We start from the raw sequence: 71364 nt of genomic DNA on the forward strand, positions 1-71364 counted from the left end.
TTACAAACATTCAAAAAGCACTTCTCTAGCTACATTTTATTCACCTAGAAAAATACTAGAAACAGTATATTTCATATTTTTATAAAATACTACACTTCATAAGGAATCCAACAAAATTTAGTTCACCAAAATTGGACACTCCTAGCTCTAGATATGATTTTTCAAAGTTAGCCCAAAAATCTAGAAAAGAAATAAAACTAAACCCTAACTACAGTCGCTGACACCTGGGACCCACGGGTCAGCGGACCCCACATGTCAGTGAACCAAAATAGGGGCAAAGGTTTGACCGGCGCTAGCTCGACGACGGCGAACTCTCCGATGAAACTGACCCCACCATCGTGCTCTCCTCACTCATCTACGTCGACTGGTACCGGAGGTGGCAGCGCGGATGCACCGGAGCATGCTCGTCGCCGGCCATGGCGGCGCTGCACGGAGGTACACCAGTTGCTACGAGCCACGGTAAGGCCCAACGAGAAGCGCATGGGCTCCGCGGTGACTACTCGAACCTACTAAGACTACTTAGGTTAAGTGGAACACGCCGACGAGGTCTGTCCACGTGCGGGGTGGTGCGGCGGCACGGCGCGTTGTGTTCTGCACCGACGAGGCGATGATTCACCGTAGTGTCATGCCGAAGCTAGTACACACCCTAACCAAGCTCTAATGCAAAGAAGATGAATGAATGCGCAAAGGAGCCGAGCAGCGATGAGCTCACCGTGAAGGCGGCCATGAAAGCTGAGATTCCATCGCGGACGAGAACGGCGATTTCGCCCTCACCGTAGCTCGCCTGGCCCTGCTATTGCATCGAGGAGGTAGAGAGGAAGATGGCGCAGCTGCTGACTAGGTGGAGACGACAATGGTGCTGGTGGCGCGGGCGCTAGGCGACGGCGGAGCAGCGTGGTGATGCGGCGACGCTCTGTGCTCCCGCTGTGCGCGCGAGAGAGAGCAGTGGAGAGGGAGAGAGCGCGATGGAGTGAGCGAAATGGGCAGCGCAGCTTATCCTTAAGCGCACGCCAACCCACTATGGTGGGGGCCCTGACGCCGGTCAATGGCGGCCACATGGCGGCCAGGTCCTGCCCACTGTCGGCCACGACGGCGTGACGCCGCGACCATCAGAGCACCCCGTGTTCATGTGACAGCGCCAAAATAACCCTTCCAATCTCCTAAACCAAAGCGAGTTATTGCACGACGCTAAAACAAAATTTGTAGAGCTACATACCAGCTCCAACTTTGCTTAAGTGCTCTAGGTCTAACTCGAGATGGTTATGGAGTTAAATCATCACAAAGTCAGGCACATCAACACTGTTAGAGTAGTTAGACTTAGAAAAATTTTCAAGTTCTAAAAATAGTACAATGTTGATACTTGTGAGCCCTAAATGACCAAGTTAGGCACTGAATTAGCTCATGACCCAAAAATAAAAGTTGTTACACTACTTGAGTTCTACAACTTTGTTTTAGGGTACACATCCATGCAAAGTTTCTAAAGTGATGTTCAACTCTAGTCAAACATACAACTTGAAAATGAAAGCCTACACTATAACCATGACTTAGAGACCAAACTAGCCTTAGTCATGAATACAAAAGTTGTTCCTAGTGACATTCTAAACATGTTTAAGGTATTCCTAAGGTTCCACACACATTTATACATTGGTTACATATAAACCCTAGCATAGGCAGGGCATTTAAGTGACAACACATGCAATATAAGCCAACATAGAGATACTAATTGAGATGCTCATGATCATAAAGGATCAATGATGCTTATGCTCATGCAATGCCAAGGCTAAATGCAAGCTTAACACCTAGGGTGTTACATAAATAGACCATCCAATTTAGAGTTCGGATGAGGAATTAGGGCCTCAGGAAGTTTTCACCCATGCACAAGCACAAACTGGCTAAGCCAGTTTCAGAATTCGGTTAAACCGGCTAAGCTAGTTTTGAAAACTCATCCAAATTGAAGAGTGGACTTCACCATTGCAATCCTCTAGTTGAGATGATCATAAAACACATAAATAGACCATTCAATTTAGAGTCTGGACGAGGAATTACGGCCTCAAGAAGTTTTCACCCTGCACACACAAACCGGCTAAGCTAGTTTTAGAATTCGGTTAAACCGGTTTTCCTAGTCCGAGTCCAGTTCAATTCTAATTTGATGGGAATTCGCCTAATGTCATGGGAAACTTATAGATTTCATTTAAAAAAGGTTTTCTACTAGAATAAGATCATCCCTCTACATATACTAGAGAATGACAGCTGACTGAGACAATTCAACACACAATCGATCAAAAGTTAATGTACCAGTCTTTTTCCTAACTTTTACTCATCCAACCTTCTATGGTCAGATTGCAAGATGGGCGTCCTCTACAAGATGTCATTACTGTGATGATCGGTTGTTTGAGAGTAATAGAGAAAAGCTAGACCAGTGCAGGGATAACCTACCTTTAATGAACTTCCACATTATTTCTTTGTATCTATTATTCATATCAACAATGATGTACCTTATTAAACTATTCACTGTTGTACGGTGGTCAAGCTACGTGAGTTTTGATGATTGGTTCGTGGATTGTAACTCTACTTCTCAGCGAACCAACGTTGTTTTTCTCTCACAGTATTTCAGCATAAGCATTAGTATAATTCAAATTTTAGCAAAACGAACAGGGATATGATGTCGTCTCCGGGGGATTATCGAGGTTGGTTTGCTTAAATCGGATCAGTCGAAGTGAATGACACTTGATTTAGGTAAATCAACACAGCAGATCCCCCACACATTTCATCAATTGCATTTGCATTGTTATCTTTTGCTTGAATCTCCATAACAATACATCACTTTGGCTATTCATTTTAACACAATACGAAAAATCACAAGTTTGCCTTTATCATTGAATCATTGAGCACTTCAAATAATACAACATTCCGTATCTCAAGTGTATGTAATATAATCAATTACTTGTTCAACACTTAGCAAATTTGTAGGTTTTCTTTTTAAGAATTTATCTTAGGCAGCCTTCTGTGAAGGGTATGAACCTCCGGTCTCAATAAAAGTTTAGAGAGGTTGATTTTATTTTGATTTTGATATTAGAGTTCGCAGGGAACACAGATCCGTATAAGGGGCACCAAGAATGGAATGGATAAGTTCGCCGTCCCTCCACCCAGAACCTCAGCCTTTCCTTCCTCCCATCGCTTCGGGCTCGTTTGGTAGAGCTTCTGGCTCTAGCCAAAACAACTTTAGTTGTGGCTTTCCCTATAGAGCAGATTCATTTGAGGAGCTAAAAATATTTTTTGGACGGTTTGGCAAAACAGCTCAGCTCCTCCTCCTGGTGAAAAGGATGAAAGGTCCAAAATGCTCTTTTTTTTCTTTTTTTCTCTCCTTCTATTTCTCTTTATTTATTTATTCTCTCTCTATCTTATCTCTACTATAATGGACCAATAAAAACTTTACTAGGTCTCAAGGAAAATATTCATCTCCATTAAAATTAAGGGCTAATAGAACATCAAATCATATCTCACCCGAACCCCGCACGCCCCTCCACCCACGCACGGGACTCAAACGCAGGGTTCGAAGACTGCCCACCGCCACGCCGTTTGCATTTTTTTTCTTTGGAAAAGCCGTTTGCATCTAATATCACCCGCTATCAAGCGTAAACATCACGCGATCAACACAGAGCCCACGATCAGCGCAAACATCACGCGACACCCGCCCCGAGTCCTCGCTCGACGTAGCCGCGATGACTCCCAGCCACGATCAGCCGCTATCCAGTTCTTCGTCGAACCCTTCTCTATCGAGACGACCATCCTCTACGGTAGGTATGCTGGCCCCTCTCTTGCCTTCCGCTGCTGGCCTACTGCGACTGCACCTTCACCGTCCGCGGCCACGCCGTCCCACGCCCCCGCCGCTGGCTTGCTGTGGCAGGCGACAAGCGCCGCCGTCGCCGAGGAGTAGGAGAGGATAGACGAGGGGCTTGCGAGGTCGGGGGCGAGGACCTCGGCTCGGGTTCGCAACGATTCGCAAGTGGCCAGGGTTCGCAACGATTCGCACGGCATCTGTTCGTGTGTAAAATTCCGTAACCTAGATCCTGATTCAGTCGCGGAGGCATGGGCGGGGTGTGCCATTCGGTTCGGGTTGTGTGGTAGGTTCACACGTAAAATTTCTTGGCCGATGCGCACACCTGGTGGTGGTGATTTGCCAAGAGCACCAATTAGGAGGTTTCTACTTTCTAGGCGTGGCTTTCTTAGTTGTTGTTCCACGTGATTGGTTCAGTTCGTCACAACGGTGCCCCCAAAGCCCTCTATCCAGACTCAGTTTGTTCTCAATTAAGTGGAGCAGGTGGCAAAGCAGGATGATGACCGTAAGCTGATCTGCTCCACCAAGTTTGATCGCATTGCCTACATGTATTTACAGTTTGATTACCTTATCTGGGTCTAATTCTTATTGCATCATGTGAATATGATTGTTTAATAATAAAGCTTTGTTCTGTGCTTCTGGTGTTTCAAATTATGATCCAACCTGCTCAGCATCTTGTGCTCGTGCGTTATGATTAATAAAATGAACAAATACATTTGTTGCCGAACTTAGTAGCCTTTGCCTTTGGTGTTGGGAGCCTGCTGTCAGAAATATTGTTAGGGGACTTGGCAACCCAGTCCTGATTGGCTGATGTCGGTGGACCGCGTTGGCGTTGTGCGGAAGCGGTGCGGGGCGCGCACGCGGCGAACGCAACGCGGGCGGTGCAGTGTGTTTGGGCGGACGTCGCACGGCGGTGGCGCACGCGGCGGGGAACCTCGACCGCGCGGGAGTGACCGAGTCCATCAAGGTTTGTAAGCATATCTCATCATGGAAGAATGATGAAGCCTGCACATTAATTTCGTTCTTTCAATGGCTATGGATTGATATCTAGACATTCTTTTTTAGCCTTACCCGAATGAGACATAAAATTGGGTTCATTGTTGAGTTGGTTTGAGACATGATTGTTGTCTCGTCAGGCTAAATCGTATGCTGTTGATATTTAAGTCCATCTAGGCAAAGCTGTGAAGCCTTGTGGGCAATGCCCAGCTTTGAATGCTAATGGACTGATGGCAAGTGTCTATGCCTCTCTTTAACGCTAAGTCCTATGTTGTTGATATTTAAGTCCATCTAGGCAAAGCTGTGAAGCCTTGTGGGCAATGTCCAGCTTTGAATGCTAATGGACTGACGGCAAGTGTCTATGCCTCTCTTTAACTTCGATTTGATAGCAAGTGGCAATGACCAACTCGGAATGCTAATGGACTGATAGTAAGTGGCATTTTTTCACCTGAGATTTCCCTTTCAGTATGCAAGAGTGTTAATATCACTGGTTTTACATTAAAAAAATCATGGGAAATCATGGTAATCTGTAATGTGGTTATGTTAATCATTGTATTTGCATGTTGCTGGCTTGCCAAAATAATGAAAAAAAGACATGGCAGATCAGAAAGCAGAGCGCACTGCTTTAGGCGAAATAAAAAACAACACACCTATGAGCGCTTCCTCAACTGTGATGGAATTGATGTCAACATTTTTGCTCAAAATCAAGATGCAAATGCTAACCTTATTTATTCCTTTGCAGTTATTTTACCTCTATCTATCAAAAGATAAAAATCATGAGAGGCTCTGATGCTGTTTGAATAGGTATGTATAATGTGTAACAATAGATATAGAAATTCTGCATGTTTGATGTGCATATGTTACAGGCCTTTCAGGATGAATTTATTAATTCCCAAGCACTGATGTCTGCAGTTAACTTATATACTATATGCAATGGCTATATTTCTCATTTTTTTGCATATACTAGCATTGCAAATAAGTTAGGCAAAGTATTCAGTATTAGCTAGCTGCAACCTGCAACTGTATCCATTGCCGCAAACGGATTGTAGCTTGTATGCAGAGATCATTTCTCTTGGCTGATAACAGAGCACAAAATAACGGAATAATAAGGTGATTATATTAATTGCAGCTAACAGTTCCTGTTTTCGTGCGTGAATCTTAAACTTCAGTTTGAAATATGTAATTTGGTGAATTGTTCCATTTAGCTATAATACTTCTTGTATGGTTTTGAAGGTGTGAAGGGTGTTCGGCTGATTTCAGCTGATTCAATAGTGTTCTGTGAAGAGAGAATAAGCTGAAATAAGCTGAAATAAGTTGAGACTAGACAAACAGAACAGGCCGTATGTCCATTTGCCTGCTAGCTCCGAGAACCATACAGAAGACGAGTCACAACAAATAAACTTGGTCTTTGTCTCCATCGACGGAATCAATAGAAGATATCTGAGCTAATTGGCAGACTATGTTAAAGGCTGAAATAGTTGCCGGGAATTATCATAAGTCGTCGAATGTTTAGTGTAGTTTTGACATGTTCTTGGGACATATGCATTTGTATGTCTGTGACGTGATTCCTTGTTATTCTACTCTAAAATCATCCATCATGCCATAAGAACTAATGGTTCGTGATGTCAGAAAAGCTATCCTAATTGTTTAACTGCAACCTCGCAATTGTGTTCTTTTACACGAGAAAAATTGGTGCTAATATCGCCCTCGGGTTATTTTCATGGGTATCCTGAAATGCAAACGTTACGTTAGCACGGACACCGTACCGGTTATCACAAATGCACGCAGCACGCACCACCGCACACGGAAATCTCGCACACCCTGTTCATCTTCCCCGCGACACCGCATCCGCTTCCTCGCGACATGCCGCACCGCGGCCACAGCACCTTGCGCCTCCACGGTCGCGCCGTCGCCCTGCCCCCGCATCTCCCCGCCCGCGCCGCCACCTCCACCTCCCCGAGCCTTGGCCGCTCTCCGCCCACCCCCACATCTCCCCGCCCTTCGCAGCTCCTCGGATGACCACACCCGTGTGCTCGTGCTCACGCCGAGGGCAAACTCGCCCAGAGCCCACGCATCTGACAGGGAGCCGAGGGAAGCTCGATTTTTGAGCTCCATCCCTCGTCTCCGCTCTCAGCGCAATTTACAGGGACTTCTGCCGTGGAGCTGCTGTCCTTGGACCCGTTTGGTAGTTGGAGCCGTAAAACAGCTCCCGGAGCCGTTCCGGGAGGGCTACCAAACGGCCCCTTCATTTCCAAGAGTCCATGTTTCTGTCCCCTGACCTGTCGCTTGCCTGCGCCGTCGTCGCCTTCCCATGGAGGCCCTCATCCCAACTAACTCCACGGGTCCCCTCCCGCTGCACCCTCACATGCCACGCAGCGGCGCCCAAAGTGCCCCTCCCCATCGCCTCACCGGCCTCCCTCGGAGACGACCCTAGCAAGTGGGACCCCGCCGAGTGCGACGCCCTCCTCCGCGGCGGGGAGCAGGTCGCCTCCGTGCTGCAGGAGATGCTCACGCTGGTCAGGATGCCCTACCACCGTTTCTTCGGTTGCTTCACTGAATCACTGACGGCCATTACTAGTATGAATTTATGAAATGAACACAGTACTTCATAGAATTGCGTAGTTTCTCGGATTTCCAATCTTATTAGGTCGTTATTTATATTACAAAAAGGTTAAGCTGTTCCGCAATTAACTGTTCCACTAGTTTGTTTCGTGGCCAGGTAGTATGCTAATGGAGTTTGGTCCTCCTGGACTAATTGGCAAAGAGTTGTGAAAGCTTAGCCCATTGCTACAGTCAATTTATCCTCCATTTTCTTTCTCGGCTTATTAGTTTGTCCTAGATTATAATTCGCACTAAAATTGTCCAAGAACTATTATGGGGGGAGTCTTGAATGCCGAATGTGCTGAAGTGTTAATCTCATGTAGTTGCAGAATATAACTGCTATTCATGTGGTCTGACTAAATGGTTATACCTTATAATTGTATTATTGATATTGTTCTTGTATGTGGTTGGTCGTTGGTGTTTGTAGATGGTGGACATGGAGATGGATGGTGCATTTGAGCCGGTTGCTCTGGAGCTTGTGGCACAGGGAGTTATTGGGAAGAGGGTCGACGAGGTGGAGTCAGGCTTCCTTATGGCACTTGATTACATGATACAACTTGCACAGAAGGACGCAGATGATGAGGTACTTGATAGTCATTGCCTAACTCAGCCAAAGTACTTGTTTGCAACAAATTATTTATTCTTCACTAGGCGTCATTGTAGAGAGATAGCAGAACACCTCACACCCCTTGGGTTGGGCTTTCATATATATATAGTCACAAGGACTTCAGTACAATTACAATTAAATCCCTAAACATATACATATCTAACACCCCCGCCGTAGTAGCGAAAGGTTCACAGATGCATAGACTAGACCGAAAATCAATAAATAACTGTACAGGCAGGCCCTTAGTCATGATATTTGCGAACTGATGTGAGGACGACACATGGAGAACATGAACTTCACCAAGCGTGACCTTCTCGCGGACGAAGTGAATGTCGATCTCGATGTGCTTGGTCCGGCAGTGATGAGTGGGGTTAGCTGTCATGTATACGTTGTCACAGAAGACAACCGTGGTGGAGAGTAGCGGTAGATGGAGCTCTCGGAGAAGTTGGTGCAACTAGCAGCACTCGGCGAAGGCATGGGAGACGGCACGGTACTCTGCTTTAGCAATAGAGCGAGAGACAGTGGTCTGACGCTTGGACGACCATGACACCAAGTTGTCGCCGAGGTAGATGCAGTAGCTCGATGTGGAGCAGCGGGAGTCGGGGCACCCTGCCTAGTCCGCATCTGATGTGAGAGACTGGACAGGACCAGTGCCAATGTGTAGACCAGCAGAAAGAGTGCCCTTGACGTGGCTCTCGGGGGTCGTGCATGAAGAGGCACACCTTCTAGACCACATAGGCCAGGTCGTGCAATAAGGTACTGTAGCACCCCGGTGAGGCTATCATACTCGTATGGGTCGACGACTGGGGCAGCATCTGTAGCTGAGAGCTTGGACTTGGAGTCCACAGGCGTCGCGGTGGGATGGCACTCGGACATGGTAGCACGCTGGAGAAGCTCAATAGCATACTGGCGCTGCAAGAGGAACAATCCGTCAGTGTAGCGTGTGACGGAGATGCCGAGGAAGTGATGGAGCGCGCCTAGGTCAGTCATCGCGAACTCCGAGCTGAGGCGCGCGTTGATGTGACATAGGCAAAGTGAGGAGGCCATGAGGACGATGTCGTCGACGTAGAGCAACAAGTAGGCGATTTTGTCTCGATCTTTATAAATAAAGAGAGACGCATCACTTGCGGATGGCATGAAGTCGAGTTGGCAAAGATATGGCAAACCGCTGGTGCCACGCGCGGGGAGCTTGCTTCAGGCTGTAGAGGACTTCTACAACAAACAGACATGATTAGGTGCAGAGGGATTGACAAAGCCAGGAGGCTGCTGGCAGTAGACGATCTCTTCAAGACTGCCATGGAGAAAGACATTCTTGATGTCAAGTTGGTGAATTAGCCATGACTGCGAGGCAACGATGCTCAGGACGACGCGGATCATGGCCGGTTTGACAACCGGGCTGAATGTCTCATCGTAGTCCATGCCGTGCTGCTGGGAGAAACCTGCAAACTGACCCAGCGAGCCTTATGGCGGGCGAGCGACCTGTTGGCGTGGTAGTTATTGGATCCACTTGCCGATGACGACATTGGCGCGAGGAGGCTGGGGAATGAGATGCCAGGTCCCGAAATCGATGAGTGGCCGATACACATTGGCCATGGCCGCATGCCATTGCGGCCCAGCCAGAGCACTACGGTAGTTGGTAGGCAGGGGCGAGGCTATGGCGGTGGAGACGAAGGCACTGCTGTAGTCGATCGGCCGGATCTCAGATGGTGCCCGTCTGCAACCTCATCACAGCCTGTCCCGCTGCCGGAGCAACAGGAGGCGTAGATGGTGCACTGGGGGCGCTAGTGGCACACCCAGAGACATGACCGCCGATGGCGCCAAAGGTGCCGGTAGCGTGGCGGCAGTGTTCGGTGATGGTGGGGCACCACGCCGCATGTAGACGCATCTGAAACGACCCCGTGATGCGGCGAGGGCAGTGTTGGCGGCGCAAGTGGAGCGGGAGGACCGTAGACAATCACCGTGGGGTCGTCCAGGGGAGACGAGCTAGCCACGCCTGCCGGGCTGAGTGGGCGTGGCACCCGTGAAGGGTGGGGCGACTGCGTCGCTGTCATCGATGAGGAAGTCGAGCGAAGCTAGGGTAGACGGACCTGCAGAGTTAGTGGAGAAGGGAAACATCTCATCAAACACAACATGGCGGGAAATGATGATGCGGCGTGATGAGAGATCAAGGCAACGATATCCTTTGTGGGAAGAACGGTAGCCGAGGAATACGCAGGCAACGGACCGTGGAGCGAGCTTATGTGCAGAAGTGGCACTAAGGTTTGGGTAGCAGAGGCACACGAAGACATGAAGATGGGATAGGTCAGGCTGCTGACCGTAGAGGCGACAGAAGGGGATCTCATGGCGTATGGCGGAGCATGGGCGGCGATGAAGAAGATAGGTGGCTGTGGTGTGAGCTTTGGCCTAGTAGGCAGAAGGCATGGAAGAATGGAGAAGGAGAGTGCTCACTATATTGTTGATGGTGCACTGGTTGCGCTCGGCCTACGTGGGCTCCGTTTGGGAAGGGTAGGGCGCAATTCCCGCACGGGAGAGACGATCGCACGTTCACGAGTGATGCTCGGGCGCGTGAGGAGAGCGGAAGGGAAGGAGCGGTTGGGAAGGGGGCACGCGCGCGTCAGCCACGCGTGCGCGAGCGATGGAGATGTGGGCATGGGGCACAACAGAGCCGCGCGTGCGCGAGGGAGATGCGGGCGCGTGGGACTAGGGAGGGGAGGAGTCAGCGTGCGCATGAGATGGCGTTGTGCGAGCAACTCGTGGGGCCAGGGAGGGGGAAGAAGTTAGCGCGCGCAGGAGATGGACGTGCACAAATAGCTCGTGGGACCAGGGAGGCGGGGGGGGGGGGGGGGGGGAAGAAGTCCGCGTAGGAGAGAGAGGAGGTGGTTGCATGATTGAGGAGCAGCGGCGCGAGGAGAGGACGACCGTTCGTGGGCAGGAGGCCGCGTGCACAGACAGAGGAAGAGTGGTGGGAGGGGCTAGAGCAGCGGCCAGAAAGGAACCCGGGCTTCTGGTACGATGTAGAGAGATAGCAGAGTATCTCACACCCCTTGGGTTGGTGGCGGCTTTCATATATATATATATAGTCACAAGGACTTTAGTACAATTACAATTAAACCCCTAGATATATACATATCTAACAGTCATCCACTTATTTGCCTATCTTTATTAAATAGCATAATTCAGCTATGTATTTTGTCTTTGCCATATTCTAAATCTTTTTATACCTCGCAAAAAAAATATTTTTATACCAATAAGGTATATCGATGTTTCTTTAACTGTAACAGAGAAATTAAATATTATTACTAATGGGTCCAAAGTTGTTTATATTTATTCATGTTAAAGTTAGTACTAGTTACATTAATTAGAAGATGCATAAGTCAAAGGGACCTTTCAGATTGCTGTGTTGATGTGATAGCCATAAAATCCATGTATGCTTCGAGACATTGTTGTCAGACTGGAGTGCTTACTAAATCCTGCTATATGCATATTTCCCCTTAGCTTATTCTACATGCTTTACATGCTTGTCTTATGATGGCAGCGTAAGTCTCTTCTTGAGGTAATTAAGCAGACAGTGCTAGACCATCTGACAAAGAAATGTCCTCCACATGTAAGTGTTGTTTCAAGTGCCCAGTGTTATCTGCTTATATGTGTGTATGGATGTGGGCGTGTTTGTGTCTTCTGACTGGTGGTGTTGCATTTTACAAACCAGGTCCAGGTTGTTGGACTCCTTTGCCAGACTGAAAAGAAAGAGAGCAGGCATGAATTGTTGCGCCGTGTAGCTGCTGGTGGAGGTGTTTTTAAGAACGATAAAGGTCTTAAGTGCCAAATTCCTGGGGCAAATCTTAGTGACATTGCAAATCAGGCAGATGATCTACTAGAGGTAAGTTGAAAAGCATGAGTACAGGCATCCTTTACTGATGGCCTTCCATGAAATGAAATAACACAATCTTCATAACCTGATTCTTTGCAATGAAACAATTTCTTTTCCATAAGTACGTTCAATGATAAGTTGATAGGAGGAGAGTAAAACCTAATTACAATGTAGACTCAGACACTCAGTACGCACATATATACTCATACTAAAGAGTCCTGTCCTAGACCGGTTTAGACAGATGCCAGTTCATAGATGGACTATGAGACTGTATGACATGCTATATACTATTATCTTACAATTCTCATCAATTTTGTGAATGAACAATATTGTTGGTGCATTGAGCATTGGCTTCAGATGCTATATGTTACTCCCTCAGTCCTAGAATATATCTAGTTTTAGACTTTTCCAGACAGATTAAGGAAAGCGATTAAATGTCTAAGTTTCCCTTCATTATCTTGGTCAAGTTACATGCGCCTGATAGCCATGTATCTGGTGGGCAGCGCTGCCTAGCATATTTGTTGAAACAAGGAAACCTGCATATTTGTTTGTGCTGCCTGCCATATTTGTGTTTGCATGCTGAGAAGGAAAAGGCAAAGCGAGGGGTATTTATGAGAAAGGAAAAAGTCTACTTAACCCCTCCACCTTTCATACTTGGTCTACTTCACCCCCAACTATAAAACCGTCTGTTTTACCCCTGAACTTTCTAAAACCGTCTATTTTACCCTCTAGGTGGTTTTTAGCGGCGGATTTGCTACAGTAACAGCGGATCTGCTATAGCAACGGTGGGTTTGCTACAGTGCTGGTAGTTTTGAATTTTCTTTTTTTTTTATTTTCGGTGAATTTTTGAAAAATCATAGTAAATCATAGAAAAATCATAAAATGAAAAATCTAATTTTATTGGACTCCACATGAGTAGATCTACACAGTGAATATATAATACGGTATGCTTTACTATAAATTTTTTTTTAGCTTTAGATTAATTGGAAAATCCAATTTTGTCTGTAATTAATTAGAATTTATCTATAACTAAATTATACATAGTCCAATGAGTACAAAATTTTTACTATAGTTCAAGCATACAATAATTAGCGTACTATAAAAATTTTACCACAATTGGACCATAGAAGCTGTAGCTATGAATTATTCCAATTAATTACATACAAAATTAGATTTTTCAATTAATGTAAGGCTACAGTAAAAAATTTGTACTAAAGCATACCGTATTATATATTCACTATGTAGATCTACTCATGTGGAGTCCAACAAAATTAGATTTTTTATTTTACGATTTTTCTATGATTTACTGCGATTTTTCAAAGATTCATTGAAAATGAAAATGGAATTCAAACCCGCCATTACTGTAGCAAGCCCACCGTTACTGTAGTAAATCGCTGTTACTGTAACAAGCCGCTGTCAAAAAACCGTCCCGGGGGGGGGTAAAATAGATGGTTTTGGAAAATTCAAGGGGTAAAACAGACGGTTTCATAGTTGGAGGTGAAGTAGACCATGTATGAAAGGTGGGGGGTTAAGTAGACTTTTTCCTATGAGAAACCACCCCATCAGAACTCAGATATGTATGTATTTTGGGACAAAGTTTGACGTCCTGTTCGTTTGGCTGATAAGTCATGGCTGAAAGTACTGTTGGCTGATTTGTTGTGAGAGAAAAATATCGTTCGTTGGCTGAAAAAGTACGGTTTATAAGCCAACCGAATAGGGCGTGAGTTATAAATAGCTAATTCTGGGATGGATGGAGTACACTATTTTGGATCGCTGATGATGGCATGCCTAAAATGAACTTAACACCAGCCTCTTTGAAGTGGTTCTTGTGACCCAGATCATGTGTAGTAGTGGGCTACCCCTACATTGGAAATTCAAAACAAGTAATGCTAGCAGGCAGTGCCTCTTGGCTCCAATATCTCAGCTCCTGTTAACCCCTTTATGCAAAGTTAGTACAGTGCAAAGAGTCAATTCTTGACAGGGTGTTATATAAAGATACAAAGGAATACTTCTACGGTTTGCTCTTCAAGAAATAGACAATTGTCAAGTTGAAAGCATTGGCTTTACTATTATGTACAGAGCAGTCAATCAGTTGCCTCGTTGGTCCAAAACTTAAGATTTAATCATTTGCATAGAACACCAGGCCCGCAACTAGCAAATTTTGGACATCTTGTTTGTATGGTACTTGTTTCCGTTAAATTCAATTCCCCTCATCCTCAAGTCATCCAATCTTATACATATCATTTGTTACTTTGAGGTTTGTATGAGAATGCATTGTATTAATAGCAGAGTAGATCTATACACAACTCAAAAACAATGAAGTAATCATGAAAATAGAGATTTGGCAAAGCTAACCACAAACACCAAGTTCATTGAACTTCCAACCTTGGGGAGATGCTGGGAGCTGAATGTAGGGTACCAATCAACTGGAAGTCTTCAAGTGATGCAGGATAGAACTTGAGTCTGCTGTTTTGAGCCATGGGAACTTGGTGTTAGGCGTGCGCATGTCAAACACGCAAAACATAGGAACTTGGTGTTAGGTGGGTGCATGTCAAATACGCTGGATATAACTGGAGTATATATATAAAAAAACTTGATCAACCTAAGAGGAACTAGGAGACATTTTATTAAGAGGAAAATAGGCACCCAAATTTGCCTCGATGAGGACTTGAACCTGGGTGGTCTAGGCATACACCCACACCCTCGACCAATTGAGCTAGCTCAGCTTCATTATACAACTGGAGTATATGTTTTGTTTTGGTAGAAATTGTTATGACCCTAGATCATAGCGGTAAACACCACCAGGAAGATAGCTAGGCAGAGTCGGCTTGGAGAGAGACTAGGGGCTTGTTTGCTTGGTGCCTACTAGGCAGTTGGGAAGCCAAGCAAAGATCTAGACCCCAGGCCAATGAAATCTAACACCTGGGATTTTTTCCTGGCTAGGCAACTTTTGAGTCCTCCAAGCAAACGAAGGTGATGCTGCGGGTGAGGAAGCTGTAGCGAGCCATCGAGGATGGTACCGAGGACGAAGAAGAGGATTGCGCGGCAATGGAGGCGATCCTGTCCGCCGTGCCTCACGAGTATGTGGAGCCATAGGGGACCAAGGCTTTGCCAATGCTGCCTGGGACACCCTTAAGGCCATGCGCGTCGGCTCGGATCGTCAAAGAAGGTGAAGGCGCAACAGTTGCAGCGGGAGTACGAGGCGATGGCGTTTTGTGATGGCGAGGCAGTGGAAGACTTCGCCCTCAGGCTGTAGTCTCTCATTAGCCAGCTGGTGGTGCTTGGCGTCACCATCATCGACGATGAAGCGGACGCCAAGTACCTACAGGTGGTGGCCACCAGGTATCCGCAGATCGCCCTCTCGATAGAGACGCTGATCGACCTGTCCACCCTCTCTCTCAAGGATGTGACAAGGCGCCTGATGGCGGTCGAGGACCGAGACAGTGAGAACGATCATCGGTGGCAAATTGCTGCTGACAGAGGAGTGGGCGGCTTGCATGCACGAGCGGCGGTTCGGGGAAGGCTCCTCCAGCCACGGTGGTGATGAGAAGTGTCGCGACAAGACCCCGCAAAAGAAGGACGGTGACGACACGTTGCGTTTGATCGACACGGATACTTGTTGATGGTGCGGGAAGACTGGGCATTGAGCCGGGGATTGTAAGAATCCCAAGGAGGAGCAGGCGCACCTCGTGCAGGTGGACGACGAGGAGCCCACGCTCCTGACGGTGCAGTTCTGTGCACTGAACGACGCCGATGAGCTGGTGTCGAGGGAGGGGCTGAGGGCTACGGAGTAGAGGAAGGTGAAGCAGAGCATCCTCCTCGACAAGTCGCGTGCCCAAGTCCATATCGGAAGCGAGGGCAACGGCGCAGAGCAGAGGTGGTACTTGGCTAGCAACCACATGACCGGCAACAAGGGCGCGTTCTCGGAGCTGGATGGTAGTGTTCTTAGCTCCGTGAAGTTCTACAACGGTTTGTCGTTGGACATCCGTGGCCTTGGTACCATCATCTTCCAGTGTCAGAACGGGAAGCACCGCGCGTAGATGGATGTGTACTACATCCCGAAGCTCTGATTGAGCATTGTCAGCATTGGGCAGTTGGACGAGCGTGGGTGTGAGGCCTTCATCAACAGTGATGATCTGCGCATTCGTGACCGAGTGTCATCTTCTCACCAAGGTATAGCGTTCTAGAAACCAGCTGTACATGTTGGATTTGAAGATCATGTAGCCAGTTTGCTTGGAGGCATGGCAGAACGAGGAGCCATGGCTATGGCACGCTCGGTTCGGACACAAGCTTCGATGCGCTTGGAAAGTTAGAGAAGATGGTGTGCGAGCTGCCGCACATCAAGTACACCGGTGAGCTGTGTAACAGTTGCCTGGCAAGCAAGCAGAGGAGGCTGTCTTTCCCCAAGGCGGCCAAGTACCGCATCGACGATGCACTAGAGCTCGTCCACGACGATCTCTGTGGGCCAATCACTCTAGCTACGCATGGAGGATGGCGGTACTTCCTGCTACTTGTCGACTTGTCGATGATTGCAGACGGTTCATGTGGGTACAGCTCCTAGCGAGCAAGGACGAGGCGGCGGCGATCAAGGCTTTTCGGGCTTAAGCAGAGGCGAAGTCTAGGAAGAAGCTGCGTGTGCAAAGGACGGACCGTGGTGGCGAGTTCACCTCAGTAGAATTCGTGGAGTATTGCGCTGATCGTGGCGTAGCGCGCCATTTGACCATGCCCATACTCGCCGCAACAGAATGACGTCGTGGAGCATTGGAACCAGACTATCGTCAGCATGGCGTGCAGCATGATGAAGGCGAAGTGCATGCTGGTGGAGTTCTAGGCGTAGGCAGTGAGCATGACAATGTTCATTCTCAACCACGCATCGACGAAGAGCTTGAAGGTCATGACGATGTTCGAAGGTTGGTATAGGAGGAAGCCTGACGTCTCATTTCTACGTTTGGGTGCATCGACCACATGAAGGCGACAAAGCCGCAGCTAACCATGCTAGAAGACAGGAGCACCATACGAGGCTAGTAGCAAGGTGTATCAGCTGTTTGACCTGCGTGGAGGCAAGGTTGTCATCTTGGGTGATGTGGTGGTTGACGAGAAGGTGGTCTGGGATTAGGAGGATTTGGGCATAGGGGAAGCCGGCGGCGTTAGCTGCACCTTTGTTGTTGAGCACTTGGTCATCCATGGCGATGGGGACACAGGAGGAGTGGAGCCGACTATGGACACGGCAAGTTCAGTGGCAATGGCGGTTCTAGATGGACCACCAAGTTCGGGCATGGTAGGCGCGGGCGAGCAGACTCCTCTGGCGGCAGCGTAGACGCCTCCACCACCGTCCCATGCTCTGGCGGGATAGGGGAACACCAGTGTCGACCCCGGTCTAGTTCTTACTTCGACTAGCTGACTTGGACTCGCATGTCGACGCACACCAACAAGGCGAGGAGGTGCGTTTCCACACCATGGACAACCTTGTCAGCGGCTCTGCAGCTCCTGGCTTAGCAAGCAGGATGCTCGATGACAAAGAGCTGCTTCTGATGAGCGCTGAGGAGCCACCCACGTTCGTTGAAGCTAAACGCTATCAGAATTGGCGGTGGGCCATGCTTGAGGAGATGAACACGATCAAAGACAACGGGACTTAGGAGCTCATGGATCCGCCTCTCGGGTGCCGGCCAATTGGGCTCAAATTGGTGTACAAGGTGAAGCGGGACGAGCGCGGCGCCATTGCCAAGCACAAGGCGCTGCTCGTCGCTAGGGGCTTCGTCCAGCGCGAAGGAGTTGACTTCGAGGAAGTCTTCGCACTGGTGGCACGAATGGAGTCTGTCTGCCTCCTGCTAGCGCTAACAGCGGCGAAAGACTAGTGCGTCCATCACATGGATGTGAGTCCGCCTTCCTCAACGGTGAGACGGTGAGGTCTCGGAGATGGTCTTCGCCAAGAAAGCTCTGGGCTTCGCCGTCAAAGGACACAAACACAAGGTGCTGCGGCTGTGCAAGGTCCTCTACGGGCTATGGCAGGACCCGTGGGTATGGATCGCTAAGCTGGATGCCATGCTGGGCGAGCTTGGGTTCACCAGATGCGCCACAGAGCACACGCTCTACACGCAACGACGGGGGGTGGAGGAGCTCATCGTCGGCGTGTACGTGGATGATCTGATCATCAGTGGAGTGCGGGTAGAGGACATCGATGGCTTCAAGCACGAGATGGCGGCTCGATTCTGCATGAGTGATCTCGGCTTGCTCTCCTACTACCTCGGCATCGAGGTGAAACAGGGGAGGAGCACGTACGCAGAGATGCTACTGGAGCGGAGTGGCATAGCGGATTGCATGCCGTGCGTGACTCCGACGGAGGAGTGGTGAAGCTGACGAAGGGTAGCACCATGACGAATATAGACGCGACAAGCTATCGGAGCATCGCCTACGAGCTGCGCTATCTTGTTCATACGCGGCCGGCCATTATGTTCGCAGTGGGCTATGTGAGCAGGTTCATGGAGGATCCGCGAGAGGATGACTGGGCTACGATGAAGCAGCTCCTGCGCTACATCAAGGGGACGATTGACCAGGGCATGGTCTTCCCCAAGGCCGGTGGAATTGGGCTGTGACTCAATGGCTTCAGCAACGCGGACATGGCGGGCGACATCGACGGGCGGAAGAGCACCTCCAGCATGCTCGTTTTCCTCGGTTGGTCCTCGATCGCTTGGTAGTCGCATAAGCAAAAGGTGGTGGTGCTGTTGACGTGCAAGTCATAGTATATCGCCACGGCCACAGCGGCATACCAGGTTGTATGGTTGCTCTGGCTGTTGGGCAAGCTCACCGGCGAGGAAGCTGGTCCGCCAACTCCGATGGTAGACAATCAGCCCGCCATCGCACTCGCCAAGAACCCGATGACCGAAGCAAGCATATCGACATCAAGTATCACTTCCTTCGTGATTGTGTCGATGGAGGACAGATCGTCCTAGAGTTCATTGAGACCGGCCGACAGCTCGTGGACATTGTCACCGAGTCACTTTGGTCGTCTTCGGTTCTCAGAGCTGAGGGAGAAGATTGGCATGGTGGGACTCAATCTCAGGGTCTAGGTGCAGTAGGATTAGGGGAAGAATTGTAAGATAATCTGCTGCCCTTGATTAGCCTTTTGCTGAAGCAGAGGGTTGGCACTGTGGGCAGCTCTTGTTGTACCTTATGTACTGTTACTCTATTAGAAGTATGGAAATAGGCCAATATGGTAGTGGCATACATCAGCCATGTAGAGAGTAGTTGGGCTGAGGTCAGCCATACTCTAGTGTACCTTATAGAGGTACTAAACTTGTATATATACTAAGCGATTGCAATAGAGCACTAAACTTGTATATATACTAAGCGATTGCAATAGAGCAAACTAGCTCAGTTTGCCACACATTTAGTTTTAGAGCAAATGCTTGTGCTCTGTTCTCACCCCTTGCTTCTACCTCTAGCCGTGGTGTGTGTGTGTGTGTTGGTGAGCTAGCTGCTCATCTGTGCAGGGAAATCGAGGGTCAACAGGCGCGTGATGTTGAAATGGCACAGGGCTGGTGCTACAATGGTTGTCACCCTTGTCCTCCCTACTCTCACCATCTGCGTCATGGTGGCTTCTCACCATCGGCACAGGCGCAGATACTTCCACAGTCTACGCAGTGCGACGTGGCAGGCCAGGACTCCAGGCCCATGAGGCACCCGATGACACCTGGGGCAGCCCCATTGGCCAGGTGCGGCGCCAGGGCCACAAATGCCTAAAGCACCAAGGTGTCAATGTGCACTCATGGGCCACCACGTCGGCAAAACCAGGGCCGAAAACCACCTCATCAAGGGGTTATATACACGGTTAGGAGATGTTTGTGGGGCAGAATACATGGTTTTATAGTTCAGTTGGTGAAGTAGACACCAAGCCAAACATGAGGGGGTTATGTATAGAGTTTTTCCTTGCATATTTTGCATCATCTGAAAATGCCCACAGTACTATTGTTGGAAATTGAACTTTCTTGAGTGATTCATTCTTGCTGCTTCCAAGAATTCATTGAATGCCCGGTCTTTTATTTCTGGAGGGAGGGAAAAATTGTGCTACTTGTCAACCAAACACTAAAATTCCCCTCTATTCATAGGAAACATGTGGACTGTGTTACCAGTGTGTTCTAAACAACTTCAACTTACAAATATAGAATGCTAGGGCTGCGTCACTATTTTATAATTTTATCTCACACTGCTTAAAATAGATGATCACACCTAGCGTATGCCTACTTAGAATTGCAAAGCCCAAAGGATATTTGAAACTCCCAAATGGAACAGAGACAAGATGCTAGAGGTGACGATCATTCCATATCGCTTTGCTTCTTGGAGATGATAAGAATAGGCTGATAACTTTTCGAAAAGAACTGCTTGTAGTAGTTAATTATTGTTGTTTTCATGTTGAAGAATTTTCATGAATCTTCTATCGTCTTGGTTATTATTACAGTCAATGGAATCTAAGGACACCATTCCTGATCCAAAACTTCTTGCAAGACTAGTTATAGTAAGAGAAGAAGCTCGGAATATGATGGGAGGTGGCCTGTTAGATGAGAGAAATGATCGTGGTTTGACTACCCTCCCTGAGGCAGAGGTATCTTTAAACATGCCAGCTTGCCAATGGCTTGCTCCAACATGGGAAGGGCTAGACCCCTCTGGGCTAGAAAGGGAGAAAGAAAAGTTTTCTAAAAGAAAATCCTTCCTATTTTCAAAGCTTTGAAAATTGATCAAATTCAAATGAAATTTGAATTCAACCTCAAACATCCTAGCCGTACACTCAATCAAAAATAGTATGCTTTGGCATGAATGCAACAAACATGTTTTTAAACCTTATAGTTAATTTTAATTAACCAAAATTTATTATTTGGCCTAGGTTAAAATGCATAGAAAATCAAATAATGCTTAAAATTAATTACTAATTTGCAAATGAAATTTTAGGGCATACAAACCTACCCCCCTTAAGATGAATCTCGTCTCGAGATTCAGGTGATTCAAAAAGATTAGGATAGTTAGATCATTTAAGTGAAATAACAAACATATACCAAATGTGAAAAATAAATTCTCATAAAATTACAGTAGCCTCCAAGTAATGCCACTAGACTATTCTAAAAATTTCATACCATTTGGACATGTATAACATCATCTACAAAAATATCAAGCTAGCAAGGTTTATTTTAGTAAAAAATAGTTAACCCTATACAAAAGTGTAACAATAGATTTTTATATTTTTTGTTAGCTTCATCCTAGTTCCATAATACTATACAAAAATTTCATAGCAATATGTTACTTATTTTGAACCCTATAATTTTCCTCAGAAAACACTATTTATTAATAGATAAATAGAAAGACCCTACTTCAATCAGTCTAGTGCAAGTTTATTATTTTTCCTAGCTAGAGCATGTCAACACAAGACCAGCAAAATTGGAATCACAAGTTTATCACATTCCTAGCTCAAGTTACACATTTTACAAGATTACAAACATTCAAAAAGCACTTCTCTAGCTACATTTTATTCACCTAGAAAAATACTAGAAACAGTATATTTCATATTTTATAAAATACTACACTTCATAAGGAATCCAACAAAATTTAGTTCACCAAAATTGGACACTCCTAGCTCTAGATATGATTTTTCAAAGTTAGCCCAAAAATCTAGAAAAGAAATAAAACTAAACCCCTAACTACAGTCGCTGACACCTGGGACCCATGGGTCAGCGGACCCCACATGTCAGTGAACCAAAATAGGGCAAAGGTTTGACCAGCGCTAGCTCAACGACGGTGAACTCTCCGATGAAACCGACCCCACCATCGTGCTCTCCTCACTCATCTGCGTCGACTGGTACTGGAGGTGGTAGCGCAGATGCACCGAAGCATGCTCGTCGCTGGCCATGGCGGCGCTGCATGGAGGTACACCAACTGCTATAGGCCACGGTAAGGCCCAACAAGAAGCGCATGGGCTCCGCGGTGACTACGCGAACCTACTAAGACTACTTAGTTAAGTGGGACACGCCGATGAGGTCTGTCCACGTGCGGGGTGGTGTGGCGGCACGGTGTGTTGTGTTCCGCACCGCGAGGCGATGATTCACCGTAGTGTCATGCCAGAAGCTAGTACACACCCTAACCAAGCTCTAATGCAAAGAAGATGAATGAATGCGCAAAGGAGCCAAGCAGCGACGAGCTCACCGTGAAGGCGGCCATGAAAGCTGAGATTCCATCACGGATGAGAACGGCGATTTCACCCTCACCGTAGCTCGCCTAGCCCTGCTATTGCATCGAGGAGGTAGAGAGGAAGATGGCGCAGCTGCTGACTAGGTGGAGACGACAATGGTGTGGTGGCGCGGGCGCTAGGCGACGGCAGAGCAGCGTGGTGATGCGGCGACGCTCTGTGCTCCCGCTGTGCACGCGAGAGAGAGCAGTGGAGAGGGAGAGAGCGTAATGGAGTGAGCGAAATGGGCAGCGCAGCTTATCCTTAAGCGCACGCCAACCCGCTATGGTGGGGGCCTGACGCCGGTCAATGGTGGCCACATGGCGGCCAGGTCCTGCCCACTATCGGCCATGATGGCGTGACGCCGCGACCATCAGAGCACCCCGTGTTCGTGTGACAGCGCCAAAATAACCCTTCCAATCTCCTAAACCAAAGCGAGTTATTGCACGACGCTAAAAACAAAATTTGTAGAGCTACATACCAGCTCCAACTTTGCTTAAGTGCTCTAGGTCTAACTCGAGATGGTTATGGAGTTAAATCATCACAAAGTCAGGCACATCAACACTGTTAGAGTAGTTAGACTTAGAAAAATTTTCAAGTTCTAAAAATAGTACAATGTTGATACTTGTGAGCCCTAAATGACCAAGTTAGGCACTGAATTAGCTCATGACCCAAAAATAAAAGTTGTTACACTACTTGAGTTCTACAACTTTGTTTTAGGGTACACATCCATGCAAAGTTTCTAAAGTGATGTTCAACTCTAGTCAAACATACAACTTGAAAATGAAAGCCTACACTATAACCATGACTTAGAGACCAAACTAGCCTTAGTCATGAATACAAAAGTTGTTCCTAGTGACATTCTAAACATGTTTAAGGTATTCCTAAGGTTCCACACACATTTATACATTGGTTACATATAAACCCTAGCATAGGCAGGGCATTTAAGTGACAACACATGCAATATAAGCCAACATAGAGATACTAATTGAGATGCTCATGATCATAAAGGATCAATGATGCTTATGCTCATGCAATGCCAAGGCTAAATGCAAGCTTAACACCTAGGGTGTTACATAAATAGACCATCCAATTTATAGTTCGGATGAGGAATTAGGGCCTCAGGAAGTTTTCACCCTGCACAAGCACAAACCTGGCTAAGCCAGTTTCAGAATTCGGTTAAACCGGCTAAGCTAGTTTTGAAAACTCATCCAAATTGAAGAGTGGACTTCACCATTGCATTCCTCTAGTTGAGATGATCAGAAAACACATAAATAGACCATTCAATTTAGAGTTCGGACGAGGAATTACGGCCTCAAGAAGTTTTCACCCTGCACACAAACCGGCTAAGCTAGTTTTAGAATTCGGTTAAACCGGTTTTCCTAGTCCGAGTCCAGTTCAATTCTAATTTGATGGGAACTCGCCTAATGTCATGGGAAACTTATAGATTTCATTTAAAAAAGGTTTTCTACTAGAATAAGATCATCCCTCTACATATACCTAGAGAATGACAGCTGACTGAGACAATTCAACACACAATCGATCAAAAATTAATGTACCAGTCCTTTTTCCTAACTTTTACTCATCCAACCTTCTATGGTCGGATTGCAAGATGGGCGTCCTCTACAAGATGTCATTACTGTGATGATCGGTTGTTTGAGAGTAATAGAGAAAAGCTAGACTAGTGCAGGGATAACCTACCTTTAATGAACTTCCACATTATTTCTTTGTATCTATTATTCATATCAACAATGATGTACCTTATTAAACTATTCACTATTGTACGGTGGTCAAGCTACGTGAGTTTTGATGATTGGTTCGTGGATTGTAACTCTACTTCTCAGCGAACCAACGTTGTTTTTCTCTCACAGTATTTCAGCATAAGCATTAGTATAATTCAAATTTTAGCAAAACGAACAGGGCTATGATGTCGTCTCCGGGGGATTATTGAGGTTGGTTTGCTTAAATCGGATCAGTCGAAGTGAATGACACTTGATTTAGGTAAATCAACACAGCAGATCCCCCACATATTTCATCAATTGCATTTGCATTGTTATCTTTTGCTTGAATCTCCATAACAATACATCACTTTGGCTATTCATTTTAACACAATACGAAAAATCACAAGTTTGCCTTTATCATTGAATCATTGAGCACTTCAAATAATACAACATTTCCGTATCTCAAGTGTATGTAATATAATCAATTACTTGTTCAACACTTAGCAAATTTGTATGTTTTCTTTTTAAGAATTTATCTTAGGCAGCCTTCTGTGAAGGGTATGAACCTTCCGGTCTCAATAAAAGTTTAGAGAGGTTGATTTTATTTTGATTTTGATATTAGAGTTCGCAGGGAACACAGATCCGTATAAGGGGCACCAAGAATGGAATGGATAAGTTCACCGTCCCTCCACCCAGAACCTCAGCCTTTCCTTCCTCCCATCGCTTCGGGCTCGTTTGGTAGAGCTCCTGGCTCTAGCCAAAACAACTTTAGTTATGGCTTCCCTATAGAGCAGATTCATTTGAGGAGCTAAAATATTTTTTTGACGGTTTGGCAAAACAGCTCAGCTCCTCCTCCTGGTGAAAAGGATGAAAGGTCCAAAATGCTCTTTTTTTCTTTTTTTCTCTCCTTCTATTTCTCTTTATTTATTTATTCTCTCTCTATCTTATCTCTACTATAATGGACCAATAAAAACTTTACTAGGTCTCAAGAAAAATATTCATCTCCATTAAAATTAAGGGCTAATAGAACATCAAATCATATCTCACCCGAACCCCGCACGCCCCTCCACCCACGCACGGGACTCAAACGCAGGTTCGAAGACTGCCCACCGCCACGCCGTTTGCATTTTTTTTCTTTGGAAAAGCCGTTTGCATCTAATATCACCCGCTATCAGCGTAAACATCACGCGATCAACACAGAGCCCACGATCAGCTCAAACATCACGCGACACCCGCCCCGAGTCCTCACTCGACGTAGCCGCGATGACTCCCAGCCGCGATCAGCCGCTATCCAGTTCTTCGTCGGACCCTTCTCTATCGAGACGACCATCTTCTACGGCAGGTATGCTGGCCCCTCTCTTGCCTTCCGCTGCTGGCCTACTGCGACTGCACCTTCACCGTCCGCGGCCACGCCGTCCCACGCCCCCGCCGCTGGCTTGCTGCGGCAGGCGACAGCGCCGCCGTCGCCGAGGAGTAGGAGAGGATAGACGAGGGGCTTGCGAGGTCGGGGGCGAGGACCTCGGCTCGGGTTCGCAACGATTCGCAAGTGGCCAGGTTCGCAACGATTCGCACGGCATCTGTTCGTGTGTAAAATTCCGTAACCTAGATCCTGATTCAGTCGCGGAGGCATGGGCGGGGTGTGCCATTCGGTTCGGGTTGTGTGGCAGGTTCACACGTAAAATTTCTTGGCCGATCCGCACACCTGGTGGTGGTGATTTGCCAAGAGCACCAATTAGGAGGTTTCTACTTTCTAGGCGTGGCTTTCTTAGTTGTTGTTCCACGTGATTTGTTCAGTTTGTCACAACGGTGCCCCCAAAGCCCTCTATCCAGACTCAGTTTGTTCTCAATTAAGTGGAGCAGGTGGCAAAGCAGGATGATGACCGTATGCTGATCTGCTCCACCAAGTTTGATCGCATTGCCTACATGTATTTACAGTTTGATTACCTTATTTGGGTCTAATTCTTATTGCATCATGTGAATATGATTGTTTAATAATAAAGCTTTGTTTTGTGCTTCTGGTGTTTCAAATTATGATCCAACCTGCTCAGCATCTTGTGCTCGTGCGTTATGATTAATAAAATGAACGAATACATTTGTTGCCGAACTTAGTAGCCTTTGCCTTTGGTGTTGGGAGCCTGCTGTCAGAAATGTTGTTAGGGGACTTGGCAACCCAGTCCTGATTGGCTGATGTCGGTGGACCGCGTTGGCGTTGTGCGAAAGCGGTGCGGGGCGCGCACGCGGCGAACGCAACGCGGGCGGTGCGGTGTGTTTGGGCGGACGTCGCACGGCGGTGGCGCACGCGGCGGGGAACCTCGACCGCGCGGGAGTGACCGAGTCCATCAAGGTTTGTAAGCATATCTCATCATGGAAGAATGATGAAGCCTGCACATTAATTTCGTTCTTTCAATGGCTATGGATTGATATCTAGACATTCTTTTTTAGCCTTACCCGAATGAGACATAAAATTGGGTTCATTGTTGAGTTGGTTTGAGACATGATTGTTGTCTCGTCAGGCTAAATCCTATGCTGTTGATATTTAAGTCCATCTAGGCAAAGCTGTGAAGCCTTGTGGGCAATGCCCAGCTTTGAATGCTAATGGACTGATGGCAAGTGTCTATGTCTCTCTTTAACGCTAAGTCCTATGTTGTTGATATTTAAGTCCATCTAGGCAAAGCTGTGAAGCCTTGTGGGCAATGCCCATCTTTGAATGCTAATGGACTGATGGCAAGTGTCTATGCCTCGCTTTAACTTCGATTTGATAGCAAGTGGCAATGACCAACTCGGAATGCTAATGGACTGATAGTAAGTGGCATTTTTTCACCTGAGATTTCCCTTTCAGTATGCAAGAGTGTTAATATCACTGGTTTTACATTAAAAAAATCATGGGAAATCATGGTAATCTGTAATGTGGTTATGTTAATCATTGTATTTGCATGTTGCTGGTTGCCAAAATAATGAAAAAAAGACATGGCAGATCAGAAAGCAGAGCGCACTGCTTTAGGCGAAATAAAAAACAACACACCTATGAGCACTTCCTCAACTGTGATGGAATTGATGTCAACATTTTTGCTCAAAATCAAGATGCAAATGCTAACCTTATTTATTCCTTTGCAGTTATTTTACCTCTATCTATCAAAAGATAAAAATCATGAGAGGCTCTGATGCTGTTTGAATAGGTATGTATAATGTGTAACAATAGATATAGAAATTCTGCATGTTTGATGTGCATATGTTACAGCCTTTCAGGATGAATTTATTAATTCCCAAGCACTGATGTCTGCAGTTAACTTATATACTATATGCAATGGCTATATTTCTCATTTTTTTGCATATACTAGCATTGCAAATAAGTTAGGCAAAGTATTCAGTATTAGCTAGCTGCAACCTGCAACTGTATCCATGCCGCAAACGGATTGTAGCTTATATGCAGAGATCATTTCTCTTGGCTGATAACAGAGCACAAAATAACGGAATAATAAGGTGATTATATTAATTGCAGCTAACAGTTCCTGTTTTCGTGCGTGAATCTTAAACTTCAGTTTGAAATATGTAATTTGGTGAATTGTTCCATTTAGCTATAATACTTCTTGTACGGTTTTGAAGGTGTGAATGGTGTTCGGCTGATTTCAGCTGATTCAATAGTGTTCTGTAAAAGAGAATAAGCTGAAATAAGCTGAAACAAGTTGAGACTAGACAAACAGAACAGGCCGTATGTCCATTTGCCTGTAGCTCTGAGAACCATACAGAAGACGAGTCACAACAAATAAGCTTGGTCTTTGTCTCCATCGACGGAATCAATAGAAGATATCTGAGATAACTGGCAGACTATGTTAAAGGCTGAAATAGTTGCTGGGAATTATCATAAGTCGTCAAATGTTTAGTATAGTTTTGACGTGTTCTTGGGACATATGCATATGTATGTCTGTGACGTGATTCCTTGTTATTCTACTCTAAAATCATCCATCATGCCACAAAAACTAATGGTTCGCGATGTCAGGAAAGCTGTCCTAATTGTTTAACTGCAACCTCGCAATTGTGTTCTTTTACACGAGAAAAATTGGTGCTGCACTCAGCTTCCTTTCACTTAGATTGTTTTCAGGGGAAAAAAATATCGCCCTCGGGTTATTTTCATGGGTATCCTGAAATGCAAACGTTACGTTAGCACGGACACCGTACCGGTTATCACAAATGCACGCAGCACGCACCACCGCACACGGATATCTCGCACACCCTGTTCATCTTCCCCGCGACACCGCATCCGCTTCCTCGCGACATGCCGCACCGCGGCCACGGCACCTTGCGCCTCCACGGTCGCGCCGTCGCCCTGCCCCCGCATCTCCCCGCCCGCGCCGCCACCTCCACCTCCCCGAGCCTTGGCCGCTCTCCGCCCACCCCCACATCTCCCCGCCCTTCGCAGCTCCTCGGATGACCACACCCGTGGGCTCGTGCTCACGCCGAGGGCAAACTCGCCCAGAGCCCACGCATCTGACAGGGAGCCGAGGGAAGCTCGATTTTTGAGCTCCATCCCTCGTCTCCGCTCTCAGCGCAATTTACGGGACTTCTGCCGTGGAGCTGCTGTCCTTGGACCCGTTTGGTAGTTGGAGCCGTAAAACAGCTCCCGGAGCCGTTCCGGGAGGGCTACCAAACGGCCCCTTCATTTCCAAGAGTCCATGTTTCTGTCCCCTGACCTGTCGCTTGCCTGTGCCGTCGTCGCCTTCCCATGGAGGCCCTCATCCCAACTAACTCCACGGGTCCCCTCCCGCTGCACCCTCACATGCCACGCAGCGGCGCCCAAAGTGCCCCTCCCCATCGCCTCACCGGCCTCCCTCGGAGACGACCCTAGCAAGTGGGACCCCGCCGAGTGCGACGCCCTCCTCCGCGGCGGGGAGCAGGTCGCCTCCGTGCCGCAGGAGATGCTCACGCTGGTCAGGATGCCCTACCACCGTTTCTTCACTGAATCACTGACGGCCATTACTAGTATGAATTTATGAAATGAACACAGTACTTCATAGAATTGCGTAGTTTCTCGGATTTCCAATCTTATTAGGTCGTTATTTATATTACAAAAAGGTTAAGCTGTTCCGCAATTAACTGTTCCACTAGTTTGTTTCGTGGCCAGGTAGTATGCTAATGGAGTTTGGTCCTCCTGGACTAATTGGCAAAGAGTTGTGAAAGCTTAGCCCATTGCTACAGTCAATTTATCCTCCATTTTCTTTCTCGGCTTATTAGTTTGTCCTAGATTATAATTCGCACTAAAATTGTCCAAGAACTATTATGGGGGGAGTCTTGAATGCCGAATGTGCTGAAGTGTTAATCTCATGTAGTTGCAGAATATAACTGCTATTCATGTGGTCTGACTAAATGGTTATACCTTATAATTGTATTATTGATATTGTTCTTGTATGTGGTTGGTCGTTGGTGTTTGTAGATGGTGGACATGGAGATGGATGGTGCATTTGAGCCGGTTGCTCTGGAGCTGGTGGCACAGGGAGTTATTGGGAAGAGTTGCACAGAAGGACGCAGATGATGAGGTACTTAATAGTCATTGCCTAACTCAGCCAAAGTACTTGTTTGCAACAAATTATTTATTCTTCACTAGGCGTCATTGTAGAGAGATAGCAGAACACCTCACACCCCTTGGGTTGGGCTTTCATATATATATAGTCACAAGGACTTCAGTACAATTACAATTAAATCCCTAAACATATACATATCTAACACCCCCGCCGTAGTAGCGAAAGGTTCACAGATGCATAGACTAGACCGAAAATCAATAAATAACTGTACAGGCAGGCCCTTAGTCATGATATTTGCGAACTGATGTGAGGACGACACATGGAGAACATGAACTTCACCAAGCGTGACCTTCTCGCGGACGAAGTGAATGTCGATCTCGATGTGCTTGGTCCGGCAGTGATGAGTGGGGTTAGCTGTCATGTATACGTTGTCACAGAAGACAACCGTGGTGGAGAGTAGCGGTAGATGGAGCTCTCGGAGAAGTTGGTGCAACTAGCAGCACTCGGCGAAGGCATGGGAGACGGCACGGTACTCTGCTTTAGCAATAGAGCGAGAGACAGTGGTCTGACGCTTGGACGACCATGACACCAAGTTGTCGCCGAGGTAGATGCAGTAGCTCGATGTGGAGCAGCGGGAGTCGGGGCACCCTGCCTAGTCCGCATCTGATGTGAGAGACTGGACAGGACCAGTGCCAATGTGTAGACCAGCAGAAAGAGTGCCCTTGACGTGGCTCTCGGGGGTCGTGCATGAAGAGGCACACCTTCTAGACCACATAGGCCAGGTCGTGCAATAAGGTACTGTAGCACCCCGGTGAGGCTATCATACTCGTATGGGTCGACGACTGGGGCAGCATCTGTAGCTGAGAGCTTGGACTTGGAGTCCACAGGCGTCGCGGTGGGATGGCACTCGGACATGGTAGCACGCTGGAGAAGCTCAATAGCATACTGGCGCTGCAAGAGGAACAATCCGTCAGTGTAGCGTGTGACGGAGATGCCGAGGAAGTGATGGAGCGCGCCTAGGTCAGTCATCGCGAACTCCGAGCTGAGGCGCGCGTTGATGTGACATAGGCAAAGTGAGGAGGCCATGAGGACGATGTCGTCGACGTAGAGCAACAAGTAGGCGATTTTGTCTCGATCTTTATAAATAAAGAGAGACGCATCACTTGCGGATGGCATGAAGTCGAGTTGGCAAAGATATGGCAAACCGCTGGTGCCACGCGCGGGGAGCTTGCTTCAGGCTGTAGAGGACTTCTACAACAAACAGACATGATTAGGTGCAGAGGGATTGACAAAGCCAGGAGGCTGCTGGCAGTAGACGATCTCTTCAAGACTGCCATGGAGAAAGACATTCTTGATGTCAAGTTGGTGAATTAGCCATGACTGCGAGGCAACGATGCTCAGGACGACGCGGATCATGGCCGGTTTGACAACCGGGCTGAATGTCTCATCGTAGTCCATGCCGTGCTGCTGGGAGAAACTGCAAACGACCCAGCGAGCCTTATGGCGGGCGAGCGACCTGTTGGCGTGGTAGTTATTGGATCTGATGGATAAGTCTCATGTGTGGCTGGTCTTTGTGGGGCTATGATGCTCACATGGTCATGGTCCTTGTGGCAGTTTTTCTGTTTTTAGGACAGCATCTTAGACTAGAGGACAGCATCTTAGAGGACAACATCTTAGACTAGAGGACAGCATCTTAGCTAGGACAGCATATTAGCATCTTAGACTAGCATCTTGGCATATGCTTGGCTGGCTAGCAGCCTATAAATATGTAATTCCAACCCCTCAGGTTGGTATGGCATTTGTGTGAGAAATAGACAAGAAAATTGCCCCAACTCCTAGTGTCATCCTCTCTCGATGAGAGTAAGAATTCTCCTACTACCAAGAGTGAGAATTCAGCGACTAACAACTGGTATCAGAGCCGTATTATCCTGTAGCCTGAGCATCTCTTGCTCATCTTCTCTCCCAGCCCCACAACAGCCCCAGCTGTTGGCAGCAGCAGCTCCTCCGGCCGCTCCTGTTCACTCCTCTCCTAGCTCGTCTGAAGCAGCCCTCTTCCCACGTAGCAGCCCCCCGGTAGCGCGTCATGTCCGCAGGGCAGTCTCAACGCTCGGTCGCCTCGAGCACGCGGCGTCGGCAGGAGGCCGAACTTGCCGCGGCAGAGGAACGCGAGCGAGCGGCGGCAGAGACCGCTGCGGCGGCGGCAAGGGCGTCGAGGCTGGCAGCGGCGGAGCTGGCAGCAGCCAGAGCGGAGGCGGAGGCAGCGGCGGCGGCGAATGCAGCGCGTGCGGCGGCAGCGGAGGTCGAGGCTCTGTGCGGCAGCATCGGCAGCTCCATTTCCACTGACGACACCGCCGACGCGGACCTCGAGCTGCTAGGGAGGGAGGCAGCGCGAGCGCGGGCGGCGCAGTGGGTAGCTGCGCACGTCCACGAGCGTGGCGGTAGCCCAGATAGGCGCGGACGCGCCGGCGGCGCTCCTGGAGGAGGCGCGCACGGCGGTGGCGCTCCTGGAGCAGCCGCGCACGCCCACAAGTGCGACGGCAGCCCAGACAGGCGCGGACGCGCCGGTGGCGCTCCTAGAGGAGGCGCGCACGGCGGCGGCGCTCCTGGAGGAGGCGCGCACGGCAACGGTGGCGGACGGGTCGATGGAGAGCGCGGCCTTCACTGGCAGCGTGGCTCTCTCTCCCCGGATCGGTACCGACGGGTCAATGGAGAGCGCGGCCTTCACAGGCAGCGTGGCTCTCTCTCCCCGGATCGGTACCGTGGTTACCACGGGCTCCAGGCTGTTGTCAGGGACGTTGGTCCTGGCGGTGGGTGGCCTACCCTCACCAAGACCAACTACGTCGAGTGGGCTGCGGTGATGAGGGTAAAGCTCCAGGTGCGGCACATGTGGGAGGCAGTCCGGTATGGTGACGTTGACTACGACCTAGATCGACGGGCGCTGGATGCTCTCATCGCTGCAGTCCCGCCCGAGATGCAGTTCTCGCTTACCAGCAAACGGACTGCCAAGGAGGCTTGGGACGCCATCACTGCGGCACGCATCGGCAGCGACCGCGCCCGCAAGTCCACACTGCAGGCACTTCGCAAGCAGTGGGAGAACCTGGCCTTCAAGCCAGGTGAGGACGTTAATGACTTTGCTCTCCGTCTCAACACTCTGTTGCAGAAGATGGTGCAGTTCGGCGACGACACTTACGGTGAGGAGAGAGCTGTCGAAAAGCTCTTCCGCTGCGTCCCCAAGAAGTACAAGCAGATGGCTCGCTCGATCGAGTCTCTGCTGGATCTCTCCACGATGTCGATCGAGGAGGCGATAGGTCGCCTCAAGGTCGTCGACAGCGATGAGCCACAGTCCCTCTCGGAGCCCATCACCACTAGCGGGAAGCTCCTCCTCACTCGGGAGCAGTGGCTTGCCAGCCAAGGTGACCGGAGGAAGGGGGAGCCTTCTTCCGCGATAGGCGGCCGCAAGCATGGCAAGCCACGCAAGGCGCACAGAGACGCCCAGGCCGGGGCGCAAGGACGTGCCGAGGGTGATGCCCGCGGAGGCGCCCAGGGCGGCGCCGCTGGCAGGCACAAGCCGGCACGAGACGACGCCTGCCGCAACTACGGCCAGCTTGGCCATTGGGCCAAGGACTGTCGACAGCCACGACGCGGCCAGGCCCACGTCGCACAGGCGGAGGAGGAGCCGGCTCTGTTCATGGCACATGCCAGCATTGAGCTACCTCCAGCGGCACCGGCCGCAGCGGCTCTCCTCCACCTTGACGAGCCAAAAGCACACGCCCTCCTCGGCGACAGCTCCGGCAACGACAAGACTGACAGGTGGTGCCTCGACACCGGCGCCACCCATCACATGACCGGTCGACGGGAGTTCTTCACCGAGCTTGACTCTAGCGTCCGAGGCTCCGTCAAGTTTGGGGATGCCTCCGGCGTGGAGATCAAGGGCGTCGGCTCCATCATCTTCACCGCCGTGTCTGGTGAGCACAGGCTGCTCACCGGAGTCTACTACATCCCCGTGTTGAGGAACTCCATCATCAGCTTGGGACAGCTGGATGAGAACGGTTCGCGCATGGTGGTTGAGGACGGAGTCATGAGGATTTGGGATCGTCGTCGTCGCCTTCTTGCCAAGGTATCCAGAAGCACAAATCGACTCTACGTCCTTAACGTGCAGGTGGCACAACCCCTCTGTCTCGCTGCTCGTCAGGACGACGAGGCGTGGCAGTGGCACGAGCGTTTCGGGCACCTTCACTTTGAGGCCCTGAAGCAGCTTAGTGCCACGGAGATGGTGCGAGGCCTACCGTGCCTCGACCATGTGGAGCAGCTCTGCGATGTCTGCGTGTTGACGAAGCAGAGGCGACTCCCTTTTCCCCAGTGGGTGAGCTTTCGAGCCAAGGAGAGGCTCGAGCTCGTGCACGGGGACTTGTGTGGCCCGGTGACACCGGCCACACCGGGAGGACGACGCTACTTCCTGCTGCTCGTCGACGACTTCTCCCGCTACATGTGGGTGATGGTCCTCGGCAGCAAGGGAGAGGCTGCGGACGCCATCAGACGCGCGCAGGCTGCTGCGGAGGCGGAGTGCGGCCGCAAGCTGCGCGTGCTGCGCACCGACAACGGCGGCGAATTCACGGCGGCTGAATTCGCGTCGTACTGCGCTGACGAGGGCATTCAGCGCCACTACTCCGCACCGTACAGCCCGCAGCAGAACGGCGTCGTCGAGCGGCGCAACCAGACGGTTGTGGGGATGGCTCGGGCCCTTCTCAAGCAGAGGGGGATGCCGGCTGTCTTCTGGGGAGAGGCGGTGGTGACGACCGTCTACATCCTCAACCGCTCGCCTACCAAGGCGCTCGACGGTAGGACGCCGTACGAGGCTTGGCATGGGCGCAAGCCGGCGGTCTCCCACTTGCGGGTCTTCGGCTGCCTCGCGTTCGCCAAGGAGCTTGGCCACATCAGCAAGCTCGACGACAGGAGCACTCCGGGAGTGTTCATCGGCTACGCGGAGGGCTCGAAGGCCTACCGCATCCTCGACCCAAAGACACAGCGTGTGCGCATGGCGCGCGACGTTGTGTTCGACGAAGGGCGAGGATGGGCGTGGGACAAGGCAGTGGACGACGGCTCGGCTCCGACGTACGACAACTTCACTGTTGAGTACGTCCACTTCGAGGGAGCTGGGGGAGTAGGCAGTTCTTCGGCGAGCGCATCTACCCCAGTCTCCGAGCCTCCACTGACCCCGGCACCTGCTACTCCGACAGCACCACGCTCTCCAGCCAGGACCTCGGCTGCGATGAGCTCTTCGCCGGCTCCACCATAGCCGGCAACGCCATGCACTCCAGCACCGACAGGCACCACTCCGGGCACGTCTACTCCACCACCAGCTCGTGTCGAGCACGGCTCGGTTGAGCTCGCTACTCCGCTCTCTCACGACGAGGAGCGCGTCGACGCGTACCACGATGGCGAGCCATTGCGGTACCGTACGGTGGAGAACCTTCTCGGCGACCAGCCGGTGCCGGGACCGGTGCCTCACAACCTAGAGGCGCAGTTGCACCTTGCGTGTGACGACGGCGAGCCTCGGTCGTTTGCAGAGGCCGAGAGACACGCGGCATGGCGCGCCGCGATGTAGTTGGAGATGGATGCGGTTGAGAAGAACCGCACCTGGGAGCTTGCTGACCTTCCTCATGGTCACCGCGCGATCACCCTTAAGTGGGTGTACAAGTTGAAGAGGGATGAAGCCGGCACCATCGTCAAGCACAAGGCTCGCTTGGTGGCATGAGGTTTCGTGCAGCAGGAGGGGGTCGACTTCGACGACGCCTTTGCTCCCGTGGCACGAATGGAGTCCGTGCGACTCCTCCTTGCGCTAGCTGCCCAGGAGGGCTGGCGTGTTCATCACATGGACGTCAAGTCAGCGTTCCTTAACGGCGACTTGAAGGAGGAGGTCTACGTGCACCAGCCGCCGGGATTTGCGATCCTCGGCAAGGAGGGCAAGGTGCTCCGCCTGCGCAAGGCCCTCTATGGCTTGCGGCAGGCATTGAGGGCGTGGAATGCCAAGCTGGATTCCACGCTAAAGGGGATGGGCTTCAAGCAAAGCCCGCACGAGGCGGCCATCTACCGACGGGGCAATGGAGGTAATGCCCTGCTGGTGGGTGTCTACGTCGACGACTTGGTGATCACCGGCACCAAGGATGCGGAGGTGGCGGCATTCAAGGAAGAGATGAAGGCCACCTTCCAGATGAGTGACCTGGGGCCTCTCTCCTTCTACCTGGGAATCAAGGTACACCAGGATGAATCTGGGATCACGCTTCAACAGATTGCCTATGCTAAGCGTGTCGTTTAGCTAGCTGGGCTCACCGACTGCAACCCAGCTCTCACTCCGATGGAGGAGAGGCTGAAGCTGAGCCGCGACAGCACGACGAAGGAGGTGGACGCTACGCAGTACCGGCGTCTTGTGGGGAGCCTTCGCTACCTCGCCCACACACGGCCGGACTTGGCATTCTCCGTCGGCTACGTTAGTCGGTTCTTGCAGCGACCGACGACGAAGCACCAGCAGGCTGTGAAGAGGATCATCCGCTACGTTGCGGGGACTCTCGACCACGACCTCTGATGGGACTAGGGGTTGTTCCTGATCTTTTGGTGAGTGTGGATAAACTCGATTTGGGGTGGATTTGACGTTGGCTGTCCGACTACAACGACCACAAGGTTGCTGCGCCTTAGCAACAGGTACACCGGCTCCGATTGTGATGTTCTTGCCGTGCCAAGAATACCAAGAACCTGCAAGCAACCGAGAACAAGCAAGAACAAGATGAACAAGCAAATAACTCACGGATTTAAGCCAAAGGCTGAATCTGAATCACAAGTTGGGGTCTTGAAACAAGCAAATCGGGTGGTCTAGCCGACACACGCGTTTACAAGGAAGAAGCAGCAGCTATCTTGCATCTAAACAAAACCCACCCTCATTCTGATGGCTGCTGGCTCTATTTATAAGGAGGAGAGCACAAGGGGGAGTGGGAAACCCTAATCTAGGCGTCCCTCAAAGGGCTGTAGTCAGTACAAGGCCCAAGCCCAAGCTGTAGGTCTCTGCGTCCTTTGGCTTGCTGCGCACAGCTTCGGTAGATTCTGATAGTGGGGTTGGACCCATGTGAAAGAGGACGACGCGCTCTTTCCAACAAGTCAAAAACCAGCTTCATTGGATCTCGTATCAAGGAGTTATGGTACTTTTGATGGAGTGTCCCCTGCTGTCTTGAGATGAGCTGCGCGCCCCATTAATGATGATTCCCACTTGTTCGGCTGCTCCATCCTCATCATGGGGTCTAAATATGAGGCAATGGAGTCTTGACCAACATTCCTAAGAATAAGACAATCATCACCATGATTTAGTAGCATCCAATTTTGAGACGAGTTTGTATGAACAGCGAGGAACGACTTTACCTGATAATTAAGTTGTCGTGCTCGAGCTCTTGTTATCGGACCTTGTTGTGCAGCAGGTGTGGTTGTATCCATGGAAGGGATGTCCTCATCATCCTCCCCTTCTTGCATTTGAGTCGTCCTCGACTCTAGTTCATCCTCTTCTCCCAAATATGGCTTCAAATCTGCAATGTTAAATGTGGGGCTAACCCCAAAAGCTGCAGGTAGCTCAAGTTTGTACGCATTATCATTAATCCTTTCTAACACTTTAAAAGGACCATCGGCTCTAGGCAGCAACTTAGACTTTCGCAAATCAGGGAACCTATCTTTTCTCAAATGGAGCCAAACTAGATCACCAGGTTCAAAAATGACATGTTTCTTCCCTTTGCTACCAGCTAGTTTATACTTTGCATTCATGCACTCTATTTTCTCTTTAGTGGTTTCATGCAATTTTAAGATCAGTTCAGCACGTTGTTTAGCATCAAAGTTCACTCGCTCCGAGGTCGGAAGAGGTAACAAATCAATAGGAGCACGTGGCACAAACCCATAAACTATCTCAAAAGGGCTTTTCTTAGTGGTAGAATGCTGTGAACGATTATAAGCAAACTCAACATGAGGCAAGCACTCTTCCCACATTTTTATGTTCTTTTTCAAAACAGCCCTAAGCAAAGTAGATAATGTTCTATTGACAACCTCAGTTTGTCCATCAGTTTGGGGATGACAAGTAGTGGAAAATAAAAGCTTAGTCCCTAGCTTAGCCCACAAAGTTCTCCAAAAATGACTAAGAAATTTTGCATCCCGATCAGAAACAATGGTGTTAGGCACACCGTGCAATCGAACAATCTCACGAAAGAACAAATCAGCAACATGTGTAGCATCATCGCTCTTATGACATGGTATGAAATGTGCCATTTTAGAAAATCTGTCCACAACAACAAACACACTATCCCTCCCCTTCTTTGTTCTAGGCAGTCCTAAAACAAAGTCCATTGAAATATCTTCCCATGGTGCACTTGGAATAGGAAGAGGCATGTATAAACCATGAGGATTAAGGTGTGACTTAGCTTTCTGGCATGTTGTGCAGCGAGCAACGAACCTCTCCACGTCTCTCCTCTTCTTGGGCCAAAAGAAATGACCAGCAAGGATGTCCACTGTCTTTTTCACACCAAAATGTCCCATGAGTCCTCCTCCATGCACTTCCTGCAACAATAACAAACGCACGGAGCTAGCTAGAATGCATAGCTTGTTAGCTCTAAAGACAAACCCGTCGGTGAGGACGAATCTGTTCCATGTTTTCCCCTCTTGGCAATTCAGCAATACATCTTTGAAATCATTGTCATGTGCATATTGTTCCTTAATAGTTTCCAAACCAAAGATTTTAAAGTCAAGTTGTGAAAGCATGTTGTAACGTCTAGACAAAGCATCAGCAATTATATTTTCCTTCCCCTTTTTGTGTTTGATGACATAAGGAAAGGACTCGATGAATTCAACCCACTTGGCATGTCTACGGTTCAGTTTTGCTTGACTATGGATGTGTTTCAATGATTCATGATCAGAATGTATGACAAACTCTTTGGGCCACAAATAATGCTGCCATGTTTCCAAAGTCCGAACTAGAGCAAGCAATTCCTTATCATAAGTAGAATAGTTCAAACTAGGGCCACTCCACTTTTCACTGAAATACGCCACAGGTTTTCCCTCTTGTAACAGCACACCACCCAACCCAATTCCACTGGCATCACATTCAAGCTCAAAGGTTTTGTTGAAATCAGGAAGTTGGAGTAACGGTGCATGAGTTAACTTATCTTTGAGCGTGTTGAAAGCATCCTGTTGGGCTGCAGCCCAAGTGAAGGTTGCACCCTTGGTGAGTTCATGCAGCGAGGCTGCAATGGTGCTGAAGTCCTTCACAAATCGACGGTAGAAACCAGCAAGTCCTAGAAAACTCCGTACTTGTGTGACCGTGCAGGGAATAGGCCAGCTGTGTATGGCCTCAACCTTGGCTTGATCAACTTCGATTCCCTGCGGTGTCACAACATATCCAAGAAAAGAGACTCGATCTGTGCAAAAGGTGCACTTCTCAAGATTGCCAAACAAGTGTGCATCCCGTAGAGCATTGAAAACGGCACGCAAATGATCAAGATGTTCCTCTAATGATCTACTATATATCAAGATGTCATCAAAGTATACCACTACAAATCTGCCAATAAAAGAGCGTAAAACCTCGTTCATTAATCTCATTAAAGTGCTGGGTGCATTAGTCAATCCAAAGGGCATGACAAGCCATTCATATAAACCAAACTTAGTTTTAAACGCTGTTTTCCATTCATCTCCTAGCTTCATACGAATCTGGTGGTAACCACTACGCAAATCAATTTTAGAGAACACAATTGAGCCACTCAATTCATCAAGCATATCATCTAACCTTGGAATAGGATGACGATATCTAATTGTGATGTTGTTTATCGCTCTACAATCAACACACATGCGCCATGATCCATCCTTCTTAGGAACTAAAAGCACGGGAACGGCACAAGGGCTAAGAGACTCACGCACATAACCTTTGTTGAGCAATTCTTGTACTTGTCTCTGAATCTCTTTTGTCTCGTCCGGGTTGGTCCTATACGGCGCACGATTAGGCAAGGAAGCCCCAGGGATGAGGTCAATCTGGTGTTCAATCCCTCGAATTGGTGGCAGCCCCGGTGGTACCTCCTTTGGAAAAACATCGGCATACTCCTGCAAAAGATTAGTGACAGCAGGAGGCAAAGAAATAGATGTATCTTCGAGTGAAAATAAAGTTTCTTTGCAAACCAAAGCATAGCAAACAGTAGTACTAGCATCAATCTCATCCAAATCAGATTTGGTGGCAAAGTAACAAGAGCCTTTCAGCTTGATCTCATTTTTATTATGATGAACAGATTTGCTAGACTTCTTCTTATGTTTCTCAAGTTCATTAGCGACAATCTGATTTTCACTAGCTACCTGATTCTTAAGTTTGCTAGATCTAGCAAGTTCATCTCTTAGAATAGACTCAGGGGACATGGGGTGCAACACAATCTTCTTGTCATTATGCACAAAAGAGTATTGATTTGTTTTACCAGAGTGCAAGGAATCTTTATCAAACTGCCATGGTCTACCTAACAACATAGAGCATGCTTGCATAGGCACAATATCGCAGTCAATGGAATCATGATAAGAACCAATGGCAAACTCTACCCTTACCAATCGGGTTACCTTCACCTTGCCGCTGCTGTTAAGCCACTGAATGTAGTAAGGCTGCGGGTGTGGTTTTGTGCTCAATGAAAGCTTCTCCACCATTTCAGCACTTGTCAAGTTGTTGCAGCTTCCTCCATCTATGATCACATGGCAAGAGCGTTCCTTGATCACACACTTGGTTTGAAACAAAGTGTGGCGCTGATTTTGTTCAGCCCTCTCCATTTGGGCACTTAGCACCCGCTGCACCACGAGGCTCTCATAGTGCTCAGCAGCTTCAGCCCCAATGTGCTCTTCGTCTTGTTGGAAATCATCTCCTTTCGCTACATTGTTAGCAGCAAACAAAGCATATGTTTCTTCATCAAAATCACTAGCAGAGGAATACCCACCATCAGCTCGCACAACCATCACACGTGTGCTTGGGCAGTCCTTGCGTACGTGGCCATATCCTTTGCAGCGTAGGCACTGAATATCCCTTGTTCTCCCCGTGGATACCACCGAGGATGAACTCTTGGCAGATGTAGCCATTGCTCCTCTAGTTGGTTCACTTGGGCATGGTACAGAATTTGTTGTAGAGGAGCGTGGCTTGATGGTCGAGGAAGATTGTGGGGGTGCACGCGTTGACGGTGCAGCAGCATTGGAGAATGTCCACGGGCTAGCACGACCTACAGGAATGTTAGCCCTCATGCTAGCTCGTCGTCCCTGCACTTCTCGTTCAGCTTTACAAGCAAGGTGAAATAAACGATTGACAGAATTATATTCCTTATAAGCTAGAATGTCCTGAATCTCCCGGTTCAGCCCACCCATAAATCTAGCTATGGCACCATCCTCATTTTCCTCTAGCCCGCAACGAAGCATACCCATTTGTAGCTCTTGATAGTACTCTTCTACAGATTTGGATCCTTGCCTCAATTGTTGCAACTTATGTAAAAGATCACGGGCATAATAAGAAGGAACAAATCTGGCCCGCATGACCCGTTTCAAAGCATCCCAAGTTGGTGTGTTATTTGGGTTCTTACGATGGTATTCAGACCACCAAACAGAGGCAAAGTCAGTAAACTCACTAGTTGCAGCCCTAACACGTTTGTCCTCAGGGAAATCATGGCAAGTAAATTTCTGATCAACAGCTAATTCCCAACTAAGGTACATATCAGGATTATACCTCCCATCAAAAGCAGGTATGGTGAATTTAATCTTACCAAATGAGTCATCGGCACGTACCTCTTGCCGTGGTCGGCGAGGACCTGTCTCATGGCGGCGGCGATGTTGTTCGATGCGTCGATGACCATTCAGCTCCTCATCAAGCTCAGTGTCCGCTGTATATTCTTCTTCATCATGACCAGCAGCACTGCCCATGGTGGTGTTGTTGTGATTGCGTCGTTTGAAACCATCACAGTGATTCTGTTCCATCCTCTCCAATCGCTCCAAGACACCTACAAGAGATGTATTAACAGAACCAAGAGTGCCTTCCAAGGAAGCCAACTTGGTGTTGGTCTCAATCTGAGCCGTCTCCAATTGACCAAGGCGCTCATTGGTGACACGAACATCCTCATCAAGGTGTTCAGCATGGAGCTTCACTTTGTGTTCAAAGTGTTGCAGCAAGGCTTTTGATCGAGGTGATTGTGGAGGGGTCCTTTCACCTTCTCCTGCCATGGTTAGTATGTAGCAAGGGAATCACAAGAAAATATGTCCTACCAACTAACTGAATTAGGTGGCAACAATTTTCATTCTCTCAGCATGTGCAACCGAGTTCTTACATATCCTTACCTTGCTATGCAGATGGTGTTGGCGACGACAAGAACAACACAAGTAGTAGCAAGTAGAACCCTGTGATGTTGTAGATAATTTGTGGAGCTGTAGGTGGCTTAAAAAAAATCAAGGTACAGCTGGAACCACGTTAGTCAATGCAAGTTGAATAAGTGTTCAAAGATAGTATCGTGCTGGTCCTAGGCTAACCCGTGCTAGAGACGCGAGCCTAGACACAAATATTGTCACCGGACAGTAGCAAACAATGGAAATGATGAGAGTAAATAGCATCAACTTAACCCTTCTTTTTTCTTTCTTTCTTTCTTTCTTTCCTCCTTTTCCTTTCTTTTTCTTTTCTATTTTCTTTTCTTTTCTTTTCTTTTCTTTTCGACAAGTAGCACAAACTGAACTTTTGCAATATGATTATAACAAGAATGCAGCAAGTAGCATAGACTTTCTTTTACTTGGGATAAGGATTGCAACAAGTAGTACAAATATGCAATTTGAACTCTCTTATTTTCAGAACTGAGTGTACTCAGATTTGCACCAAAAGGATAGGTGCATAAGGTAGTGTTTGTGTAGGCGTGGCTGAAGGTGATGGTGGTGAGGGTTTCAGCGAAAAGGTGGAGAGAGCAGCGGTGCTTTTGGTGGTGGTGGTGGTGGTATTGGTGGAGATTGCAGCGGCTGAAGTGGGGGGAAAGGCAACAGCGGATTGTGTGGTGACTAAAACGTGACAAGAACTCGAAACTCTAAAGGATTAGAACCTAAGAACCAGCACTTGACACCACGATGTAAAGCACAAACTCAACAAGCAAAGAACTAAGCAGATCAGCAAGGCTCAAACTTGTGTTTGGAATTTTAGTTCTATCCTATTTTTATATTTCTGGACTATAGGTAAAGTAATGAACGGTAAATCACTCACCAAAGAACCTTGCTCTGATTACCACATGATGGGACTAGGGGTTGTTCCTGATCTTTTGGTGAGTGTGGATAAACTCGATTTGGGGTGGATTCGACGTTGGCTGTCCGACTACAACGACCACAAGGTTGCTGCGCCTTAACAACAGGTACACCGGCTCCGATTGTGATGTTCTTGCCGTGCCAAAAACACCAAGAACCTGCAAGCAACCGAGAACAAGCAAGAACAAGATGAACAAGCAAATAACTCACGGATTTAAGCCAAAGGCTGAATCTGAATCACAAGTTGGGGTCTTGAAACAAGCAAATCGGGTGGTCTAGCCGACATACGCGTTTACAAGGAAGAAGCAGCAGCTATCTTGCATCTAAACAAAACCCACCCTCATTCTGATGGCTGCTGGCTCTATTTATAAGGAGGAGAGCACAAGGGGGAGTGGGAAACCCTAATCTAGGCGTCCCTCAAAGGGCTGTAGTCAGTACAAGGCCCAAGCCCAAGCTGTAGGTCTCTGCGTCCTTTGGCTTGCTGCGCACAGCTTCGGTAGATTCTGATAGTGGGGTTGGACCCATGTGAAAGAGGACGACGCGCTCTTTCCAACAAGTCAAAAACCAGCTTCATTGGATCTCGTATCAAGGAGTTATGGTACTTTTGATGGAGTGTCCCCTGCTGTCTTGAGATGAGCTGCGCGCCCCATTAATGATGATTCCCACTTGTTCGGCTACTCCATCCTCATCATGGGGTCTAAACATGAGGCAATGGAGTCTTGACCAACATTCCTAAGAATAAGACAATCATCACCATGATTTAGTAGCATCCAATTCTGAGACGAGTTTGTATGAACAGCGAGGAACGACTTTACCTGATAATTAAGTTGTCGTGCTCGAGCTCTTGTCATCGGACCTTGTTGTGCAGCAGGTGTGGTTGTATCCATGGAAGGGATGTCCTCATCAACCTCTACTACCCGAGGTGCCCTGGGGCGGCACACTTCATCGGGTACAGCGACAGCGACCACGCCGGCGACATCGACACCAGCAAGAGCACGAGCGGGATCCTCTTCTTCCTCGGCAAGTGCCTCGTTAGCTGGCAGTCGGTCAAGCAGCAGGTGGTGGCCCTATCCAGCTACGAGGCCGAGTACATAGCGGCCTCCACCGCTTCGACTCAGGCGCTCTGGCTCACTCGACTGCTTGGTGATCTCCTCGGCAGAGACACTAGAGCGGTGGAGCTCAGGGTGGAAAGCAAGTCTGCTCTGGCCCTAGCAAAGAACCCCGTGTTCCACGAACGCAGCAAGCACATCCGAGTGAGGTACCACTTCATCCGAGGCTATTTGGAGGAAGGGAGCATCAAGACGAGCTAAATCAACATCAAGGACTAGCTTGCGGACCTGCTCACCAAGCCCCTTGGGAGGATCAAGTTCCTTGAGCTCTGCTCCAGGACCGGGATGGTTCAACTCTCCCACAAGACGACGCACAAGACTTAGGGGGAGAATGATGGATAAGTCTCATGTGTGGCTGGTCTTTATGGGGCTATGATGCTCACATGGTCATGGTCCTTGTGGCTGTTTTTTCTGTTTTTAGGACAGCATCTTAGACTAGAGGACAGCATCTTAGAGGACAGCATCTTAGACTAGAGGACAGCATCTTAGCTAGGACAGCATATTAGCATCTTAGACTAGCATCTTAGACTAGCATCTTGGCATATGCTTGGCTGGCTAGCAGCCTATAAATATGTAACCCCAACCCCTCAGGTTGGTATGGCATTTGTGTGAGCTTGTGTGAGAAATAGACAAGAAAATTGCCCCAACTCCTAGTGTCATCCTCTCTCGATGAGAGTAAGAATTCTCCTACTACCAAGAGTGAGAATTCAGCGACTAACAGGATCCACTTGCCGATGACGACATTGGCGCGAGGAGGCTGGGGAATGAGATGCCAGGTCCCGAAATCGATGAGTGGCCGATACACATTGGCCATGGCCGCATGCCATTGCGGCCCAGCCAGAGCACTACGGTAGTTGGTAGGCAGGGGCGAGGCTATGGCGGTGGAGACGAAGGCACTGCTGTAGTCGATCGGCCGGATCTCAGATGGTGCCCGTCTGCAACCTCATCACAGCCTGTCCCGCTGCCGGAGCAACAGGAGGCGTAGATGGTGCACTGGGGGCGCTAGTGGCACACCCAGAGACATGACCGCCGATGGCGCCAAAGGTGCCGGTAGCGTGGCGGCAGTGTTCGGTGATGGTGGGGCACCACGCCGCATGTAGACGCATCTGAAACGACCCCGTGATGCGGCGAGGGCAGTGTTGGCGGCGCAAGTGGAGCGGGAGGACCGTAGACAATCACCGTGGGGTCGTCCAGGGGAGACGAGCTAGCCACGCCTGCCGGGCTGAGTGGGCGTGGCACCCGTGAAGGGTGGGGCGACTGCGTCGCTGTCATCGATGAGGAAGTCGAGCGAAGCTAGGGTAGACGGACCTGCAGAGTTAGTGGAGAAGGGAAACATCTCATCAAACACAACATGGCGGGAAATGATGATGCGGCGTGATGAGAGATCAAGGCAACGATATCCTTTGTGGGAAGAACGGTAGCCGAGGAATACGCAGGCAACGGACCGTGGAGCGAGCTTATGTGCAGAAGTGGCACTAAGGTTTGGGTAGCAGAGGCACACGAAGACATGAAGATGGGATAGGTCAGGCTGCTGACCGTAGAGGCGACAGAAGGGGATCTCATGGCGTATGGCGGAGCATGGGCGGCGATGAAGAAGATAGGTGGCTGTGGTGTGAGCTTTGGCCTAGTAGGCAGAAGGCATGGAAGAATGGAGAAGGAGAGTGCTCACTATATTGTTGATGGTGCACTGGTTGCGCTCGGCCTACGTGGGCTCCGTTTGGGAAGGGTAGGGCGCAATTCCCGCACGGGAGAGACGATCGCACGTTCACGAGTGATGCTCGGGCGCGTGAGGAGAGCGGAAGGGAAGGAGCGGTTGGGAAGGGGGCACGCGCGCGTCAGCCACGCGTGCGCGAGCGATGGAGATGTGGGCATGGGGCACAACAGAGCCGCGCGTGCGCGAGGGAGATGCGGGCGCGTGGGACTAGGGAGGGGAGGAGTCAGCGTGCGCATGAGATGGCGTTGTGCGAGCAACTCGTGGGGCCAGGGAGGGGGAAGAAGTTAGCGCGCGCAGGAGATGGACGTGCACAAATAGCTCGTGGGACCAGGGAGGCGGGGGGGGGGGGGGGGGGAAGAAGTCCGCGTAGGAGAGAGAGGAGGTGGTTGCATGATTGAGGAGCAGCGGCGCGAGGAGAGGACGACCGTTCGTGGGCAGGAGGCCGCGTGCACAGACAGAGGAAGAGTGGTGGGAGGGGCTAGAGCAGCGGCCAGAAAGGAACCCGGGCTTCTGGTACGATGTAGAGAGATAGCAGAGTATCTCACACCCCTTGGGTTGGTGGCGGCTTTCATATATATATATATAGTCACAAGGACTTTAGTACAATTACAATTAAACCCCTAGATATATACATATCTAACAGTCATCCACTTATTTGCCTATCTTTATTAAATAGCATAATTCAGCTATGTATTTTGTCTTTGCCATATTCTAAATCTTTTTATACCTCGCAAAAAAAATATTTTTATACCAATAAGGTATATCGATGTTTCTTTAACTGTAACAGAGAAATTAAATATTATTACTAATGGGTCCAAAGTTGTTTATATTTATTCATGTTAAAGTTAGTACTAGTTACATTAATTAGAAGATGCATAAGTCAAAGGGACCTTTCAGATTGCTGTGTTGATGTGATAGCCATAAAATCCATGTATGCTTCGAGACATTGTTGTCAGACTGGAGTGCTTACTAAATCCTGCTATATGCATATTTCCCCTTAGCTTATTCTACATGCTTTACATGCTTGTCTTATGATGGCAGCGTAAGTCTCTTCTTGAGGTAATTAAGCAGACAGTGCTAGACCATCTGACAAAGAAATGTCCTCCACATGTAAGTGTTGTTTCAAGTGCCCAGTGTTATCTGCTTATATGTGTGTATGGATGTGGGCGTGTTTGTGTCTTCTGACTGGTGGTGTTGCATTTTACAAACCAGGTCCAGGTTGTTGGACTCCTTTGCCAGACTGAAAAGAAAGAGAGCAGGCATGAATTGTTGCGCCGTGTAGCTGCTGGTGGAGGTGTTTTTAAGAACGATAAAGGTCTTAAGTGCCAAATTCCTGGGGCAAATCTTAGTGACATTGCAAATCAGGCAGATGATCTACTAGAGGTAAGTTGAAAAGCATGAGTACAGGCATCCTTTACTGATGGCCTTCCATGAAATGAAATAACACAATCTTCATAACCTGATTCTTTGCAATGAAACAATTTCTTTTCCATAAGTACGTTCAATGATAAGTTGATAGGAGGAGAGTAAAACCTAATTACAATGTAGACTCAGACACTCAGTACGCACATATATACTCATACTAAAGAGTCCTGTCCTAGACCGGTTTAGACAGATGCCAGTTCATAGATGGACTATGAGACTGTATGACATGCTATATACTATTATCTTACAATTCTCATCAATTTTGTGAATGAACAATATTGTTGGTGCATTGAGCATTGGCTTCAGATGCTATATGTTACTCCCTCAGTCCTAGAATATATCTAGTTTTAGACTTTTCCAGACAGATTAAGGAAAGCGATTAAATGTCTAAGTTTCCCTTCATTATCTTGGTCAAGTTACATGCGCCTGATAGCCATGTATCTGGTGGGCAGCGCTGCCTAGCATATTTGTTGAAACAAGGAAACCTGCATATTTGTTTGTGCTGCCTGCCATATTTGTGTTTGCATGCTGAGAAGGAAAAGGCAAAGCGAGGGGTATTTATGAGAAAGGAAAAAGTCTACTTAACCCCTCCACCTTTCATACTTGGTCTACTTCACCCCCAACTATAAAACCGTCTGTTTTACCCCTGAACTTTCTAAAACCGTCTATTTTACCCTCTAGGTGGTTTTTAGCGGCGGATTTGCTACAGTAACAGCGGATCTGCTATAGCAACGGTGGGTTTGCTACAGTGCTGGTAGTTTTGAATTTTCTTTTTTTTTTATTTTCGGTGAATTTTTGAAAAATCATAGTAAATCATAGAAAAATCATAAAATGAAAAATCTAATTTTATTGGACTCCACATGAGTAGATCTACACAGTGAATATATAATACGGTATGCTTTACTATAAATTTTTTTTTAGCTTTAGATTAATTGGAAAATCCAATTTTGTCTGTAATTAATTAGAATTTATCTATAACTAAATTATACATAGTCCAATGAGTACAAAATTTTTACTATAGTTCAAGCATACAATAATTAGCGTACTATAAAAATTTTACCACAATTGGACCATAGAAGCTGTAGCTATGAATTATTCCAATTAATTACATACAAAATTAGATTTTTCAATTAATGTAAGGCTACAGTAAAAAATTTGTACTAAAGCATACCGTATTATATATTCACTATGTAGATCTACTCATGTGGAGTCCAACAAAATTAGATTTTTTATTTTACGATTTTTCTATGATTTACTGCGATTTTTCAAAGATTCATTGAAAATGAAAATGGAATTCAAACCCGCCATTACTGTAGCAAGCCCACCGTTACTGTAGTAAATCGCTGTTACTGTAACAAGCCGCTGTCAAAAAACCGTCCCGGGGGGGGGTAAAATAGATGGTTTTGGAAAATTCAAGGGGTAAAACAGACGGTTTCATAGTTGGAGGTGAAGTAGACCATGTATGAAAGGTGGGGGGTTAAGTAGACTTTTTCCTATGAGAAACCACCCCATCAGAACTCAGATATGTATGTATTTTGGGACAAAGTTTGACGTCCTGTTCGTTTGGCTGATAAGTCATGGCTGAAAGTACTGTTGGCTGATTTGTTGTGAGAGAAAAATATCGTTCGTTGGCTGAAAAAGTACGGTTTATAAGCCAACCGAATAGGGCGTGAGTTATAAATAGCTAATTCTGGGATGGATGGAGTACACTATTTTGGATCGCTGATGATGGCATGCCTAAAATGAACTTAACACCAGCCTCTTTGAAGTGGTTCTTGTGACCCAGATCATGTGTAGTAGTGGGCTACCCCTACATTGGAAATTCAAAACAAGTAATGCTAGCAGGCAGTGCCTCTTGGCTCCAATATCTCAGCTCCTGTTAACCCCTTTATGCAAAGTTAGTACAGTGCAAAGAGTCAATTCTTGACAGGGTGTTATATAAAGATACAAAGGAATACTTCTACGGTTTGCTCTTCAAGAAATAGACAATTGTCAAGTTGAAAGCATTGGCTTTACTATTATGTACAGAGCAGTCAATCAGTTGCCTCGTTGGTCCAAAACTTAAGATTTAATCATTTGCATAGAACACCAGGCCCGCAACTAGCAAATTTTGGACATCTTGTTTGTATGGTACTTGTTTCCGTTAAATTCAATTCCCCTCATCCTCAAGTCATCCAATCTTATACATATCATTTGTTACTTTGAGGTTTGTATGAGAATGCATTGTATTAATAGCAGAGTAGATCTATACACAACTCAAAAACAATGAAGTAATCATGAAAATAGAGATTTGGCAAAGCTAACCACAAACACCAAGTTCATTGAACTTCCAACCTTGGGGAGATGCTGGGAGCTGAATGTAGGGTACCAATCAACTGGAAGTCTTCAAGTGATGCAGGATAGAACTTGAGTCTGCTGTTTTGAGCCATGGGAACTTGGTGTTAGGCGTGCGCATGTCAAACACGCAAAACATAGGAACTTGGTGTTAGGTGGGTGCATGTCAAATACGCTGGATATAACTGGAGTATATATATAAAAAAACTTGATCAACCTAAGAGGAACTAGGAGACATTTTATTAAGAGGAAAATAGGCACCCAAATTTGCCTCGATGAGGACTTGAACCTGGGTGGTCTAGGCATACACCCACACCCTCGACCAATTGAGCTAGCTCAGCTTCATTATACAACTGGAGTATATGTTTTGTTTTGGTAGAAATTGTTATGACCCTAGATCATAGCGGTAAACACCACCAGGAAGATAGCTAGGCAGAGTCGGCTTGGAGAGAGACTAGGGGCTTGTTTGCTTGGTGCCTACTAGGCAGTTGGGAAGCCAAGCAAAGATCTAGACCCCAGGCCAATGAAATCTAACACCTGGGATTTTTTCCTGGCTAGGCAACTTTTGAGTCCTCCAAGCAAACGAAGGTGATGCTGCGGGTGAGGAAGCTGTAGCGAGCCATCGAGGATGGTACCGAGGACGAAGAAGAGGATTGCGCGGCAATGGAGGCGATCCTGTCCGCCGTGCCTCACGAGTATGTGGAGCCATAGGGGACCAAGGCTTTGCCAATGCTGCCTGGGACACCCTTAAGGCCATGCGCGTCGGCTCGGATCGTCAAAGAAGGTGAAGGCGCAACAGTTGCAGCGGGAGTACGAGGCGATGGCGTTTTGTGATGGCGAGGCAGTGGAAGACTTCGCCCTCAGGCTGTAGTCTCTCATTAGCCAGCTGGTGGTGCTTGGCGTCACCATCATCGACGATGAAGCGGACGCCAAGTACCTACAGGTGGTGGCCACCAGGTATCCGCAGATCGCCCTCTCGATAGAGACGCTGATCGACCTGTCCACCCTCTCTCTCAAGGATGTGACAAGGCGCCTGATGGCGGTCGAGGACCGAGACAGTGAGAACGATCATCGGTGGCAAATTGCTGCTGACAGAGGAGTGGGCGGCTTGCATGCACGAGCGGCGGTTCGGGGAAGGCTCCTCCAGCCACGGTGGTGATGAGAAGTGTCGCGACAAGACCCCGCAAAAGAAGGACGGTGACGACACGTTGCGTTTGATCGACACGGATACTTGTTGATGGTGCGGGAAGACTGGGCATTGAGCCGGGGATTGTAAGAATCCCAAGGAGGAGCAGGCGCACCTCGTGCAGGTGGACGACGAGGAGCCCACGCTCCTGACGGTGCAGTTCTGTGCACTGAACGACGCCGATGAGCTGGTGTCGAGGGAGGGGCTGAGGGCTACGGAGTAGAGGAAGGTGAAGCAGAGCATCCTCCTCGACAAGTCGCGTGCCCAAGTCCATATCGGAAGCGAGGGCAACGGCGCAGAGCAGAGGTGGTACTTGGCTAGCAACCACATGACCGGCAACAAGGGCGCGTTCTCGGAGCTGGATGGTAGTGTTCTTAGCTCCGTGAAGTTCTACAACGGTTTGTCGTTGGACATCCGTGGCCTTGGTACCATCATCTTCCAGTGTCAGAACGGGAAGCACCGCGCGTAGATGGATGTGTACTACATCCCGAAGCTCTGATTGAGCATTGTCAGCATTGGGCAGTTGGACGAGCGTGGGTGTGAGGCCTTCATCAACAGTGATGATCTGCGCATTCGTGACCGAGTGTCATCTTCTCACCAAGGTATAGCGTTCTAGAAACCAGCTGTACATGTTGGATTTGAAGATCATGTAGCCAGTTTGCTTGGAGGCATGGCAGAACGAGGAGCCATGGCTATGGCACGCTCGGTTCGGACACAAGCTTCGATGCGCTTGGAAAGTTAGAGAAGATGGTGTGCGAGCTGCCGCACATCAAGTACACCGGTGAGCTGTGTAACAGTTGCCTGGCAAGCAAGCAGAGGAGGCTGTCTTTCCCCAAGGCGGCCAAGTACCGCATCGACGATGCACTAGAGCTCGTCCACGACGATCTCTGTGGGCCAATCACTCTAGCTACGCATGGAGGATGGCGGTACTTCCTGCTACTTGTCGACTTGTCGATGATTGCAGACGGTTCATGTGGGTACAGCTCCTAGCGAGCAAGGACGAGGCGGCGGCGATCAAGGCTTTTCGGGCTTAAGCAGAGGCGAAGTCTAGGAAGAAGCTGCGTGTGCAAAGGACGGACCGTGGTGGCGAGTTCACCTCAGTAGAATTCGTGGAGTATTGCGCTGATCGTGGCGTAGCGCGCCATTTGACCATGCCCATACTCGCCGCAACAGAATGACGTCGTGGAGCATTGGAACCAGACTATCGTCAGCATGGCGTGCAGCATGATGAAGGCGAAGTGCATGCTGGTGGAGTTCTAGGCGTAGGCAGTGAGCATGACAATGTTCATTCTCAACCACGCATCGACGAAGAGCTTGAAGGTCATGACGATGTTCGAAGGTTGGTATAGGAGGAAGCCTGACGTCTCATTTCTACGTTTGGGTGCATCGACCACATGAAGGCGACAAAGCCGCAGCTAACCATGCTAGAAGACAGGAGCACCATACGAGGCTAGTAGCAAGGTGTATCAGCTGTTTGACCTGCGTGGAGGCAAGGTTGTCATCTTGGGTGATGTGGTGGTTGACGAGAAGGTGGTCTGGGATTAGGAGGATTTGGGCATAGGGGAAGCCGGCGGCGTTAGCTGCACCTTTGTTGTTGAGCACTTGGTCATCCATGGCGATGGGGACACAGGAGGAGTGGAGCCGACTATGGACACGGCAAGTTCAGTGGCAATGGCGGTTCTAGATGGACCACCAAGTTCGGGCATGGTAGGCGCGGGCGAGCAGACTCCTCTGGCGGCAGCGTAGACGCCTCCACCACCGTCCCATGCTCTGGCGGGATAGGGGAACACCAGTGTCGACCCCGGTCTAGTTCTTACTTCGACTAGCTGACTTGGACTCGCATGTCGACGCACACCAACAAGGCGAGGAGGTGCGTTTCCACACCATGGACAACCTTGTCAGCGGCTCTGCAGCTCCTGGCTTAGCAAGCAGGATGCTCGATGACAAAGAGCTGCTTCTGATGAGCGCTGAGGAGCCACCCACGTTCGTTGAAGCTAAACGCTATCAGAATTGGCGGTGGGCCATGCTTGAGGAGATGAACACGATCAAAGACAACGGGACTTAGGAGCTCATGGATCCGCCTCTCGGGTGCCGGCCAATTGGGCTCAAATTGGTGTACAAGGTGAAGCGGGACGAGCGCGGCGCCATTGCCAAGCACAAGGCGCTGCTCGTCGCTAGGGGCTTCGTCCAGCGCGAAGGAGTTGACTTCGAGGAAGTCTTCGCACTGGTGGCACGAATGGAGTCTGTCTGCCTCCTGCTAGCGCTAACAGCGGCGAAAGACTAGTGCGTCCATCACATGGATGTGAGTCCGCCTTCCTCAACGGTGAGACGGTGAGGTCTCGGAGATGGTCTTCGCCAAGAAAGCTCTGGGCTTCGCCGTCAAAGGACACAAACACAAGGTGCTGCGGCTGTGCAAGGTCCTCTACGGGCTATGGCAGGACCCGTGGGTATGGATCGCTAAGCTGGATGCCATGCTGGGCGAGCTTGGGTTCACCAGATGCGCCACAGAGCACACGCTCTACACGCAACGACGGGGGGTGGAGGAGCTCATCGTCGGCGTGTACGTGGATGATCTGATCATCAGTGGAGTGCGGGTAGAGGACATCGATGGCTTCAAGCACGAGATGGCGGCTCGATTCTGCATGAGTGATCTCGGCTTGCTCTCCTACTACCTCGGCATCGAGGTGAAACAGGGGAGGAGCACGTACGCAGAGATGCTACTGGAGCGGAGTGGCATAGCGGATTGCATGCCGTGCGTGACTCCGACGGAGGAGTGGTGAAGCTGACGAAGGGTAGCACCATGACGAATATAGACGCGACAAGCTATCGGAGCATCGCCTACGAGCTGCGCTATCTTGTTCATACGCGGCCGGCCATTATGTTCGCAGTGGGCTATGTGAGCAGGTTCATGGAGGATCCGCGAGAGGATGACTGGGCTACGATGAAGCAGCTCCTGCGCTACATCAAGGGGACGATTGACCAGGGCATGGTCTTCCCCAAGGCCGGTGGAATTGGGCTGTGACTCAATGGCTTCAGCAACGCGGACATGGCGGGCGACATCGACGGGCGGAAGAGCACCTCCAGCATGCTCGTTTTCCTCGGTTGGTCCTCGATCGCTTGGTAGTCGCATAAGCAAAAGGTGGTGGTGCTGTTGACGTGCAAGTCATAGTATATCGCCACGGCCACAGCGGCATACCAGGTTGTATGGTTGCTCTGGCTGTTGGGCAAGCTCACCGGCGAGGAAGCTGGTCCGCCAACTCCGATGGTAGACAATCAGCCCGCCATCGCACTCGCCAAGAACCCGATGACCGAAGCAAGCATATCGACATCAAGTATCACTTCCTTCGTGATTGTGTCGATGGAGGACAGATCGTCCTAGAGTTCATTGAGACCGGCCGACAGCTCGTGGACATTGTCACCGAGTCACTTTGGTCGTCTTCGGTTCTCAGAGCTGAGGGAGAAGATTGGCATGGTGGGACTCAATCTCAGGGTCTAGGTGCAGTAGGATTAGGGGAAGAATTGTAAGATAATCTGCTGCCCTTGATTAGCCTTTTGCTGAAGCAGAGGGTTGGCACTGTGGGCAGCTCTTGTTGTACCTTATGTACTGTTACTCTATTAGAAGTATGGAAATAGGCCAATATGGTAGTGGCATACATCAGCCATGTAGAGAGTAGTTGGGCTGAGGTCAGCCATACTCTAGTGTACCTTATAGAGGTACTAAACTTGTATATATACTAAGCGATTGCAATAGAGCACTAAACTTGTATATATACTAAGCGATTGCAATAGAGCAAACTAGCTCAGTTTGCCACACATTTAGTTTTAGAGCAAATGCTTGTGCTCTGTTCTCACCCCTTGCTTCTACCTCTAGCCGTGGTGTGTGTGTGTGTGTGTTGGTGAGCTAGCTGCTCATCTGTGCAGGGAAATCGAGGGTCAACAGGCGCGTGATGTTGAAATGGCACAGGGCTGGTGCTACAATGGTTGTCACCCTTGTCCTCCCTACTCTCACCATCTGCGTCATGGTGGCTTCTCACCATCGGCACAGGCGCAGATACTTCCACAGTCTACGCAGTGCGACGTGGCAGGCCAGGACTCCAGGCCCATGAGGCACCCGATGACACCTGGGGCAGCCCCATTGGCCAGGTGCGGCGCCAGGGCCACAAATGCCTAAAGCACCAAGGTGTCAATGTGCACTCATGGGCCACCACGTCGGCAAAACCAGGGCCGAAAACCACCTCATCAAGGGGTTATATACACGGTTAGGAGATGTTTGTGGGGCAGAATACATGGTTTTATAGTTCAGTTGGTGAAGTAGACACCAAGCCAAACATGAGGGGGTTATGTATAGAGTTTTTCCTTGCATATTTTGCATCATCTGAAAATGCCCACAGTACTATTGTTGGAAATTGAACTTTCTTGAGTGATTCATTCTTGCTGCTTCCAAGAATTCATTGAATGCCCGGTCTTTTATTTCTGGAGGGAGGGAAAAATTGTGCTACTTGTCAACCAAACACTAAAATTCCCCTCTATTCATAGGAAACATGTGGACTGTGTTACCAGTGTGTTCTAAACAACTTCAACTTACAAATATAGAATGCTAGGGCTGCGTCACTATTTTATAATTTTATCTCACACTGCTTAAAATAGATGATCACACCTAGCGTATGCCTACTTAGAATTGCAAAGCCCAAAGGATATTTGAAACTCCCAAATGGAACAGAGACAAGATGCTAGAGGTGACGATCATTCCATATCGCTTTGCTTCTTGGAGATGATAAGAATAGGCTGATAACTTTTCGAAAAGAACTGCTTGTAGTAGTTAATTATTGTTGTTTTCATGTTGAAGAATTTTCATGAATCTTCTATCGTCTTGGTTATTATTACAGTCAATGGAATCTAAGGACACCATTCCTGATCCAAAACTTCTTGCAAGACTAGTTATAGTAAGAGAAGAAGCTCGGAATATGATGGGAGGTGGCCTGTTAGATGAGAGAAATGATCGTGGTTTGACTACCCTCCCTGAGGCAGAGGTATCTTTAAACATGGAAATCCTAATGTGACATGGTAAACGTGTATTCCATGACTAATTGCAAAATATCAAAGGGTCTTTAGTCTATTTGGATTACTTATATATGGTTGTTGAGATGTGATGAAGCGACATCATAAATTTGCTTGTCCGCATATATCTCAGTGTCTATAATATTATTTAGCAATTTGATGTTTAACAACTACATTGATATCCCTAGCTAACATTTCTAATAGCTTGGAAATCGAATTTGAAGCAAATCCCACACAAGACTTGATCAGTTTCTTAAGTCTGAAAATTGATTGACAAAGCTATGTTTGGTAAGTTTTGTAGAGAAATTGGGGTAAGGAGTGGTGTTGTATTATGGCTTGTTTTAGTAGCCTAATATACCCTCTTAGGTATAGCAAAGATGGTCTGGGTGTCTGGCCAATCGATTAGTTGATTTGGACGCTTTAAAAAGCGTGCATGGCACAACCTCAATCGGTTTCCTTGCATAGGCGCGGTCACCGCGCCCTTGTGCCATGGCGTTGACGCGCCGACTGTGCGCACGCACGCCTGGCCGCGCTCGCCTGGCTGTTGTGGCCGATAGCCCTGGTGTGCGGCTGCCCCTCCTCAGTGCCGCGCCACAGCACGCTGTCGTCTCGTCCGCCTGTGCCTCTATGCCACCGCCGTCCCGTCACCGCGCTACACGCTAACTCGCTGCCCACCACCCGCTGTCGCTGTTGTCGCGTCACCATCCCGCTCTCGTCTGCCGCTGCATCGCGCTGCATCTTTGGTCCACCTAGGCGCTGTGCGTGAGGGGCCGGATCGCCGTCGCCATGCCATTTATGGCACTACGACGCGTGGGCCACGCTGACCTCGTGTGTGTGCCATTGGCTAGCGCCCGCCGTGGGCCGCACTGGTTGCACCAGTCGCATCGCGCCAAGGTGCACTCGCCAGCTACCCACCACGTCCTCACCGCCTCTCGTCCTTTGTTTCTCCCCTGCCCACCTCTGTGCGCCCGACCGCCACTATTTTCGCCGTCGCGTCGTGGCCACCGTGTGTCTGGGCGTAGGTTCTTGCCTTCAATTTCATGTGCCCATGTATGCGCCTAGATGTCCACATGCCAACGATACCCACCCCGCTTTGAATTGAGTCATGACGAACTCCAATTTGGATGTTCCCCTTCCGCCGTGCCATTAAGGCCGGAACCGGTCGTGGCCGAGGGCAGCCACCCGCCGCACCACCGCTTGTCAATCCATCTTCACCACGAGCTTCGCCTTCGCCTCCACTTCACCCAGCGCACCTCACTGGTATCTCTCCACCTCGCCGCAGCCACAGACATGGCCACTCCGTCTTGGAGCACCGTCGCATTCCACCACCACACGTGGCCAGCCCGGTTCGGGGAATCCCCGGCCCATCCATCACCACAGCCACAATCAGGGTACGATAGTGATCCTTTAGCATTAGCTAGCTCTCCCCGTGGTGGCTGAGGCTAGACAGAATGGTCACGTCGCTGTCGTGCATGGCCGCGCGCTGTGGTCGCCACTTCCACGAGCTTCGTCGCTCCTGTGACCTAGGCTAGTGTAGGCGCTAGGGTTGTAGACGGGGTTGGCCCGTTAGTGGAGCCAGTGCGGGTCTCAGCTAGCTGACGTGGCCATCCAATGCCATTGCCACCAAGCCGATGCGCGTGCGGGTGGCTGAGGACCATGCTGTTGTAAAGGAGGGTATTTCTAAGGGTTTTATTGCATAGTTGCTCTCTCTAGGAATAGTGACATGGACTGTGGGTTAGTTTGTCCAAAGTTTAGGGGCGTTTTTGCATATGAGTCGCGTGCGTGTGGGCCACCCCATGTGGGCCATCTCGCGTGGGCCACGTGGTGGTGGGCCGCGAGGGAAAATCGTTTTTCCTTTTTTTCTTAAGGGATTAGAATTGGTTTTATATTTTATATTCTAAGCTGAACTTTGAAAATTAATATCAATTCACATAGATGTCCAAAAATTGTGAAATAAATTCTATTTAGTTCCTAAAATATTGTCTATCTAGTGGTATGATTAGTTTATACATGTCTATGTTGGTGCTAAGGTCTATTAAATCATTTGAAAGTGTTTAATGTTATTTACATTAATAATTGTAGGAATTTTTGTGGCAATTTAGTAATAGCTTTGGCCATGAAATTTTTATAGTAGGTTCATTAGGTTATTATGTGCTCACTATAATTTTTGTAGCCTTAGAATATGTTGAGCAATATGGTAGCTAAGTACTCCTTGTTTTGGTATATATGAAATCGTAAATAAAGTGAGAAATGCATTTTGATTGCTAAGATAATATTTGAATGTTTCATACCTGTTTAGTGGAAAGGATGGGTAGCTTAGCATCTTAATCATGAGAGTTAGCTTAGTAGCTTGATAGATGTATTCTTATTTTAAGAGTTGTTGTTGTAATACTAAGTGTTGCACCATCATTGCATGCATGTAGAGAACATATTGGTGGAGTTCGTGACCGTGGGCGAGCCAGAGTATGAGGAGATTGTCGAGGAGTATGAGGAGGAGGTCCTCGTCTAGGAGGGAGCCTCAGAGCCACCATCTGCTGACTTTGCTGACACCACGCCTGCCCAAGGCAAGTCCTGGTGCATAACCCTTATTTTGAATGATCACTGGATATATATATATATATATATTATATATATATATATATATATATATATATATATATATATATATATATATATATATTATATATATATATATATATGTGATGTGCATTTACGTTGCAGGCATTTTGTGGAAACTACATGCATAGATATACCTACCTATGAGTCCTACTAGCATAGGTCGAGTAGCTTGCTATGCTTAGGACTTTCGGTAGCGTGAGTAACCTGCCGTTACTTACAATAGGTGATTATTATTATCACTCATGATAAAATGGTGAAAGGAAAAATGGAGACCGGGCAGGGATATGGTACGAGTATTGGTGGGTGTAAGGGGTTGTGTCCCGCGGCTAACGGGGCATAGCTTGGTTACATTGTTTTCCCTGTCCGTGTCGGTTAAGGACCGGCTATTGCATTGGATTCTAGTCAGGTCACATACTTATTATCCTGAGCATATACTTGTTTATGGGAGCAGGGAAGGCTCGTTGCTCTCTTATCGTGGGTTTTGGCTCTTTTCGGACTGACTGATTGGAGGTAGGGATGGTGGAGGTCTAAGCACCACACTGAGTCTAGGACTCAGGTGTGGGGGCTTGGAGTCCAAGTTTGGACGGTAACCTAGACCTCTTGATAGGAGGGTGATGGGCTGGTCCTGCTTGTGCCAGGGGCACAAGCGGAGCGTGTGTTTCGAGGTACATAAATGGGCACATTTATTCGCGAATCACTGGGTAATCCGGTACGACTTGTATACAATCTAGCATCGTAGGAAGAACTAGAAGATGAAAGATGGTGAAATTGATCTGTTTGCTCAACCCTTGCTTGAAAGTAGAACATGTGCTTACTTAGAATGGCTAGAAAATGAACTAATCATGACTGCTAATAAGAAACATACATGAGGATCCACTCTTAGTATTGCTTTTCGCAAAAAGAAAACCCAGCAACCCATAAAGCTTATCATATCCTTTGGAGTCCGAAAATTATTCCCACTAGTCAGATAAGTCTTGCGAGTACATTATGTACTCAAGGTTTATTTACCCCTATTGCAGGTGCAACTTGAAGAGTAGCTGTTGTATGGAGGATTCTTTTGGTGGGCACAGACGGATCCTTGTAATCTACTGTTAGATATTTATTTTAATTTTGCTGTTTAATTTCTGCACTCTGAACTTAGTACTATAATAATGTATTTCTAAGACTCTGGTTGTATGAAATGGACTAAGTATTGTAAACTCGTTCTCATTATTGGATCCTGGAGGAAAAACGTGGATTATTCGAGTTCTCCCTTGGGGTGTGCTCGATGGAATTCGCCCGATGTAGCTTGCTTTCAGGGTGCTTAGTGTCTGGTGGAAGATGAGCGCCTCCGAAGATGTGTTACTTCAGGCGGTTCTACCACAGGTGGTATCGGAGCCAATAATGAGTTTACGAGTTTCATAACTCTTTTCTAAAACCTAAAATTTGACCAACAAAAGTTTTGCGAAAAGTAGGATGCGATGAAATTATGTAAATAAGTATAAGCCCTAACAATATGGTCTATCTAGGATAGCGGCACTGGTTTTATCTAATCAAATTTCTGCAGGTACACTAACTTACGTTGTGTAAGAATTGTTTAGCATATGGGAAGTGAGTGTGCGATGTGCCGAAAATGTTTGCGAATGCCGCTATATTCCGGCTCGAGTGAACGGATAGGCCAACACATGCATCATGAAAAGAGAATCTCGCTTAAACTAAACGTCCCCACTACACGTATAAATTGGGTTAGTGAATTGATAGGATAACCTAAAAGAATGCTTTACTAAACGTCTTGTCATTTCTCTAGTCTCTAGCTCCTAATCTGGAGGGTTGTCCTTAATGGTTGATTCCTATCTATTTACAGATGAACCTGAGATCTGGTCGTGGGAGCTCCAGTGCCGGAGCGAGCCATGGTCTTGGCGAAGGACAAGGTGAAAGTGGCCGGGGCAATGAGAACAGCAACGGGGAGAGCCATGAGGCCCCAGTTCTGGCTCCTTCGCCACCGCCGCCTCCGATGACTCATGCGGAGATGATGGCGGAGATGTTGGCTGCTCGTCGCGAGTTAGCTCGTGCCATGGAACTGTTAGCATAGGCTATCGGTGGCTTCGCCTATGGAGGCCACGGAGGCAATGGCAGGGACGGGGGTGGTGCCCACGGTCCCGAGGGACCCTATTCTTACCAAGATTTCTTGAAGACGCACCCACCCATGTTCACGCCAACTGCTGAGCCTCTAGATGCGGAGCATTGGCTTCATATTTTAGAGCAGAAGTTTTTGCTACTCATTGTAACTGAGGAGCAGAAGGTGTGCTTTGCAGCGCAACAGCTATTGGGTTCTGCCAATGCATGGTGGGACACGTTCAGTGCCATATAGCTTGTGGATCACCGTGTGACTTGGTAGGAGTTTACTGCGGCTTTCAGAGGGTATTACATTTCTGCTAGTGTTCTGAATAGGAAGTTGACGGAGTTTCTGGACCAAAGGCAAGGGAGCATGTCTATGATGGACTATGTAAACAAGTTCAACCATCTATCACGGTATGCTGGGATCCATGTTGATACCGATGAGAAGAAGAGGGACCGTTTCTATCATGGCCTCTCTTGTGGTCTATAGAAGGAGTTGTCCACATGAAACTATCAGACCTTTGGTGCTGTGATGAATGCTGCTATTGCCATGGAAGGACTTCAGCGTGACTCTCAGGCTGAGTGGAAGTGCAAGCGGGTGTTTACTGGGTCTTCCAGTCATCCTCGGGCTTAGAAGGTACAGGTTGTCAGGTGGGTGCCCTATCATTCTTCGAGTGTGCATTCGTTCTGACAGCCTCAGCAGACCTATCGAGCACCTTCCACCTAGTATCATGCACCTACTCAGCAGGTGCAACAACAGCAACAGCCCTAGGGACAGCAGGTCCCACCTTGTTAGGGACAGGGGAACAAGCCTGGTGCTTGTTTCAAGTGTGGCAAGGAGGGCTACTATACTCGGGAGTGTCTGTAGAATTAGCCTGCACAGTCTGCTCAGCCCTCAGCTAACTCCTGTCTGATCAAGCGGACAATTATCAAGAAGGTGCTAGTAAATCGCTCTAGGCAAGTTAATTTCACTGAGGCTGAGGAAATCCTACGGAATGAACCGGTGATGGCTGGTATGTTTACCATTGATTCCCTTCCAGTATATGTGTTGTTTGATTTTGGTGCATCACATTCATTCATGAGCATGGGGTTTGCACAAAGGCATAATATATCTCTTATGGCTACACCTATTGCCTATAGAATTAGTACTCCAGGTGCACAGTTGTGCGTTAATACTCGGACATACATAGTTGGATTGGTGCTAGCTACTCACACTTACCGCCTCTGGTTGATGGTGCTGCCCGGGTAGGGCATTGATGCAATTCTGGGCATGAACTGGTTGCGGGTATATGGGGTAGTCTTGGATCTTAAGCAGAGTTGTTGAGTTACGGCTTCCTTCTTTCGAGGATAGGATGTCTCTTCTTATGCCCTCAGATCTAGCCTTACCAGTTGCTGCTCATGTTGAAGCTTCTCTTGATCTTGCCTCTATTCCTGTGGTATATGAGTTCCTGAATGTCTTTCCTGAAGATCTACCCGGGTTGCCACCAGATAGGGATGTGGAGTTTTTCATTAAGTTAGAACCTGGCATTGCTCCTATTTCCCGGCGCTCGTACCGCATGGCCCCGAAGGAATTGGTTGAAATGAAGACGCAGTTAGAAGAGTTGTTGGAAAAGGGATTTATCCATTGTAGTTCTTCACCATGAGGTTGTCCAGCTATTTTTGTGAAGAAGGATGGTACCTTGCAGATGTGTGTGGATTACCGCCTTCTCAATGTGGTAACTATTAAGAACAAGTATCATTTACCTCATATTGATACTTTGTTCGATCAACTAGCTGGTGCCAATGTATTTTTCAAGATTGATCTTCGTTTTGGGTATCATCAAATTAAGATCCGGCCACAAGATATACCAAAGACAGTTTTGGGGCAGTGTGGACCGGTTGCTTATTGTCTACAACTTCCAGATATTTTATCAGCGGTACACAATGTGTTTTACGTATCTCAGTTGAAGAAATGTTTACGGGTCCCTAATGAAGCTGTGGAAATTGAAGGACTTCCCCTCCAGCCCGAATTGTCTTATATTGAGCATCCTGTCAAGATCTTGGACGAAAAAGAAAGGGTGACTAGAAACAGTGTGGTGAAGTTCTATAAAGTTTAGTGGCAAAATCACTCGGAGGACGAAGCAACGTGGGAGCAAGAAAGTTATATCTTGAAGCATTATCCCCACCTTCTTTCTAGTTAACCGAGGTAATTATTTAAATTGAAATGTATTTCTTATCTCTTTTTCCACACTAGGCACATGAAATCTCGAGATGAGATTTTATTTATGGGAGATGGATTTGTAACACCCTCGGTGTTACACTATAAATCATTTGCTAAAATATGTCATGAGCATCGTGTTTATGTGTTAATGCATGTAATAAAGAGTGTAGATCAACTTTCGTAACTCAAAACAATCAACGGAAGTGCGAATCGAAAGTTAATTCCATAGTCATGTTGTATCACTTAGGGTTTAAAACCAATTTTTATTAAGAAAAAATGCTATAGAACATGTATGTGATACTTGAATAAAGTTTGAAGTACAAACTTTGTAGATGATGATGAAATACCTGCGGTCGAAAAATGATATCACTAGCTAACATTTCTAATAGCTTGGAAATCGAATTTGAAGCAAATCCCACACAAGACTTGGTCAGTTTCTTAAGTCTGAAAATTGATTGACAAAGCTATGTTTGGTAAGTTTTGTAGAGAAATTGGGGTAAGGAGTGGTGTTGTATTATGGCTTGTTTTAGTAGACTAATATACCCTCTTAGGTATAGCAAAGATGGTTTGGGTGTCTGGCCAATCGATTAGTTGATTTGGACGCTTTAAAAAGCGTGCATGGCACGGCCTCGGTCGGTTTCCTCGTGTAGGCGCGGTCACCGTGCCCCTGTGCCACGGCATTGACGTGCTGGCCACGCACACGCACGCCTGGCCACGCTCAGCTGGCCGCTGTGGCCGACAGCCATGGTGTGCGGCTACCCCGCCTCAGTGTCGCGCCACAACACGCTGTCGTCGCATCCGCCTTTGCCTCTGCGGCGCCGCCGTCCCATCACCGTGCTGCACGCCAACTCGCTGCCCCACCACCCGCTGCCGCTGCCATCATGTCACAATCTCGCTCTCACCTGTCGCTGCACCGCGCTGCATCTCTGGTCCGCCTGGGTGCTGTGCGCGTGGGCCACGCTGACCTCATGCGTGTGCCGTCGGCTAGCGCTGGCAGTGGGCCGCACTGGTTGCGCCAGCTGCATCACGCCAAGGTGCACTCGCTTGCTACCCACCACGTCCTCATAGCCTCCCGTCCTTTGTTTCTCCCCTGTCCGCCTCTGTGCGCCTGACCGTTCCGTTGTCGCATCGTAGCCACGGTGTGTTTGGGCGTAGGTGCTCACCTTCAATTTTGCGTGCCCGTGTATGCGCCTGGACGTCCACGTGCCAACGGTACCCACCCTGCTTTGAATTGAGTCACGACGAACTCCAATTTGGAAGTTCCCCCTCCGCTGTGCCATTAAGGTCAGAACCGGCCGTGGCCTAGGGCAGCCACCCGCCGCACCACCCCTTGTCAATCCATCTTCACCACGAGCTCTGCCTCCACCTCCACTTCACCCTGCGCACCTCACTGGTACCTCTCCGCCTCACCGCAGCCACGGACATGGCCGCGCCGTCTCGGAGCGCCGCCGCATTCCATCACCCGCACGTGGTCAGCTCGGTTCGGGGAATCCCCGGCCAAACCATCACCATAGCCGCAACCTGGGTATGATAGTGATGCTTTAGCATTAGCTAGCTCTCCCCACGGTGGCTGAGGCTGGTCGGCATGGTCGCGCCGCTGGCGCGCATGGCCGCACACCGTGGTCGCCACTTCTACAAGCTCCGCCGCTTCTGTGACCAAGGCTAGTGTAGGCGCTAGGGTTGTAGATGAGGGTCGGCCCGTTAGTGGAGCCAGCATGGGTCTTAGCTGGCCGGTGTGGCCGTCCAATGCCATTGCCACCGCGTTGGCACGCGCGCGGGTGGCTGAGGACCACTCCATTGTAAAGGAGGGTATTTTCGAGGGTTTTATTGCATAGTTGCTCTCTCTAGGAATAGTGACATGGACTACGGTTAGTTTGTCCAAAGTTTAGGGGCGTTTTTGCATATGTGTCGCGCACGGGCCACCCTGTGTGGGCCATCTTGCGTTGGGCCACGACCGCGCGGGCCGCGCGGTGGTGGGTCACGAGGGGAAATCGTTTTTCCTTTTTCTTAAGGGATTAGAACTGGTTTTATATTTTACATTTTGAGCTGAACTTTGAAAATTAATATCAATTCGCATAGATGTCCAAAAATTGTGAAATAAATTATGTTTACTTCCTAAAAATATTGTATATCTGGTGGTATGATTAGTTTATACATGTCTGTGTTGATGCTAAGGTCTATTAAATCATTTGAAAGTGTTTAATGTTATCTAGATTAATAATTATAGGAATTTTTGTGGCAATTAGTTAATAGCTTTGGCCATAAAATTTTTACAGTAGGTTCATTAGATTATTATGTGCTTATAGTAATTTTTGTAGCCTTAGAATAGGTTGAGCAATATGGTAGCTAAGTACTCCTTGTTTTAGTATATATGAAATCATAAATAAAGTGAGAAATGCATTTTGATTGCTAAGATAATACTTGAATGTTTCATACCTGTTTAGTGGAAAGGATGGGTAGCTTAGCATCTTAATCATGAGAGTTAGCTTAGTAGCTTGATAGATGTATTCTTATTTTAAGAGTTGTTGTCGTAATACTAAGTGTTGCACCATCATTGCATGCACGTAGAGAACATATTGGTGGAGTTCGTGACCGTGCGTGAGCCGGAGTACGAGGAGATAATCGAGGAGTACGAGGAGGAGGTCCTCGTCCAGGAGGGAGCCTCGGAGCCACCAGCTGCTGACTTTGCTGACACCATGCCTGCCCAAGGCAAGTTCCGGTGCATAACCCTTATTTTGAATGATCACTGGATATATATATGTGATGTGCATTTATGTTGCAGGCATTTTGTGGAAACTACATGCATAGATATACCTACCTATGAGTCCTACTAGCATAGGTCATGTAGCTGCTATGCTTAGGACTTTCAGTAGCGTGAGTAACCTACCGTTACTCACAATAGGTGATTATTATTATCACTCTCATGATAAAATGGTGAAAGGAAAAATGGAGACCGGGCAGGGATATGGTACGAGTATTGGTGGGTGTAAGGGGTTTTGAGCAAAGTTTATATTTAAAGTTTTGCCAAATTTTGCTGTTAAAAATAATTCTTCAAAATTAGGGTTTTGAATTAAGATTGATTTTAATTTTGTAATTCAAAATTTATTTGGAATTTGACTTTGGTCATAAAAGCAAAGTTGTAGAGAATAAATTATTGAGCAACTTTTATTTTTGGGCCAAAGTTTGAAACTACTTTGAAATTGCTCAAAATTTGCATTGAATGAAATAGGAATAGAAAATAATTTGAAAAATCACATTTTCACCTTATTGGGCCGCCACCTCCCTTTCGGCCCAGTTCACGAAGCCGGCCCGGCCTGCCCCGCACCTCGCCCAGCCTGCCTCCGCGCCACGCCCACGCCTGACCGGCGCCAGAGCACACACGCCGCGTGGTGGCCATGCGCCGGCAAGCACGCCGCGTGGCACCACCGGCCTACGCCGTTCTGACTGGCCCGCCCTGCCTTCAAGACCGCTGTTCGAGCCTCCCTCTCCTTTCTCGCGCATTCTCCCAGTTTCCTCTCACACGCCAGTAGTAGAGCAAGCGCTCGCCTCCGCCACCGCCACGCTGCCCTGCTGGAGTAGCCGTCCCGGCCACACCCGACCACCAGAGCTCGCTATGTCTTCGCCACGCCTTCGCCCCGGCATCGCGTAGCTTTTTCTCGTCTCCTTTCAACGTGGTAAGGCCCGAGTCGGCCACTATTGATCACCGGAGCACGGCCGTTCTCACTAGAGCAGCACGGCTCCATGGACCTCCCCTTTTCGCTCCCTTTCTTCTTTCGATTTCGCGTGTGTTAGCACCACCTTGCCCTTGCGAACCTCATGCGCGCCTCCCTATGCCCTGCTATGGCCGAGAAGTGCCTGCACGCGGGCATGCCGTGCCGCTGTGTCGCCATGCGCGTCGGCGAGCTCACTTCCAAGCTCCTCTAGTGTCCGCTCTTGACGCATTGGGTCCGCCTCGTAGCGGGAAGCCGCTGGTGGTGACCTCACCGCCAGCAAGCTCACCGGCGGCAAAAGCCGGCCGGTCAACGACGGCCCCTGCCTCGGCTCCGGCTTACACGTGGTCCTGGCTTGATCGTGGGTCCCGCATGGCAGCACCTCTGGGTGCACTGCACCGGGTGCACCTAGCAGATTAGGGTACGGTGGAATTTCAGTTTTAAAGAAAAGGATTTCAAAAATTTATTAAAAAGCTTGTAAAATGTATATCTCGAATTATATTGCTCCAAAATTGATGAAACAAATTTTGTAGTGTTCCTTGTCACCAGATCTACACGATAAAAATATTGCATGCCATTTTTTAGATACTTTAATGTAGAGCTTTATTTAATCCTTGATATTGCTGATATCTTGTAAAATGTTTAGTAAATCCTATATGTATCAGAAAAATATGATTCCAATTTGGTTGATCTATTCTTGAGATGTACTTTTTGTGAAAAATATATGCTTTTAATTGATGATTTTTGTTATTTTAATAGAGGGCAAAAATTGTATAAAACATGTGTATAATAATTTTTGTACAGTGATTGTTTACTGTGTAGAACATAGGAAAAATACCAAATCTGTTGTTTGACACTTTTCATAGTACAAAGTATTTTCATGCTCATAATTATGCCATAGCTTGTCATTTTTGTGTAGGCTATTTTACTTATCCAAATGCCATGAAAAATTTATGGTAGAGTAGTACTATGCTACTGTAATTTTCTCAGATTTTTATGAGCACCAGAAATATATGTTGCTGTTGTAGCCCTAGTTTAAAATGAAATAAACTAATCTTCTTTAATGCATGATTAGTTACTAATGTTTGCTTTGGTGTATCTTTGAAGCATCTTAGATTGCTATGGTGACTTGGCATGTTAGTACAGTGGTTGTAGGAGTAGTGTAGTAGTACATGTTCTTGGATGTTGGCTACCTTGTAGAAGAGCTTTACTTCTACTATGTCCAATAAAGTTAAACATGTTCATCTACATTTCATGCATCATGATCATTACATGTCATCTCTTCGATGCACCTATGCATTAGCACTCATACATCTGCATCATACATGATCGCGGGAGGAGTTGCTAGCAGTAGTTCAGGAAGAGCAAACCGGGATAGATCCATAAAAAGTCCAGGCACAGGAGGTGCTAGAGGAAGAGGAGCCGGGAGAGGACTTGCCCGAGTGCGTGGATCATCAACCTAGTTCATTCGAACGAGGAAAGCCTCAGAGCATTCTAAGTCTTCTACTTTATAAAAGCAATTCTTTCTATATATATGAGTTTATATATTGTTGCATTAAGTTGTAGGAGTTGATTGAAACCGTTGATGCATTTATTACTATCCTTGCCTACCTTATTACCTTGTTACCCTGTTAGGTCAGGATCGAATAACTGCTTAGCCTTGCTTAGACCGGTAGCGATCGGTGATATCCGGTCACCTACATTTATAGGTGGTTGCTGGAAGAACTTAGCTATGGAAAGAATGATATCCTAAAATTTATCATGTGTGATGGATAATTGGAGACCGGACGGAAAAAGTTGGAGGCAACCAGATATAGTTCTGGGGTGCTGTTAGTTTCCGTCTGTATCGATTAAGGACCGATCGTTGCTCGTCCCTCTTGTCATGTTGAACGCATGCCTCACATTTAGCTGGCCGAATAAAGTACCTTTCGACCGCGAAGCTAGTGACACTATTCGGGCCAAGATCTATAGGGGTGCGCGTATTGGTGCTGATGGGGGTATGATAGGGACGCGAAGAGTGAGCCCAAGGGTAGGTGCGCCCTGATTCCTGGCAATCAGGCGATCCCTAGGTACTGCGGCTCCAGATTGCCCCGTGGCTACCTGAATAGTGTCCTTGGTGATCTAAGCTACCCTAGCAGGGGAAGCATGGTTTGTGTGAGGAATAAATCATCAGCTGGTTAGGAATCGATTCGAATCGCCATCGCTCCTGGATAGTGAGCACTTGACTCGAGCTACGGCATCATAGTAATTATGATGGAACAATGATGGTTATCTGGATGGTATGAGATATGCTAAATCTAAGTTGGTAATTGGATGTTATTGGTTAATCAAGTGATTGCTATAGTACAGGTGCTTACCTAGATGGATATGTCATAATAAAGATGATGCAAAGTACTTAGAATGGTTCCTTCATGATAGCTTATGCTTTTCGCAAACAAGTCAGCTAGCCCACTAAAGAAAGCCTTGCATAATCCTTGGTGTCCCTTTATTTTGGTTTAAGATGGGTAAGTCTAGCTGAGTACCTTCTCGTACTCAGGGCGTTGTTTCCATTGTTGTTGTAGATGGTCAAATGTACTATGGCTATTGCATTAACTGCATGTACCCGGCGATGGGTGACAACTAGGACCAAGGGCAATGCTCACTCCATATCTCTCATCTGATGCTTTTGTTGGAAATGACTACCTACGGGCACTGTATCTGAACTAAAAGTGTGTGTGTGACTTTAAAACTATTTGCTTCCGCTATTTCAGATTAAATCTGGTTTGTAATAACTTTATATTCTAAACTCTGATGTACCCAACTGTGATTGCAAACTTTATGTAACATGTGACAGTACTTGCTAAACTTGTACGATCTTGGTTTGTATGTCGATTGGTTTGAAATCCTTCGTGGTTTCACGGACTACCGGGTTATACGGGCTTAAGTTTGCTAAATTATCTGCTTTGGTAGAAGATTTCCATACTTAATCTCATATAATTGGTCGGTTCTGTTACAGCTAGTATCAGAGCAAGGTTTAGCAGGTTACTGTTCATGCATGTATTTAAAACAAAAGGGTTTTGTGTTACAAAATTAATTGCAAACTATAGTATATAGGTGTTTCAACCTCTAATTAAAAACTTAAGAGTGTGCCAGTGGTCATATCCTTTATGTCCAGTTAAGGACTCTAGGTGGCTTATTTAAGTACTGACTTGGGGGTCTTTGCATCATATTTCTATTTCGTCGCTCATACGGTGTGCTATTGTATGAGTGCCATTCACTTGAGTGGTAATGTATGGATCCATTGCCTCTACGCCTCGGTAAGTGAGAGTTGTGAGAGCATGATCGGATACACTGCCGATCTAGGGAAGTGCTTATATGATGCCGGATTATTTACATGTCATACGCGTGTTTGTATGATGGTATCCATTGTGTGGGGAAATTCCGTCCTGTAGTGACGATGCCATCGATAAGACAATGGTTTGGGTAGTTGCTACCATGGTACGCATATCTAGGGATGCATGTAGATCGAGTAGATTACTTTACTGCTTTCATGCATATTTTTCATACTGTCAGGGTTTGGGCTAAAGTGGATCTTTTGCAGGTACATAACAGCGTTGTCGTGTAGTACGTATTAGCTACATTATCAGAGACCGTTGTATGACACTGTCTATGCCGCTAGCAATTGTTATTTTTCCTAAGTTTGTGAGAACGTATGGAACGTGCATGCATCATGTTGTTACATATCATTCATGGCATTGTTCCTCCCCTTATAAGTTGATTATCTCATTTTGATAAAAATGACAACTTAACCTTATTCTCACATGAGTAATAAAACAAATTTGCTACAGATGGCACGCACAAAGCAAACCGCTCGCAAGTCCACCGGAGGCAGAGCTCCCCGCCATCAGCTTGCTCCACGTACCCGTCAGCACCACATGTTTCTTAGAGAGTTTGGGATGCCTACACTTTTGTGGAGAGTGCTCAGCTATGTAGGCTATCCTGATGGAATGGAGCCCCACTACTTCTAGGCAAATGAGCAGTTGGGGGAAGGTCTTTTGGTTACTGTGGAGGCCGTTGTTCGTCCTCGAGGTGACGGTTCTGAGTGGACTAGTCGGCGTTATGAGTCAACTGGCAGGACTACTGAAGAAGTAGCTGACAGGGCAGCCTTTGGGATACTGAGGGATATCATGGATCATTTTCCTTAGGAGTTGGTAGCCGCTTTAGTTAGAGTCTTTTCGAGGGGCAACCCCTCCACTGACTCATGGCAGCAAGCAAGAGGAAGATCTCTGGAGATTGGTGCCGTAGAAGGACAAAACAGTGATAACCCTGCCATGAGCTCCTTGTTCGCAGTGATGAAGGCTTTCGATGGAGTAGAAGGTAGCCTGAGACATGTGTCTGGTGCTCTTGGTTAGGCCCGCGATGACCGACGTCAGCTTCAGAGGGATCACGACGCCGAGATTGAGAGGCTCAGTGTAGAGATGGCTCAATTGACTTGTTAGAGGGATCAGGCGACCTAGAGGACTAGAGCCTATGAGGGAGACGTACGTGCATTGAGAGAGTAGGTTGAGCGTCTGACCACCACCAATAGGAACCCTGAGCGCATGTTGATCCATGTGCTCCACCAGAGGAATGAAGCCTGGTCTGCAGAAGATGTTCTGAGAGCTCGACAGGTTGAGTTGGAGCAGCAGCTGGCCAATGCAGAAGAGTACAACGACAACCTACATGAGGAGGTTCATCAGCTGCATAACCAGCTCCACCCTTACGTTCTGCCTAGAGCCACAGAGATGGATCTAGATGAGGACGAGGATCCCAAAGAGCTTGAGGCACTAGCTGATGATGACGATGATGATGTAGATAGTGATGATGTCGACATCTCCGACCTAGATAGCGACCACAATGAGTAGGCTAGTAGTTGTTGCACTAGCTACTAGGGTTTTGTTTGCGATGACCTTTTGCATGGTTGACATGTCTGGCATGTACTCATGAGTAGAACGACTAAGACCTTGATGTAATGTTGGAAAACTTGGATGTGTTTGTGGCGATATCTGAATGTCAAAAGTCCAGTGTATGTATGCTGACAATTTGGTTGTATTGGATGTGATGTGTGTGCTTCAGTATTCTAATTAGTAATGTTGTGTTAATTGGAATGACTTATTGTGCCCCTATTTTATTGTATGAATTTATTCTCTCCAGTGAATTCAGTATGGCATAATTTTTCATTCACCTGCAATTTCTACAACATCGCCTAATAATTATTGTTGCTGAAATATGCGGATG

At 48.1% G+C, this 71364-nt stretch overlaps 3 protein-coding genes across 5 annotated transcripts; 2 read left to right on the top strand and 1 right to left on the bottom strand.

Annotated features, from left to right (window-relative positions):
- The first annotated feature begins 6613 nt into the window (after nucleotides 1–6613).
- LOC136488822 (protein PEP-RELATED DEVELOPMENT ARRESTED 1 homolog, chloroplastic-like) lies at nucleotides 6614–27373 on the top strand. The gene is made up of 6 exons (XM_066485626.1): nucleotides 6614–7350; nucleotides 7863–8018; nucleotides 11578–11646; nucleotides 11749–11919; nucleotides 20366–20509; nucleotides 27341–27373. Exons 1-6 carry the CDS (start codon nucleotides 7096–7098, stop codon nucleotides 27371–27373), a joined length of 828 nt encoding a protein of 275 aa, XP_066341723.1. The 5' UTR covers nucleotides 6614–7095.
- Nucleotides 27374–28070: 697 nt separating this feature from the next.
- Nucleotides 28071–58041, top strand: LOC136484843 (protein PEP-RELATED DEVELOPMENT ARRESTED 1 homolog, chloroplastic-like). Of its 3 annotated transcripts, XM_066481808.1 has the most exons (8): nucleotides 28071–28766; nucleotides 29270–29345; nucleotides 30640–30713; nucleotides 35272–35274; nucleotides 46521–46589; nucleotides 46692–46862; nucleotides 55311–55454; nucleotides 57906–58041. In XM_066481808.1, the coding sequence occupies exons 1-8, from the start codon at nucleotides 28512–28514 to the stop codon at nucleotides 57927–57929; spliced, it is 816 nt and encodes a 271-aa protein (XP_066337905.1). In that variant the 5' UTR covers nucleotides 28071–28511; the 3' UTR covers nucleotides 57930–58041. The 3 variants fall into 3 exon arrangements, 1 of the variants encoding a protein (XP_066337905.1); XR_010766230.1 differs by lacking the exons at nucleotides 28071–28766; nucleotides 29270–29345; nucleotides 30640–30713; nucleotides 35272–35274 and having other exon boundaries at nucleotides 46180–46589; nucleotides 55363–55454; nucleotides 57906–57918; XR_010766229.1 differs by lacking the exons at nucleotides 28071–28766; nucleotides 29270–29345; nucleotides 30640–30713; nucleotides 35272–35274; nucleotides 55311–55454 and having other exon boundaries at nucleotides 46426–46589.
- On the bottom strand, nucleotides 36771–41603 carry LOC136487206 (uncharacterized; the record flags this gene model as incomplete). The annotated part of the gene is made up of 2 exons (XM_066484328.1): nucleotides 39321–41603; nucleotides 36771–36857 (listed from the first exon to the last, which is right to left on the bottom strand). Coding segments are annotated over exons 1-2 (2370 nt in total), but the record flags the coding sequence as incomplete, so codon positions are not given.
- Nucleotides 58042–71364: the final 13323 nt, after the last annotated feature.

Source organism: Miscanthus floridulus, chromosome 10, assembly GCF_019320115.1.
Source record: "Miscanthus floridulus cultivar M001 chromosome 10, ASM1932011v1, whole genome shotgun sequence".
Classification (NCBI taxonomy): Eukaryota; Viridiplantae; Streptophyta; class Magnoliopsida; order Poales; family Poaceae; genus Miscanthus; species Miscanthus floridulus.

Excerpts from the sequence above, each read along its gene's own strand:
- LOC136484843 (XM_066481808.1), top strand. The coding sequence starts at position 28,512 with ATGTTTCTGTCCCCTGACCTGTCGCTTGCCTGTGCCGTCGTCGCCTTC. Across the intron at positions 46,590-46,691 it reads CAAAGAAATGTCCTCCACAT|GTCCAGGTTGTTGGACTCCT; the intron begins GTAAGTGTTGTT and ends TTTACAAACCAG. Across the intron at positions 46,863-55,310 it reads AGGCAGATGATCTACTAGAG|TCAATGGAATCTAAGGACAC; the intron begins GTAAGTTGAAAA and ends TTATTATTACAG.
- LOC136488822 (XM_066485626.1), top strand. The coding sequence starts at position 7,096 with ATGTTTCTGTCCCCTGACCTGTCGCTTGCCTGCGCCGTCGTCGCCTTC. Across the intron at positions 11,920-20,365 it reads AGGCAGATGATCTACTAGAG|TCAATGGAATCTAAGGACAC; the intron begins GTAAGTTGAAAA and ends TTATTATTACAG. Across the intron at positions 20,510-27,340 it reads CTACCCTCCCTGAGGCAGAG|CTAACAGTTCCTGTTTTCGT; the intron begins GTATCTTTAAAC and ends TATTAATTGCAG.